A 72089-nucleotide genomic window follows, 5' to 3' on the forward strand; every position below is an offset into this window, starting at 1 on the left:
AAATAGAGGGAAAAAACAGAATGGCAAAGACTAGAGATCTCTTCAAGAAAATTGGAGATATCAAAGGAATATTTCAAAAAGGACATAAATGGTAAGGACCTAACAGAAGCAGATGATATTAAGAAGAGGAGGCAAGAATACACAGAAAAACTATACAAGAAAGGTCTTAATGATCCAGATAACCATGATGATATGATCACTCACTTAGAGCCAGACATTCTGGAATGTGAAGTCAAGTGGACCTTAGGAAGCATTATTGCAAATAAAGCTAGTGGAGGTGATGAAATTCCAGTTGAGCTATTTAAAATACTAAAGGATGATATGGTTAAAGTGCTCCACTTAGTATGCCAGTAAATTTGGAAAACTGAGCAATGGCCGCAGGACTGGAAAAGGTCAGTTTTCATTCCAATCCCAAAGAAGGACAATGCAGAAGAATGTTCAAACTACCATACAATTGTGCTCACTTCATGTACTAGCAAAGTTATGCTCAAAATCCTTCAATCTAGGCTTCAGCAGTTCATGAACCAAGGACTTCCAAATGTACAAGATGGATTTAAAAAAGGCAGAGGAGCCAGAGATAAAACTGCCAATATTGGATCACAGAGAAAGCAAGGGGATTCCTTAAAAACATCTGCTTCTGCTTCATTGACTTCCCTAAAGCCTTTAACTGTGTAGATCACAGCAATCTGTAAAAATTCTTAAAGAGATGGGAGTATCAGACTGCCTTACCTGTATCCTGAGAAATGTGTATGCAAGTCAAGAAGCAACAATTAGAATTGGACATGGGAAAAAGGGCTGGTTCAAAATTGGAAAAGGAGTACAGCAAGGCTATATATTGTCACCCTGTTTATTTATCTTATATGCAGAATACAACATGTGAAATGCTAGGCTCGATGAAGCACAAGCTGGAATCAAAACTGCTGGGAGAAATATCAACATCAAATATGCAGATGATATCATTCTAATGGCAGAAAACAAAGAGGAACTAAAGAGCCTCTTGATGAGGGTGAAAGAGGAAAGTGAAAAAACTCAACGTTCAAAAAACAAAGATCATGGCATCTGGTCCCATTACTTCATGGCAAATAGAAGGGGAAAAAGTGGAAGCAGTGAAAGATTATATTTTCTTGGGGTCCAAAATCACTGTGGATGATGGTGACTGCACCATGAAATTTAAAGGAAAGCTATTACAAACTTAGACAGTATATTAAAATGCAGAGACATTGCTTTGCTGACAGAAGTCCTTGTAGTTAAAGTTATGGTTTTTCAAGTAGTCATGTACAGATGCGAAATTTGGACCATAAAGAAGACTGAGTGCTGAAGAATTGATGTTTACAAATTGTGGTGCTGAACAAGACTCTTGAGAGTCCCTTAGACAACAGGGAGATCAAACCAGTCAATCCTAAAGGAAATCAACCCTAAATATTCATTGAAAGGACTGTAATGCTCCAATATTTTGGCCACCTGATGTGAAGAGCCCACTCATTGGAAAAGACCCTGATGCTGAGAAAGATTGAAGGGAAAAGGAGAAGTAGGTAGCAGGATGAGATGGTTAGATGGCATCACTGATTCAGTGGGCATGAATTTGAGCAAACTTCAGGATATATTGGAGGATAGAGGGGCCTAGAGTGTTGCAGTCCATAGGGTCACAAAGTGTTGGACAAGACTTGGCAACTGAACAACAAGAATTTTATAAGAGGCTGAGATGAAATTGCCAGTGTGGAGTGGAGTGGTGAAAATGCTGGAGGTTTGGGGGTGCCCAGCAAGACTGGTAGTATAGAGGTTTTGAGGAAATGAGAGACTTGGGTTGGGGTTTTCCAAAACACTGTATTATTTAAGCTTCCTTCATTCTCATTGAACCTCAGAATCGGGCAGGTCCTTAGAGACTAGTGGTCTATTTCCTTGTAGATGATCCACATTAATGGTTATCCAGCGTCCTTTGGTTACTTCCAGGTCCAGAGAACTTGCTAAGAGCATGCTTCTGATCAGTCCCCGTGACCTCCAACCCCAGTCAACAGGGAACTTTGCCTCTTTAAAATGCTTTTGACGTTTGATGTTTATGTGTTACAAAATTTGTATGCAATTCTTCTCTTTCCCTTTGGCAGAGTTCAAGCACTCTGTGGGCAGGGACTGTGTTTTACTTATTTTGGTTGTCCAACGGACAGATGAATTACTAAATTAATTCAATAAAATTAAAATAAACATCTTCTGGGACTTTCTATTTGATGACACAGAGCCATGCATGGAAAAGGATGAAAACCTGAACTTCCCCGTGGGGCCTCATAGTTTTCTCTGTGTGGTGAAATTCCTCCATTTCTCCAGTGACCTGTCGTCCTCCAGTTGCAGGAGATTCCCCATTCTCTCCGAAGGCTGTAACTATTTGATCTGCGTAGCAACTCAGAATATCACTGCATAAACTCAGATGATGTACAATTAATTGTAAAAAAGAAAGTTTTAACTGGGTTTCTCTATCAAAGCCAAATTCTGCCTAAATAATACAAACCATGACAATTTTAGTCCTTGTGGGTCTTCATCCTTGACCTCCATTTCGGTGCGACAAGGTGAGGGCAAGGAGGCATTTGATCCACACTAACAAATAAAGCAAAATAAAACAAAACCGCATCAGAATCTATGTCCACTGCAGAATTAGCTGAAGTAATACAAAGCCAGATCAGACTAGGGCAAGGTCCTCAGAGATTTAGAAAACAAGGTTGCAACATAATACTTTTGTGTGAAAACATTTCAGATACATGAGTGCTTCATATATATTTTTCTATTTCTCTATGTATGTATGTACATATATAATATATTTTCATCTTGAAAATTTTTCTTGATGACATACTCCAAGAAGTTGAGAAGAAAATGAACAAGGAAAAATTAAAAATTAAATAAAGGATATATTAGGACCCATGGTTGGTATTAAATCTGTTAAACATAGATTTGTCTCTAAATAATTATAAATATGTCTACACAATAAAACAAATGTTTCTCTTCATGAAGAAAACATACTTTATACAAATATTAAATTTATTCTAAATAATTATCAATAGAAACTCCAAATTATATTAAAAAATATTGGGGAGGCAAAGGAGGTCAATGAATAAAGACATCTCAAATTATAAATATTGCATAAGGAGAAGTGATTTTTGGCTTTGATAATCACAGAAAAATAATTCAAATAGGGTCTTTGGAAAACATGAAGGTGACTACTAGTTGATTAAAAACAAATGTTTGCCTTTCAAACCATTAATGAAGAGAAAAGCAAACAAGTCTAGTCAATATATAAAAAAAGAATAAGGAATTAACGGGAACAATAAGCACAAAGCTTAACATAATGGGATATATGTACAGAATAAAATAATATTTATATTTATTACAATATATAAAATGCTGGTCAACATTTATTGCATGACCATGATGTATCAGGCACTATTAGGGATTTTGCTCTATTTTTTATTGGCTCTTTATAGCAGCCTTAATAATATTATCTTTTCAATATTGCAGATGAATCAGCAGGAACCCACAGAGAATAAATCACTTTTCTGAGGTCACACAGATGTACATGGCAGTTTCAAGGTCTAAACCCTGGCTTATCTGGCCCACAGGCTTACTCTCAGTCACTGCTCTTCCCATCTCCATAAACGCGATAAGAGGAGGAAGACCAGATGTATCCATTATGAATTCCCCAATTTACAAACAAAGACTTGAAATATGACATGCTTCTTTTAAGAGAAGTGGCCTTAGAAAGACGCGCACACAAACATATACAATGTGTTTATCAGGCAAATATAAAAAGAACAAAAACTAAAAACCCAAAGCACCAGAGTCAATATAAATTTCAAATAAAGTGTAGAATTAAAGACAAAAGACAACATGATTTGAAAAAGATTACATTAATTATCATATGATCCATATATATAGAAACCAAAATAAAAAAATTTGATAGCTAGAAATACAATATAAAACATGTAAGAAGAAATGAACACACAGTTATTGTGAGAGAGTCTAACACACATATTGATTTTTGCAGATGAGAAATAGTGAAAATATAAACAAAATTACTAATATGTTAATACATATGTATATGAATGTGTGTACACATGTATATCTGATAAATATGCATATATATATAAATATACATATAATATAGATAGATTTTCTTAATCTGAAAAATTAGCTGCATATCTCCTTTTCATTTGTCCACACTAGCCTCTCAAATACTGACAATATACTACACCAGAAAGAAAAATGGTCTTAATAAATTATAGAAGCTAATGTCACCCAGGCAACAGTTTTTTATTAATGCATAGTTGATCCATCAACAAATATTAATTTCTAACAAAAAATGTATAAAACAAATAACTACTGTTAATGAAAAAGAAACTCTCTCCTATATGAGTATTGGATATAAGGGGAGATTAAAATTGCAATTAGCATTCATTAGAAAATACTGTTAGTAAACTACAACAAAATATTACATTACTAAATATACAGGTTGTGGTCAAAGTCTTACTGAAAGAGTAAGTTAATAACCTTAAACTTTTCTCTTTTTAGCAAAAGAGAATAGAAATAAATGAACCAGGTATTCTTCTTAGTTTGGAAAAATAAAGTAAAACTAAGAGGAATGACATAATATAGCAAGTACAGAAATCAATGAACTGTGGAATGAAAACCAGATCCAATACAATTGATAACTAAGCCCAAGAATTAATTATTTAAACAAAACCAGTGCAGCATGTACAATTTGGAAAATCTATTAAAATGTGGATTCCCAACTATCCTATTTATTATTCTCATAGTCACAATTTATTAAAACTCTCACCATCTCTCCTTTTTCCTTCAGTTCAGTTCAACAGATCATTTCAAAATGACCCTAGAGTTTGACTACCAGAGGTGCCCTGAGGGAAGTGATTTCCCAAAGGAATGAGCTTCACTAACTTTTCCTTGATTTAGCTCTGTCTTCTTAGTGAGGATGATCCAGACAAGTGATGTTCACCAACAAACCTTTTCTTTGAAAGCCAGTGTCTTCCTTAGTCACCTGGGCAAATGTGGGCCAGTCACAAGTGAAGAGACATTCACTAGGCCCAGAGGATACATGAGCCTCCAGCTCCCTCTACATGGAAAGGACACTTAATTTGTGAAAGATTGAGACTATAAGAGAAAGCTGTTTATCTTTGCCTACATCCTCCCATTTCAACAGATTTGACTTCTTTTATTCTTAGGCCATCACTGAAGCACAGAAGCATGGGTGTGAAGAAGGAAACTTAAGCATGAAAACAGAATAAAGACAAGAAAGCTCTCTGTTCAGTGGACCCAAACAACTAACAACAGTGCATGCTATGTGTTTAGCTTTCCTTGTTGCTCTGGCGTTGTGCTGAAGATTTTAACTCATTGCTTCTTTAAGCCTTAAGCTTATTATTATCACCATTTTACTTTTGAAGAAACTGAGGCTTAGAGAGGATAAAAGAACCTTTCCAATGTCATCTAATCAATGACAGAAAGAGGGCTTAAACATAGGCAGTCAGCATCCAGAGCCCCCACACTCTTATCTCTGTCCACCATCTTCTTATGTACAATGTCAAGGGTATAGAAATAACTGTTTCTCTCCATCTCCATTCCTGGTAGCTGAAAGAGAAATAACTTTTGCCCCAACAAAATCGTTCTTGAGAACTCCTCCTACCTTCCTTCCAACCTCAGTTGGCTTCAACTCCTGGGAGGAGAGATTTATTTGATTAAAGAAAAGGAGAATCATCATTCATAAATTCGTATTTCTGATTGTCATTAGCAAGTTAGAGTTCAGAAACACATAGGAATTTACCATCTACCCACATCCTATACCCACTAGAATACTCTCTATCCCTTGGGCAAGGTGCATGGGATGACTGAATATTCATAAGATCTGCAAACTGAACTCAGACTTGGTTCACCACGAGGGCAAGTATATGGCAGTCTGTTTGGCTTCACATTCAAAGAGCTCTCCAGTTCAATTTCATAAGCAATTGAGCCAGCGATCTCTAGTTAATTCTCACAAGGCACTACAGTGATCTCTGTCCCATGATCTTGACTATAAGAAACTAAATCTTGAGGCTTTTTCTTACTTGACACTTTAAAATGCTGAGAGGATGTATCACAATTCGTTGTTGCTCTGTTGCTAAGTCATGTCTGACTCTTTGTGATCCTGTGGATTGCAGCACATCAAGCTTCCTTGTCTTTCACTGTCTCCCAGAGTTTGCTCAAACTCATGTCCATTGAGTCAGTGATGCCATCCAACCATCTCATCCTCTATCACCCCCTTCTCTACTCTGTCCTCAAACTTTCCCAACCTCAGGGTCTTTACCATTGAGTCAGCTCTTCACATCAGGTGACCAAAGTATTGTAGCTTCAGCTTCAGCATCAGTCCTTCTAATGAATATTCAGGGTTGATTTCCTTTAGGATTGACTGGTTTGATCTCCTTGTTGTCCAAGGGACTCTCAAGAGTCTTCTCCAGCACCAGGATTCAAAAGCATCAGTTCTTTGGTACTCAGCCTTTTTTATGGTCCAACTTTCACATCTGTGCATGACTACTGGAAAAACCATAGCTTTGACTATATGGACCTTTGGTGACAAAGTGATGTCTCTGCTTATCACAATAAATGTTGTCAAAGCCAGATAAATAAAACACTGCTCTATCAATGCATGAGATAGCTACATTTTAGAGAGCTTCTCCCTGAAGGTTTGAGAATAACCACAGAAATAGATAACTCTAGAGTAAAAGGGAAATGCACCCACAGATCTTCCCTCTATTTATTTCTGCATATGTAGAGCACGGCTCCGTGCCAGCTTACTTTTACAGTGCCACGTAACTTTCCCCTCCTTTTGCAGCAGATGAGCCACCCTAGGCAAAACATCTTTCTAGTTAGGCTGAGTTTTTGGAACGATGGGCAAATATTCATATTGTGTTTGAGACAAATTCCCTTACAAAGGAATGACTTTAAAATTTGTATTAAGTTTAAACACTTGGAGCATCATAACATCAAAATTACAGCCCATTTTTCTCAAAGATGTGGATGAACTGATATAATTGGGTTTTGACATTTACTGAATAAAACACAGATTACTGAAATTAGAAAAGTTTACAGTGTAGTTATTTCACTTTGCTACTTCTGGCTATTTTCATGGAAAGATGAGCATTTCCCTTAACATGTGACCATGACACGTGACACAAGAAGGTGGTTTTGGATAGAACCACTAGGAACATGAAGAAGTTTGTATACAGTGTATAACCCATATCCTCTATGCTATATAAACTGAGGCTGAATTGCCTGGTCATCTGCTCCTAACACCAGGTTGCAAATGGGACTTGACAACTTTATGTTCCGTTTCAAATTTATTACCCCATTTAAAAATATTTACAAATATTTACAAATGTTAAACTTCAGATTCAAGATTGTACCACAGACTGTTGTCTTGAATAAGCATGTTGGAATTCACTTACTGAATGTGATTCTTATTTGTAAAGATTCTTCTTCTCATTCCCTCCCTTCCTTCCTCCCGTCTCTCTCTTTTTTTTCTTTCTTTTTTAAACCAGGGAGTTTGCCTTTTATCGTAAATCACTAAAGAAGGCAACAATGACCTTGAATTACTGTTCACATCCCAACTATATTGCGACATAGAACTCAACTCAATCTAAGAGCTGTCTTCACATAGTGAGAAAATTCACACCAGGTCCTGTTTTCAGGCTAAGAGTCTGTTTTCAGCCCCTTGGGGACTTCACAGTGGAGGAAAAGCTCCTTAGTGGGACACTCAGCCTCCCATTACCCTGAAGGGCTTGTTTTTGCATATTTCTGACAACCTGACTTTTGACCTAAAGGTCACGACTCTGGCTGATGGAATGGCATTCAAGTTAAATTAAGTCAACAGTTCTCTGACTTATTGTTATGTTTTCACTTGGTTCTTCTGCAAACAGAAAGATTGCTTCTCTAGTAACTCTCATCAGGTTAAGTCTCTCCTTGGATCAATTGGCCTCTTCTCTGATTTCTAAATTCGTGGGAATGAGCTATGTTGATGCAGGAAGTGGGGAAGGATTGGGATGATAAGGGAGTATTAGGAAATACTTATGAAAAGCATGATAGAATGAAAGCACTCTGGACAGAGAACCGCTACTGTCTAGGGAGGCTTCAGACCCTGAAGATGGATGCACTTGAAGCCAAGATGGGTCAGTTCCAGGCACTTCGGGACTGATACAGGCTGGAGAGGATGCTAACATCCCATCTTTGGTAAGGATCTTAGAAATCACTTAGCCTGAGCCTGAGGGTTCCTAATTTTTTTTTTTTTTAATCAGTTTCACCTTTTCTTTGAATCTAACTCAGATTCCCAATTTATAAAACAGATAACAATCAAAGCTACTCTGGATGAGGTCCAAATAAGGGGCTGAGGACCTCCTCTCTTTGTCCACTTTTCTCTACCAAGTGGCCTCTGAGATGTCTTCTCAGAGCCCTAGTGTCATCAACCACAAACAGCTTAAACAGTGCTGAGAGAATAATCCATGACAAGGTCTCTGCAGGACTTCACAGCAGCTTCAGAGCAACTGGAGCTGCCCCTGGGCACACAACCCCCCTCCAGAGTCCTCTGGAGCCCTTCAAACAAGCCTACCTGTTTGTCCATGGGACACACCTTCAAACACAGGACCACAGCTGCTATGTTTTCCTGAGGTCTGAAACTCTCATTGTATGTTTTCCTTAGATCGTTTGCTCCTTGAGGTCAGAGTTCTGTCTGTTTTATCTTCTTAGGCTCGGTGACTAGTACAATAGCCTGGCATGGACTAAGTCTTTAATAGATGCTGGTCCTGGAGAAACTGGTGATAGTTAGGAGGTGACAGCCAGATGATTAATAATAAAATAACAATAAACACTCCAACTACTGAACTAGGTATTGTGTTTGACTCTGTACATATGGATCTCGATTTTTATGGATACCCAATGATGATGATACTAAGTCGCTTCAGTCATGTCCAACTTTTTGTGACCCTATGGACTGCAGCCCACCAGGCTCCTCTGTCCATGAGATTCTCCAGGCAAGAATATTGGAGTGGGTTGCCATTTCCTCCTCCAGGGGATCTTCCTGAACCAGGGGTCGAACCTGGATACCCAATAGGCATTATTAACTCTGTTGGGGCAATGGAGAGCTGTCTGAGTAATTAACCAACAAAACAGGGCCACACAGCTAGTCAGTAGAGAAACTGGGATTTGAATCCAAGCTTATCTCAGCTTTAACCACTATAATAGTCTAGTGGCTGAGCCCAGTGTTGGCAGATGTACCATAGAGGCCAGAGCTGGGGAGGGAGGAAAGGAAGGGTCCTGTGTGAAAACTATGCTCTGGTTGGGAAGGAATCTGAGTTGCTCTTTAGTAATTTTTCCCAATAGACTGAGATGTTCTTCCACCACCACCATCACCCCAAGCTCCTTCTCTCCACCCTTCTCTCTATCGACTCTCTTCCTGACCCAGACTAACTTCAGCAGTCAATGGGTGGGTCATGTCTGGATTCCTAAAGAGTTTGTGCTGCTAGAACATTCCCACCCAGAGATGTCTGCTCACCAGTGATGTAAGACAGCAGCAAGAGAGGCAGGAGGTAGGCTGGAGGTCATGAGATCACAGATATGATGCATAATAGAGCCTCACAGCAGGCACGTTGCAGGTGATCAAGTGATTAGGTGTTCTCCCCTGCTTTTAAAATCTCTTCTTGCCAGTTTTCCAAGTCTCCCTATTTCCCTCCTTTAGTAACTCTTATTTTATCCTGGAATGATTTTCTATTTCTAATCATCCATAAGAAAGGTTGCTCCACAGAAGACACCGTTCTTTAATCCCCCACTCTCATGATCAGGGCAATATCCTCCTGATACTCACCTCCCACTTCACCTTGTACTGGTACCTTTCATCATCACCATCTGATTCTTCCTCCTTCTCTGTCAAGCACAAGATTAGTATGTGAGGTTCTGATCCCCCTTGTTTCATTATTAGTGGAAGCTGATATTTGGCTTTTTGCTTTAGAAGCCACATTGTAAATGAAGACAGCGGCAAGAACTGAGTTTTGAGTTGCTGGCTGGCGCCAAAGATATGGTGAGATCTTTGAGGCCAGTTTCCAAGTGACTTTGGATTGAAGTCAGGATACATGTTTGGGATAAATAGAGAAAACACCCATCTAGTAAGCAGGAGGATCTCAGAGACTGGTGTCTTAGAGGGTGGTTTACTAACTAAACAATAATTCCTTCCACATGTTCAGTATTTCACAGCTCACCAAGTGCTTCTTTGTATATTATCTTATTTGATTTTTACATTGGTTCTCTTAGGATTAATGGGAAAATACCATTGTCCTCATGTTATACACATGCAGAGCTCCTTAGTAAGGAGCTCCTCCACATGCATGGAGGTTACGTGATTCCTCCATAGTCATTCAACACTTGGTGTAAGAAAGTTCAAAACCTTAAAGCTCAAGTTGTCTGAATTCCCAAGCTCAAGTTGGGAATACTGTATGAATTAGGTGGATAGATAAAACACCTAACAAAATGTCTTGTGAATTTTCTGTGTTCAGAAAACATTAGTCTCTTTCCTCATTTCCTTTCTGAATCCTGCTCTGCTGCTCTTTTTCCACCCACCATGCTGGAAAAATAGATAAAAGGGAGTGATCTGGAGAGCAGAAAAGGAGGAAAATCATAGCACTTGAACATGATTCTAAGACAAACTTATGAGGATGAGAATGATGCTATTATGAAGCCCAACATCTTGCAAGACCTTGGTAGGTCCCACCAGCAGGGAGGGTGGGAAACAGTGCCTATCTCCATGTCAGCTCCATTCCCTCTCTCCCTCCCCACCCTAATTTTGTGGTTTGCTAATTATTTTGAGGCCAGGGAATGTCTAGGCTCTGCTTTCTGATTCAGTTTTACCTCTCCCCGGCATTCAACATTTCTCAGAGGCCATGTCACTCAGAGAATAAGAGGCAGACCCAGTATCTCATCCTTCCGAGGCTGGCACATAAGTTTCTGAACTATTCCCCCTACCAATCTCCCCCAGGCTCTCACCCACCCAGCCACCCTCACTCACACAATTTACTGGAAACCTCTGTTCTTCTGAAGCAGGCTTTGGCTTTGTTCCCAGAACCAGGCAGAAGGAAAATGCTTTCTAAGAAAAACATGAACAAGGGAATTACATTCTCATCTGATATTCCTTCACCAAGATGATTTTGTTTGTTCTTCATCAAGATTGCTTTATCCATTTTTTTTTTTTTCTGTAAAACCTGCTCTGCTGGGGCAAAAAATCAACTGGAATTTATTTTTCCCCTAGTAGTTAAAAACCAAAATCCAATCCATGTGTATGAATTACTATCCATTCTGGTGAAATGTCATTAATCATACAGTTAGCATTGTGATATAATAAACTGAAATGATGGTTCTGTGCGCCTGTGGGGTGTCCCTTCTTTGAGGATATTTAAAGATTTGAGAAAACTTGAAAGGACCCTAAAACATGGCTCTCCTTCTTTCTCTTCCACTCATAGCTCAAATTGTGTTCTTTTGGAGTCTTGATTATTCCATTCCACTAACTGCTGCCATCTTTGGATAATGTTATCAAGGAGCGTGACTATCCCCCAATGTCTAGTTATCTAAAAAAGCTCTTCCATCTCCCTGCCCACTGCCCACAATCCGGTACATGCTGTGTTGTTTTGATGTTGACCTCACTCGACCTTCAAATCATTTTTGAAACTGGCTTTCCCACAGTGAAAAAAATTTCAGGCCACAGACTACGACGATTGTGTTTATCTCACACAATATTGTTTTGAAGGCTTCTGGCCACTTCACTCAAGTTTGAAGCACCAAGCTGGCACTCAACAGATGTTGGTGAGCAATTTAACTACAGGATATACTGTTTATTACTTTAACATTAGAGTTGTAAATAAATAAAAAGAAAAAAAATGGAGTTGTACGTCTAGTATCAATGTGGAGCTATGTTGCTAAGCCTTGTTTTAGATACTGTGAATACCAAGAGGCTAGGAACAGTCCCAAACTTAGACTCTGAAAAAATGCTTATGAGAATTTCTATTCCCGTTCATAGATCTTTTATTTAGACTCTGCCCTTCAGATTATTATTATATAAATGGCAACTGTTCATACTAATAGTATTTGATTCAATTCTGTATGCAGTTTTACTTCAGCTCTTACCTTTGAAGAGATGCCAACAGCAATGGTGAAGAGAAAGTGTAGAGTAAACTTGTTGTTTAGTTGCTAAGTTGTGTCCAGCTCTTTTGCAACCCCATGGACTGTAGCCCTCCAAGCTCCTCTGTCCATGGGATTTTCTAGGCAAGAATACCAGAGTGAGTTGCCATTTCCTTCTCTAGGGGATATTCCTGACCCAGGAATTGAACCTGTGTCTCCTGCATTGCAGGCAGATTTTTTTACTGCCGAGCGACCAGGGAACCATAAACTTGAGTTATGTTTTTACTTCACTCTGTTACTATAGACTTTTTACTTTCGGATCTGAGTAAATTTCTGTCCTATGAGGGAAATTGGGATGCAAGGGACTTAGGGATAATTAATGACTTGTCAAAAGATACAAATATTTACTAAGAGATGACAATTGCCCAGGTGTTAGAGATGGACAAGTAAATGAAATCAATTCCTGATCCAGTTATAGTCTAGTGGGGAAATAATCTTGAGTCTGTGGCTTCTGCCTTGTGCCCAGCACATGCCTTGAACTTGATGAGTGCTAGAGGGTCAAATGTTCATTTCAGCTGTGGATTTGGGGCTAGCTCTTTTATCACATTTGCTGCTTCCCAGTGGAATGTATCATCTTTCTACCATCTTTTTCTAGAAGAGAAAGATGCATTCTGATAAACAGCCTAGGTATTCCCACCTGACCTATAATTGACTTTATGGTACAGTGAAGAAACCATTGAATTAAAGTTGGACATTCAGTTCCATAACTTTGAGTAAGTTGTGTTCCTCCTGGTACCTCGATTTATCCTTCTGGTAATGAATGGTTTGGATTCAGTGAGTGTTGTATCTCTTCTACCTCAACATTCTTTGAGCTGAAGATCATGGCTGTAACACTTGGCCATTCTACTGGGTTCCCAGTTTTGTTCTCAAGATCATGTGTACCTAAATTAAGGTCTTGGATTGTCTCCTGTCTTGCCCTTCAATGCCATTCCTAACCTCTGCACTCCAGACCCTCTGCCTTGGCCCTGCCATATGTGTATCTGCTGCTCACCTTTTCAGTTCCTTATTCCTATTCAGCTCTATTTTTGGTTTTTTCAATGAAGTATATAGGTTGATTTATAATTATATTAGTGTCAGGTATGCAACACAGTCAGTATTTTTATAGATTGTACTCCGCTTAAAGTTATCTCGAGCAATGGCTATATTTTCCTGCACTGTACAATATATTCTTGTTGCTTATCTACTTTACACATAGCAGTCTGCATCTCTTAATCCCTCATCTGTCTTGCCTCTCCCCTTCTCCCTTGCTCCATTAGTAACCACTGGTTTACTCTCTATATCTTTGAGTTGTTTTTGTTTCGTTGTATAATTTTTTTTGTTCCACATATAAATGATAACATAAAGCATTTGTCTTTCCCTGTCTATCTTCACTCAACACAATACTCTCTAGGTCCATCCATGTCATTGTAAATGGCAGAATTTCATTCTTTTTTATGGCTGAGTAATATTCTATGGTCAGAATGGCTATCAACAAAAAGTCTACAAATAAATGTCAGTGAGAATGTAGAGAAAAGGGGCCACTAGTACACTGTTGATGGCAATGTAAATTGATGCAGCTGCTATGGAAAACAGTATGGCAATTTCTCAGAAAGCTAAAAATGTAACTACCATGCATGCTTGCTCAGTGGCCTCAGTTGTGTCCAACACTTTGTGACCCCAAGGATGGTAGACCGCCAGACTCCTCTGTCTATGTAGATTCTCTAGGCAAGAATACTGGAGTGGGTTGCTGCTCCAGGGAATCTTCACAACCCAGGGATCTTCACAATCTTCAAACCCATGTCTCCTGTGTCTCCTGCATTGCAGGTGGATTCTTTACCACTGAGCCACTGGGGAAGCCCATAACTACCATATGATCCAGCTATTATACTCCTGAATTGCTATTATTTATCTGAAAAAGATGTGACTGAAAAAAAGGAAGAAAATAGATCTTTCTTCTTGAAATGGGAATCTCTCTCCCTAGATTTAAACAATCCTGACCTGCCTGGTGATTATCACCTTTTCTCCTCAGTTTAAACCATATTGTGCTTCTGTGGACATATTTCCTTCAAAGTTTTATAAAATCCCTTTTATAAGCAACATCTTCGGACTTCTATAAAAATCACTTGAGGATGCTTTTGCCCTCACCTCCAGACAAAATATCATCCTTTTGAATTTCAGTCATTTTCTATCACTACTCAAGGTTACATAACCTCATTACATGTACCTGGCATCATGCCCTCTATTGTTGGTTAAAATGATTTTGCAATTGGTGACTAGTACAGAACATAGGCATATATTGGGGAAAAATATTTTCAAAGATATTATAAGAATCCACAGCTGCTTTGTCTGAGTAGCCAGCTAATCATTTAGCAGCTGTGTTTTGTTTGACACTGATAACTGGGAACTGGTCTAAAATTTACCTAGATATTTGCTAATTTAGGACATATTTTTTTGGTTCCCTTGAGAATTTTTCTCAGGGATATTTAGATTTATTTGGTCTCAAGTTGTTATATTTTGCTTACTTTAGCCACAACAAAATAACTTAAAACTATTAAAAATCAACTTTTAAAATATTTATTTGGGGGAAAAAAATGAATCTACAACTCTCTTGTCAACAACTTTTATTTTCCCAGAGTAACAGTGGTTTTGCTAATTTGATTTTGATGAGGTTGTATTTGTTAAGAAGGCAATTAGCACATTATAACATAAGAGATTGTAATTAAATGTTGTATTAATATTTGACTTTGCATTTTTCTCTTGCCATGATCTGGGATGTGTGAGAGGCAGAACTCTCTGAGGGTAAGGGATAGGCAAGGTAGCCCCAGAAGAACTGGAAGTGGCATCTCTGAGATTAGTAAAGAATGCCCAGGGCATGGAGAAAACTTGCCCTCCTGCTCAGTCAAATGCAGGAAGAGACTGCCTTGAGTAACTGAGAAACTGTAGGTAGACTATGAGATTCGAAGGACTTAGCAGTGTGGTGGCATCTCCTCTTCACTTGATGACTTAGGTCAAGTGGATGAGATACACTTTCAAAGTGAAAAACTAATAGCGATCAAAAGTTCAAACATCTTGTAAAAATGAATTCTGGTGAAAACTCATCTGACCTGTAGTAAACCAGAGAGTAAATTAACATCCCAAGACAAACAGGAAAACAATTGTTTTTAGAGAGAATTAAAACCCTACCACAGACTCTATTGCCAGAAGGGTCCAGACTGAGGCATTTTTGGCCTGGGGTCTTTTGTCTCACTTTGTCTTGTTTCCAAGGCTTTCTGCCATCCCTTGTCCCACAAACAAAAGATGCCTCATACACATTCCCTCATGCTTATCTCCCTTCAGATCTCCCTCTTGCTTGTGAGTTATTTATCTTCCTTCTCACAGTCTCCATTCCTTCCTCATACCCTTCCACTACCAGTGGTACTTTCCACTCAGTCCAATGAGTGGAGAGTCCGTACTTACATTACTAATCAGTTAGAAGCTCTGAAAGAGATGAGGTGAGCAAAATGGTTCTGGGAAGCAAGTGAGGAAAACATTCTTATGAAAGTCTGAATTTTAAAGAGTAAAAAAAAAAAAAAGACAGTAGAGATCATTTCCTCCCAATGTGAAAACACTCACAAAGACAAGGACCAAAACTAAATAATCTGTGTGGTGTGAAGCCCCTAAGTATGCCTGGGAAATTTCAAATGTATCTGTGTGAATGGAGGGAAATGGCAGAAGAGTAGTCTGGAGGCAGATAAAACTCACAAGGGCCTAATGTACCATAGTAAGCAGTTCAGTGTTTACCCAGCATGTAAGTAATGTAGAACCTTTGAACAGAGAATGCTATGGTCAAGGTCCTGAACTTCTAAGTCCTGTGCAGAACTCAGGGTGGATTCTTGTATCATATCTCCATTCTCTGCATCCAATTATACCCACTTTTATCTATGCACCATCCCCACCATGTTCAGCATCACCTCCACCACTCATACAATCCCCTGTCATGGCCATCACCCTCACCACTATCCCCGTTACCACCTCCCCATCACTGCTTCCCTCACCACCTCCCATAGTAGAGCTGTACCCCGAGTGGTTACCAAGCAGCAATGCTATCATTCACTTTCCGAGCAGATACCAGGCAGACAATAATGTACTAAATATTTTTAAGTGTCTTATTATTTTATCCTCACACCCTCATAAGTTACATTCTCCTGGGATCCCCATTTTATAGAAGTGGAATACAAGGATGAAGAAATGAATCATTTGAGAATCATTATGGAGTAAGCAAGTGGCAGAGAGAGCCAGAACAGGGTAGCAACCTCATTTTCAGGCTCTGAAAAATGGAAATGTGGAAACTTTTGTTCAAAAAGCCAGGGAAAAATGGCATAAAGGCAGAAAAATCTAAGGTATATTCTATTCTTCCTCAATCTCTCTTGACATTTTTTTGTCTATTTAATGTTATTCTAAGAAAAAAATTATAAATTATTAGCATGGATTCTACCATTCATCTTTAAATTGTACAGTGACATTTATTTTATTAAGATATAGTTGATTTGCAATATTAGTTTCAAGTGTACAACATAGTGATTCAAAACTTTTATAGATAATACTCCAATTATACTTGTAGAAATATTGGCTATATTCCCTTGTAACTCATTTATGTCAGTGTGGACTTTTTTCCTATAACATATATTTTATCCTATAACAGAATTTCATAAAAGATTTCATCCTATAACATATATTCATATTTTACATACTGTGGGTTATATTTTTCCACTATTATTATTTGTTTTGATGCTCAAATTGTCCTAGATTTGGCCAGTACAAGCCCTTTCAATCTGGTTTCTGTCTCCATTTGACATATCTTCATTATTCTCTGAGCACTTTCTTACTTTTTGACACAAGAAATTTTCAGCTCATTCTGTATTTTTCCTGCTCCAGCCTCAGAATCAGACATTTCACCGAAGAGTCTGACTTCTTTTTAGTAGCATATGGAATTTAGATCCATGGCTATGGGGATGTCATTGCTTCCAGGTTGTATCAACAAAGATAGAAAACAGATTCATTTAAGTTCATTTGTATACATATCTAATATCCAAGACTATAAGATTTTTGTCTATATATGAAAACCTATGAATTTCCACTGATAACCTCCATTCTAATTCTGTGACACAGGACTCATTCTATCCTTCTCCCTTTCCATAGTTACGGCTTCCTTATCCAATAGTGAGAAACACAGCATCCATTTTCTATAATATATGTACTTATTTATTCAAAACACAAAAAGTATTTTCAAAATTACTAGCTCATGCCTCTGTGAATTAAAAGTCTACTAACGAGAGTTTAATTTTGTTCAAAGACTTTTGCTTTTTTACCTTTAGCCTTAGGGCATAGAAATACTATGTTCAGAAGTAATTCAGCTTATGTTTTCTTTCCCAGTTTAGTACAGTTATATTATTGATATTTGACTTGATTCACATGCTTTTAGTTAAATTATATCTTGGAATCTTTTTTCTACTTTCCCTGCTGACTTTTTCTTAAACATGCAAAATATAAACATGATTCCAAAAGTCAGAACCGGACAACAAATATGTGCATAAAAGTGTCATTTTCCCCATTCCATTTATTCTTTGAGCACCTCTCACTCACCTTTTATTAGTACTATGGTGAACAGAATTCTACAGATGACTGCCAATGACCTTGGCCCTTGTGTAATTCCTGACCTTCTGAGTGTGGCTAGAACTTGTGAATATAACAAGATATCACTCATGATTATGTTATTAATACTTTATAAGGCAAAACGAAGATTAGGTTAATCACATGAATTCTTTAAAAGCAGAGTTTTCTGTGCCTGGAATCAAAAGGAGAAATAAAAAATTAAAAAAAGAAAAAAAAAGACTTGGCACACCATTGCTGCCTTGAAGATGGAGCAGGCCATGTGACAAGGAGTGGAGGCAGATCCTAGAAGCTGAGCAGCCTCCAGCTGTCAGCCAGCAAAGATACATGGACTTCAGTCCTGTAGTCACAAGAAACTGAATTCTGCCAACAGCCTGTATATGCTCAGAAATGGGTTTTTCTCCAGAGCTTTCAGAAGTCAGGCTGACTGACACCCTAACTTTGATTTTATGAGACTCTCAGCAGAGAATTCAGTTAAGCCCACCTAGGCTTCTGACCTATAGAACTGTTAGTTAACACATGGGTTTTGTTTCAAACCACTAAATTGTGGTAACAGAAAACTAATAGAGTACCCAATTTTGTAGTCTCTGGTTTATCCTTATTGCATTATTACTATTTTTTTTGAACAAATGAGTAGATTCATGTTTATTTTCCTCCTTGTATTTCTTTCTTAAGCCAAAGGTAGCACACTATTTAAAATCCTTTTCAGTTTACCTTTTTTCATTTAGTAACATATCCTGGATACTCAGCATCAGTTCCTAGAATTCATTTTCCTTTGGTTTTTACAGCAACATAATAATCTAGCATGTGGTGATAACATGGTTTAATCAACAACTTTTCTATGTATGAGCATGTAGGTTGCTTCCAATTTTTCTTCCAGTTTTCAGTTATAAATAATGCAAAATATAATCTGTGAATCCTCAAGGAAATTCTTAGAAGTGATGTTTCCAAGCCAAAAGATAAACATGTACATAGTTTTATTTGCTATTGCCCAGTTCCTCTCATCAGTGTAGTACCATGTGACATTCGCGTCACCAACTTAGTTATGTTGATGCATGGGTTTTGTGTAGATTACTTTTTTTCTGTGTATTTTTTAGGGTTTAGTGGGAACCTCAGATTTATGTGGTAGCCATTGCCTAGGAGCCTGGTGGGCTTCAGTCCATAGGGGATTACAGAGAGTTGGACACCACTTAGCAACTGAACAGTAGCATTGCCTAGGCTACTATCTAGTCAACATTTGAGACGTTTTGTAAATTGCAAATTGGTTTCCAGGAAAACTGTTCTATGTTATCCCAGTGGTACATGAGAATGCCTGTCTCACTACATCCTGCAAGTAGGAAAGAGTCAATTTCAGTCTTTCAAAAGACTGAATTTAGGCATACACTGGATAAACGTTTTGACCTAATAAGAGATGGAAGAATGTTAAATTCATATTTTTCTGAAATTAATGGTAAAGCCAGATATTATTATCATCACAAAATAAAATGTGAGAATACAAAAATTATTCTGAAATTTTGTTTCACTATGTAATTGTAGTTATCAATTTTATCTTTAAAATATTTAAGTTAAATTTTAAAGGTTGAGTTACAATGCAAGAGTGATGTTTTCTCTTGCTTTCATTATCTGAACATTTAATGTGATGGTTTTATTATAATTATTGCAACATTTCACTCTTTCCATAAAACATACATATATCTACTTCAAATAAAGTAGAATTTCAACATATTAAGCAGACAAGGAAATTGTTATTAAAAATTATACTTAGAATGAAAGTGAAAGTGTTAGTGGTTCAGTCATGTCTGACTTTTTGCAGCACAATGGACTGTAGCCCACCACACCAGGTCCCTCTGTCCATGGGATTTTCCAAGCAAGAATACTGGAGTGGGTTGTCATTCCCTTCTCCAGGGCGTCTTCCCCACCCAGGTATAGAATCCAGGTCTTCTGCATTGCAGGTAGATTTTTTACCTTTTGAGCCACCAGGAAAGACTGTACTTAGAATGCTTACCTGATATTGCACATGAATATGCATTGTGCATATTACTAAGTGTTGTGCTGATTACTTCTAATAGGATCCTATAATATCACACAATTGTATTTTGCTTTTTTTTTAATTTTTATTTTATATTAGAGTTTAGTTGGTTAAGAATGTTGTGTTAGTTTCAGGTATACAGCAAAGTGATTCAGATATATATATGTTGTTGTTCAGTCGCTCAATTGTGTCCAACTCATTGCAACCTCATGGACTGCAGCATGCCAGGCTTTCCTGTCCTTCACCATCTCCCAGAGCTTGCTCAAACTCATGTCCATTGAGTCAGTGATGCCATCCAACCATTTCTCCTCAACCATGTCATCCCCTTCTCCTCCTGCCCCAATCTTTCCCAGCATCAGGGCCTTTTCTAATGAGTCGGCTCTTAGGATCAGGTGGCCAAAGTACTGGAGCTTCAGCTTCACCATCAGTCCTTCCAATGAATATTCAGGACTGATTTCCTTTAGGATGGACTGGTTTGATCTTGCAGTCCAAGGGACTCTAAAAAGTCTTCTCCAACCTAGTCCAAAAGCATTTGAAAATGTTTAATCCCATTCTGTGGGTTGTCTTTTCATTTTGTTTATGGTGTCCTTTACTGTGCAAAAGCTTTTGAGTTAAATCAGGTCCCATTTGTTTATTTTTGTTTTTATGTCCATTATTCTAAGAGATGAATTGAAAACGATATTGCTGCAATTTTTATCAAAGAGTGTTCTATTATATTTTTCTCTAAGAGTTTTTTTATTTCAACATGAGGAACACACCCTATTTCTTTTTTTAAATTTTTTATTCATTTTATTTTTGACTATGTTTTGTGGCTTGCTAGATCTTAGTTCCTTGACCAGAGATCAAACCCAGGTCCATGACAGTGAAAGCACTTAACCACTGGACCACTAGGGAATTTCTTTCTAAGAATTTTATAGTATTTGGTCTTACATTTAGGTCTTTAATTCATTTTTATTTATTCTTGTGTACGCTGTTGAAGAATGTTCTAATTTTATCTGTTTACATGTAGCTGTTCAGATTTTCCAGCACCATTTATTGAAGAGACTGTCTTTTCTTCATTGTGTAGTCTTGCTTTGTCATACATTGATTGTACGATTTTAATTACCCTAAAGTTTAGTCATTTCAGAATTAATGTTCACAGAAGAAACTGAAACTGAATAGCTAGCGTAGTTGAGAATACCAAAGCTAGAATGAAATTTACACACCCCTAAAATATATTATTTCAATTTAGCTCATTTCACTGGTTACTGGTGAGGTTAGACATTTGACATGTTTAATAATACTTTTTTTTTTCTCAACTATATGTTCATTCCTCTATATTTTTTATTTGGGATCATAACATTTTGCATTGTGTATAGCAATATTAGTTCCTAATATTTATATAGATATTTATTATATCATTAATTCTTATAACCACCATGTGAGATTGGCAAAATAGTTATCATTCCCATTCAAAAGCTATGGAAACTGAGATTCAGAAGTTTGAAGTAGTTTGCATAAACGTTACATATGTATGGAGTATGTGAAGCATGTGATTGCAATGTAATGGATTAGAATACCCCAAATCTCTCTTATGCCACCACCTTATTCTGTGACCTGGACTTAATCTCTTTCTAGAATAGCACAAATTGTTAGCAAAACCATTATTCTTTAATCATTCATTCAACAGCTGTTTATTGAGATACATCATCAACTGAGCCTAGCTTACTGTCTTGTATATATTTGCAAAAGATGACCCAGCTATTGTCTAGTCTTTTAGAGAAATTAACTTATAAAGAAAAACTAATGAATCTTTCCTTGATATATAAAGTGTCCTGAGAAGGGGTACTATGTGGGTTCAGATGCATCATCAACATGATCCATATTGTAAAGAACTCAGCTTAAGTGATCATTTATATTATTAGGGAGATACATTTGTCTTTACTGAGAATATTCTGTGTTCAAATAAAAACCACTCTGCAAGCTGAGTTATGGGAAGACTTTAGCTTTTATGGTGTTCTGGAACTCACACCCATAAAGTAAGCACAGTTCCTGAGTGACCTGGCTCCTTGTCTCCAGGAGGACAGCAAATAAATCAATTCACCCTCTCCCCACAATAGAAAAAGATTTCGGATAAGAAACTGGACAGAAATAATAGAACAAAAAGTTCAGGACAAGGGAAAAAGAGCCCAAGGTGAAGATGGGGATGGCCACTTGTTATGACTAGGAAATGACTTAGAAACAAGATGGCCTTGTTTGTAGTGGGAGTTAAACTCATTTAATCTTATTTTATTCAGCTATATTTGAAAAGAAGCTAGCAGTACTCTTTTTCTTCCAAAATTCTCAAGAAGTTCAAATGTTTTTGTTGCCCTTTTTGATGTATTAGCCCTATTACAATTTCAGTTTTTGCAGCCTCTCACTCAGACACTTTTAATATATTTACTTTTATCCAAGAACTTGTCCTTTTAATGATTTCTGCTGTTTTCCAGGAACAAGAGGATAAACAACGTAACTTTGCAGGACCAATCCCTAATTTAAAATTGGAATTTCTTCCTCATGTGACATATCTCTTTCGAGATCTTACTGACTCTAGTTCTCTGGCCCTGAAGTTATTGTTCACTTGAGAGAATGGGGTTAGGGCATGAAGGCATGAGTTCAGAAGAGCCAATGTGAAATGTGACTATCACTTTATCCTTGGCTCACATTCAGAATGCATACAGGGATGTTTGGAGACTAGCGTAAGCACCTGTCCTTCTATTTGTGGTTTGAATTCTATAGGCAGAGCTAATTGAATCTGGTAAAGAGAGATACAGAGGAAAAAGCAATTCTGTTAATGGATTAGACATTAGAAAGCTCTGGATCAAAGGATTCTTGCATCATTAAAACCTCGGGAAAAGAGTACAGTGGTTTTCTAAAGCAGGTGCTCAGTCTAATTCTTAAGGATTTGCATTTCGGGGTGGATTGACAAGTTAGCTACTGAAGACTAAAGTTATCCTGAATTATTCAAAGAAAAGAATAAATCCTTGGCTGGTAAATCTAAAACTTGAATTCAATGAATAGAGGTGCATAAGATTTCATGCTCTTTGGTTTCCTGGAAGCCTGATGTAAGCCAATGTCCAACTAAACACCAGCAATTGGTGATGAGCAGTAGAAAAGTGGAATTGCCCTGGATGTAGGGTGAGGACATGCATACACATACACACACAAACACACACACACATACGCACACATGCAAACACACACACACACACACATACGCACACATGCAAACACACACACACCACTTGCCATAATTCCGACACTGTGTTAGAGATTGATAGATGACAAAAATAGTAGAGTATATTCACTGTAAGATGCTGTAAATTCTTTAAAGGCTGAGACCAAAATGTGTGATTTCTCCTGCCATAATTAGTAATGTGCTTATTCAGAATATTCAAGAATTGTAATATTTCTCTTCAGTCAAATTTCTGAAAATACGTGTAGAGAAGAAATTCAGGTTGAGTAAACTTAAGGCCTTATTTGACAAAATAGGGAGAAAGATTAAGACAGGAAAATGAATCTACTTCCATAATTATTTTGTCATGGCAAGAGGAATTAGAAGCACCTTGTCACTGGATCACATCTGGGTAATAGTCCACATTTCTTCTTATGTTAAAAAGTTAATCATTATGTATCTGAAATTCAAATTTAACTGAGGATTCTGTGTTTTATCAGGCAACTGTAAACCAACATCCCTCTCCTAACCTTCTTTCCACACACACAAAAAAATTAAGCCCTTTTCATTCATCAAGAGGAATATATTGACTGTGTGGGTAAGATGGATGGGTTCAGATCTGGGTGACTCAAGAAATATTGTTTTATCAATGAGGATTAAGACTGTACACTTTCTTGGGGGAGAATATGCATGTCTTTGAAAAGACTACTGCCATTTAAAATTATTTTTAGTGTACATTTTGACAGTCAAATTATATAGACACATATAAAGAAAATTGAGTAGTATGTTACTCGCTGATCTCCAATCTCATCTACCCATAGTGACCAATATCCACTGTTTGCTGTGTATTTATGCACATCTTTACTATGACCAAGTGTTTATGTACTTCCATAAAATTCTCTCTTAGTAGGATCACATCACTCTGAACTTGATATGCTTACTTTAAGGTTGTCTAGTTAAAGGAGCTGGAGGGTTACAGCTCACACTGTGACAACAGCAGATTATCATGCATACTCCATTGTTCCCAGCCTTGACTGCAAACACATCCTGTGTCTAGTGTCCCCTAGGACTTCTGTTACTTCTGTCATCAGAGTCCTGTAGCCCAGAGCTCTCTAATACAGCAGCTACAAGCCACATATAGCTGATGGTCACTTGAAATATAACGTTTTCAAATGGAGATGTGGAGTAGGTAGAAAATATGCACCAGATTCCAAATACTCAGTTATTAATATAAAATAGCTCTTTAATGGTTTTTATATCTATTGCCTATTGAAATAATAATGCTTTGAAAATATTGGGTTAGATAAAATATATTGTTAGAACTAATTCCATCAGGTTTTTTTTACATTTTCAAAATGAGATTACTAGAAGATTATACTTTACATATGCAATTTGCATTGCATTTCTACTGGCAGTGCTGTTCTAACCCAAAGTCCTCCAAACTGATATGAGTTCACCCCAGGGATGCACAAGGTGATTCTTCCAGGGTATGAAAGAAAGTATAATGTCTCACTCATCTTATCTTTCATATTGTTATTTCTAGTATTGAGTCAGTCTCAGATAAAAGCAATGCATCAATAGAGAAGCAAATATGTAAAATTTGCAATAAAAGAACATATATTTATTTGGAAATAACATTTTTACTGATAGGGATGTGTCACAAATAAAAACATGTAGAGTCCAGGCTTTGTAGGGGTGCACAGAGGGTCTGTCTTCCTGTCTCTCTTCTGTTCCTCCTCTTTGTGGTGCTTCCATGGGTGTGAGACTCTTCTTCCACTCCTTTTGACTTTTATTCATTTTCTCTCCTGAATCATGTCCAAAGGCTTCCCAGGGAGGAGAAAGGAAGCTATAAGCTTTGTCTTCCTGTTTCCTGAATCTTAGGATTTGGAGTCCCTGTTCCTTGGATAACCTGAACACGGTCTCTAGCAAGGTTGGGCTCCCCTAGCCTTTCCCACATGTCTCCTTCTCTGAAAGTGTAGTTCCCACCCCAAGGCACAGAGTTCTCCTTTGGACTCTTCCCGAGCACCTCTTTCCATCCTCTCACCATGAAACCTTGCTTACATTGCGAAGGTGACTGAGGAGAACTGAGTTTGCATTACATTAGTCCTATCAGGAAATGAGGACAAAGGGAAAGCAAAAGTGAGAGAAGATAGACTGGTTCCAGGGACTCAGGAATGTGAGATGAAAAGGTAGAATGATTCCAGGGGGTCGGGAATGATCACAAAATGATGCTTTCAAGTCAATTTCCATTCAACAGAAACCAGCACTCTCCCAACCTAGATTCCTGGCATTAGAAAGGAATTGTAGAAGTTCATTAAGACTGTAGCACTTTTGGGGCTTCCCTGGTGGCTCAGTGGTCAAAAATCTGCCTGCCAATGCAGGATTCACAGGTTCAATCTCTGGTCCAGGTTGGTCCCATGGGCTGCAGAGCAACTAAGCCAGTGTCCCACAACTACTGAACCCTCAGGCTGCAGCTGCTGAAGCCTAATGCACCCTAGAGACTGTGCTCCAAAACAAGAGAAGCCACTGCAAGCAAGAGAAGCCCACACACCACAAGCAGAGAACAGCCAGCACAGCAATGAAGACCCAACATAGCCAAAAAATGAACAAATAAAATAAATAAATAAATTTAAAAGAAGACTATGACATTTTCTTCAAAAGAACATCTGTTCAGAAAGTTCTTTTGGAGGTAATGTGCTGATTCTCTGATAAAAAAAGACAATGAGCATAGTAAGACATATGGGATGGAAACATGAGTGGTCAGACAATCATGCAGGGAAGGTAAAGACAGGATGGAGCTTTTTTAAGAAGCTTGGACCCCCACCCATCAGTGGCTTTGGTCCTAGCATGCACATATATACACATGCACATACACACACACACACGCATCCCTTGCCCTGCCCCTGGCTCATTCTCTCTGAAATTGAAGTCCGTCTTTGTTTCTGATAATTCATATATTAGTATGTCTCTCCCTTTCATGTACTCTCTCAATCTCTCACTTTTATGCTCAGAAAACATAATACTGATTGAGGGCCTGATCTATGGATTGCACCAAAGTATAAAGATAATCAAGTCTGGTAACCACATTCAGAGGACTTGTTACCAAGCAGAACTTGGATCCACATGCCCACTTTGTGCAGCAAAGTCAATTTACTGACACCAGCTTCTGGTGAAGGAAAGTACAGTATTTATTTCAGGGTACCAAGTGAGGAGTATGGGCAGTTCGTGCTCAAAACAACTGAACTCACCAGTAGCTTTCAGGGAAGGATTTTTAAAAGCAACATTTGGGGTGAGAGCTGCAGGGTGCATGACTTTCTTCTGATAAGTTGGTGGTGAGGTAACAGGGTGGTTTTTCAGGAATCTTAATCATCAACTTCTGGTTCCAACCGGGCCTGGGTCTACCTGCTTGTGCTCAGCACTAGTCACCATCCTCTGCCTGTGTGGGGGTCTTAGTTCCTGCAGAACAAATCAAAGATACATGTCAGATTGTTGTGTACATCCCTTGAGGAGGAACTAGGACTCTGATTTATTGCTGAACTATTGTTTATTGACTGCTTTCCCTCTGTTTCTGCATTCCTCCACTTCCTTAATTAGTAACTGCTTGAGTCTGCCCTTTGAAACTCACAGGAGTCTTAAGAGACTAAAGCCTTCTACTACAAACAAGAAATAAGGGATACTGAGGGACTTTGTACCGGGAGTGGGGTGGGGTGGAGGGTTAAGATCCTGCTTGATTTCAAATTCTGCATTTGATGTTCTAGTTCACAGTTTCTGAACTACAAAATGACCTTTCTATGTGGTTCAGCTTAATGTTACTCATGCCTGCACAAAGATATTTTGTGGTTCATAGCAACACAGAACATTTGTTAAAGACACAGATTCTGGCACCAGACGTATTATTATTTACTAGTTTTGAAAACTTAAGTAAGCTTTAAATACTTAACTCATCTGAACCTCATTTTCCTTGTAGGAAAATGGAAATAATAATAGGTTCTACTTTATGGAGTTGTCCTGAAGATTTAAAGAAATAATCCTTACAAAGCACTTGATGTATTCACCAGCACAGTAAGTGTTCAATCACTGTTAGCTGCTATGATTTTTATTGCTGGGAGGTGTTGTCACTCTCATCTCCGTGTTTTCTTACTTGCAAAACAATAAAATAGGCCTGCTCCAACTAGAGAAAAGGCTCTTGCTGTTCCTCCCAGCCAGCCCCCATACTACCACCACATCAACAGGGAAAATGGAACATGTAAGCCATCAACAAAAGTTCTTCAAAGAAAGCCATTAGGAATTTTAGTGTTTGATAGAGAAGTACAAAATAGCAGCAGGAGACAGAAAGACAGAAAATGTGATGGTGCAGGAAGAGAGGCAGCAGGTGTCCATGCTGGCTTTGTTTCACTTTAGGGCAGGGTTTTAGCATCTAGAGCTTTGCCTATTTATTCTGAGTGAGAGCCAAGAGGCGAGTGCCCTTGTGAAGAGTCCGTGCTGAGTTTCATGTTTGTGCAGGAAAGGTTCAAAGGGCAGAACGCAACCACAAGGACTGACGACAGAGAGATAGACGTGCTTGAATTCATGACAGGGTAGCTAATTGGTGCTGACGCTCTGGTAAGGACACACAGTTGATTTAGCACAAGCTGCTGGTCTCCCGAGCCAGAAGTTGAAGAAATAAATCATTGGTGTTATTAACTGTCTTTTGGTGGGAGGGTTGCACTGCTGCCCTGGCTGTGCCTACAAAGGTAAGATTCTCTGATACTGATTTCACACTGAACCACCCCTACAGAGAAGCTATGGGCCAAGAAGCCCTCCCTTGTCATCTTCAGAGGTCACCATGATCATCTGGTTAGTCATCCCAACAACCGGAGGGGCTCATTTACAAGGGAGAGAATAAAACAGAAGATAGACAAATAGGTGTTGTACTCAATTAACCAATAGATCCAAAGGGTTTGATTCAGAAGTGCCAACACAGGTAAGGGGTGGGATCATATCTCTCCTTAAGCATTTAATATTTGCAGGACATGAGTTCTTACCTCCAGCCCCCAGTTTGCCCACCTGAGAAATGGTGTGAAAATCTACTGCATGTGGTTGGTTGCTGTGAGGTTGAAAGGAGATCATGCAGGTCAAGTGACTTTCCTCCCCTCTGTAGAAAGTCAGTCCAGGAAAGAGCCAGTAATTCTGGCCCTGACAGGCACATGCAGCCCCACCCTGCCTATAAAAGCAGGTCCCCCTCCTTCCCTCCCTCTGTCCCTCAACCCCGTTCTCTCTTCTTGGTTTTTCCACAGAAGGCCCCCGGGCTCCCAGGAAAACTGCCAAACCACAGGATGCTGAGATTGGCTGGGAGGCACCCTCTCCTTTTGCCCCCTTCATCTTCTGTGCGGCAGTCATGTTTGGGGCTCCCTCCTGAGAGGGTAAGACCCCATGGCTGCCCAGCTTGCTATGCCAGCACTTGTAGGGGATTCATCTGAAACCAGCATCAACAGTCTGTGTTTATTTGGGGCCTGCAGAGGAGCCAAGGACTATGAACAGAGCTGCATTCCAGAACTCTCCATGATTCCCATCAGGCTATGTCAATCAGACCCTTTACCTGGAAGGAAGCTAGGTTTTCTCTTTCCAATTCCCCCAAATGAGGACCACACACTAGCTGTTGTCTGAAATTCCACTTTTCACTCCTTGACAATGCAACCCAACCCTGTGTCTTACCAAAGATGAGAATTATTAGAGAGATGATGAGAAATGCTGTGTCTATGATTGCAAGGGATGAAAAGACTATACTGTTTAATATTTCAGCTTTTTACTGAAATAGAATACATATAGAGGAAAGAGTACAAATTATAAATGCACAGTTAGGAGTGGACAGCAGGACAAAATTCACACTAGCACTGGGCTTCAACCTTTTTAGCTATACTGCGAAGCTTCCTATTGGACAAGAATTGAGAACATACATTAGTAAACTTTCAGTGTATTGTCACAACCAAAAGTGAACTAGAGCTGGCTCGCACTGGCTCAGAAGAGCCTATTCCGCATCACTTCTCATTGCCACATTCAGTGCCTCACATTGGTTTTTGAAATCAGTGTTGATGGAAGTATTTACACCACAGAAATCAGTAAATGCTGCAAACCAGAAGAGAAGTTATTTATCAACAAACCACTGCTTGCCACTCTCTCAACATCTATGAATAAAATTTAAGCAACTTCCTGACCAACTCCAGGTTGCTGCTGCTGCTGCTGCTGCTAAGTCGCTTCAGTTGTGTCCGACTCTGTGAGACCCCATAGACGGCAGTCCACCAGGCTCCGCCGTCCCTGGGATTCTCCAGGCAAGAACACTTGAGTGGGTTGCTATTTCCTTCTCCAATGCACGAAAGTGAAAAGTGAAAGTGAAGTCGCTCAGTCGTGTCCGACTCTTCGCGACCCCATGGACTGCAGTCTACCAGGCTCCTCCGTCCATGGGATTTTCCAGACAAGAGTGCTAGTTACTTAACTCTAATTCTTTTTCTTAGAAAAAATAATCTACTTCCCATTCTCCTGCCTTCATGGTACCCAGCTTTTGCTATCTTCCTCTGGAAACCCTCATGCCTTTGACAACTGCTACATTCCAGCCTTTTCTCCTCTTTTCTGCTTTCTGCTAAACGACTGATGTTCTTCCTTTGAGGGTGTTTAAGTGTTTCCCCAGAGAGAGATACAGAAAATTCATGGGTAAATACCAGCATGGCCTGGACTGTAAGTTAAATTCCAAGGCTTCCAACAGCTTCCATGGCCCCTTGGAGGCAGGCACTTCCTGATATCCCTCTGTCAGTTGGCTTCCCCAACTCTGTACCTTTCTCAATTCATTTCATTTCCAACCTGACTCTTAGGGGAAACACAATGACTAAAACCACTCACCCTGGCCAGGAACCATAGTAACCATTTGGATGAGTTATTTTATGACAGGAGGTTCTATTAAGGAACACAGAACTAATAAACCACCTTTAACTGGAAGAATTTTGGAAAGGTCAAAATGAGATGCCATGTGTCCTACAACTTCCCAGAATCCTTCTCGCTGGCATCCATCTTGGCTAAGCAATGTATGAACCACGAGGAAGGACCCAGAGCCCCCAGAGTCAGAACGATTGGCCAGAGACAACCTGGAAACTAATCTCATCACCATAAAACCTGAGACTGTGAGCCACAGGGCAGAGCAGTCCTCCTGGTTTCCCTTACCCTCCTGCTTTCCACCTGGGCGCCCCTTGCCAATGAAGTCTTTTGCTTTGTCAGTGTGTGTCACCTCAGACAATTAATTTCTGAGTGTTAGACAAGAGCCCACTCTCAGGCCTTGGAGAAGATTCCCCTTCCTGCAACATGACCACGGACCACCCTCTGGACATTTGGAAACCTCTGACTTGCAGGTAGCAAGGTAAGAAGGACCAAAGGCTCAGCTCCTTCTCGTCGCTGTCTCTCAGTCCCTCCTCTGTTAAAGGACAGTGTGGTCAAATGATTCCCTAGTCCCTTCTGATTTGGCCTCTTTGTACACCGTGTTCCTTTCCACAGGCTAGCTGCACAGGGAAGTCCGTTTTTTCTTTTAACCTGAGTAAAAGGGGGTGGGACAAAATACTGAAGCAATCTTTTAAAGACCCTCTACATGACCTCTGTCTGAACAAATAATTAATCTCCAGAAAAATCAGCTCACTGATGGGTCCAGGCTGTGCCTCACAGTTTGGGGCCAGGAACAGAGCCTGTGGATTTATGAGGTGACGTCAGTTTGCAGCCCGGCATGCGGGGCCTGAGCTGTGTTTTACACACTCCTCAATTGTTTTAAAGGGGCCTGCTCTTGAAGGATTCCGAATCGCTCCCCGAGCTAAGCTTTATTAAAATGGCAAAGATGGAGAAGAGTGCTTTTCCAGATAAATCAGCTTATTTAGGCTCTGCTCTCTCCCCTCTCCCCACTGTCTATTGGAAAGCACTCCCAGCGGGGAGGAAATGAAGAACAGCAAAGTACTTGCAGGTACACGCTTAATGCCTTAAACTCTTGCATTGTGTTAACAGCTCTTCATGGGTTGGGCTTTAGAGAAATAGATGGATTCTCAATCTGACCAATTTAAATAATCCCTGAGAGAGAACTAAGGGGAAGATTTATGTTCTCAGTAACTAAAAGACACACCAGCATTTAGCCTGGAGGCTGGGTCTCTGCACTCAGAATATCACAGTGCAATTCTTTAAGAGGATCCAAATAAAACTAGGTTTAAAGGATGAATGAGGGGAGGAGGATGGTAGGGGGTAAAGGGGGAGTAAAAAGGTGAAAAGCCAGAGTGAAAGGAGAGAGGAGGAGATGTCAACAAGAGGGGGAAAGGCAAAGGTTTTTGTTTAAGGCTAGCATGAGAGTGAAAGTATACAAACAGAAAATAAATTTCTACTTCATTTATTAAATGTCTAATGTCTATAAATACATACACACATGATACACAAATACACATACACAATCTCTATGTATATATGTTAGATGCATGTTTGTCTATTTCCAAGACTAAAGAAATATAAAGACAGATTTACTTAATATTTAGAATTGCAGAAGCAGGGTACTCAAAGCTGGTGCTCTGAGACAACCTAGAGCGATGGGGTAGGGAAAAGATGGGAGGGGGGTTCAGAATGGGGGGATACCTGTACATCCATGGCTGATTCATGTTGATGGTAGATGTATGGTGAAAATCACCACAATATTGTAAAGTAATTAGCCTCTCCAATTAAAATAAATAAATTAATTTTAAAAAATTCCATAAACATTCATTAATTATGGAGATGAGGAACCTCAGGGACCTGAAATACCTAATTTATGAGAACAAAATTAAAAACTTATTGTTGCAATTTAGTAAGATATTTGAGAGATGGTGATTATGGAGGAATAATTTCAAAGAAAATAAGAGGGCCTACTAGAGAAGTGAGAGAAATGACCCATTTTAGGAGCACACAGGCCTATGTATGTGTGTGTTGGGGAAATTTCTACTGGCGCAGCAGTCAATCAGAGAATGGTGAAAGGCAAATGATCTGGATCCTTATACCTTGATCCCAACAACCATCCTATATTTATAATGGGACTTTAAAAGGCAGGTCAACCTAGTCAAAATTTAATGGAAAAAATAAATGACTAAACCTAAGGAGCTCAGTTAGGCTAAACTGAATTAAATTCAATCATTTTTGATTCTAAAGCCCATCACTTTCTAGTATTTCACATTCCTGTGGCAGTTGCTATGTAGTCAAAACAGAGCATGGGGGGATGAAAAAGGGTCTCTAAGGCGAGAACCCAAAAAGTTTGTGAGGATAACTTGGGCTGGGTTTTGTCATCTCAGTGATGGCAGGATGCATTCCCCTGATGGCCTAGGGCAGCTGCTTTGGCACCCCTTTGTGCTCTCATAGGGCCCCTCTGGAGCCTCTATCAAGGTCAAAGAAGACAATCTTCCAAGACAGAGAAGGACCAGCCTCTGTGAAGCCCTTAAGAGCAGAGGTTACAAGTGCCTCATTCGATACCTGCTACTCTGCACAGTGTCTGGCCCAGGACGGACAGCAAGAAGCCATTTACACAATTAAACATATCTCTACCAATCCGGGGGCCGGGGGCGGCGGCTGACAGGGGCTAGGCCGGGGCGGGGGCCGGGGGCCGGGGGCGGCGGCCGAGAGGGGCTAGGCCAGGCCGGGGGCTGGGGCCGGTGGCGGCGGTGGCGGCAGCAAGAGGAATTACCCAAGGCCCAAGGTAAGAGAAACCCAAGTAAGACGCTAAGTGTTGCGAGAGGGCATCAGAGGGAAGACACACTAAAACTAAAACTACAGAAAACTAGCTAATCTGATCACACGGACCACAGCCTTGTCTATCTAAATGAAACTAAGCCATGCCATGTGGGGCCACCCAAGACGGATGGGTCATGGTGGAGAGGTCTGACAGATTGTGGTCCACTGGAGAAGGGCATGGCAAACCACTTCAGTATTCTTGCCTTGAGAACCCCATGAACAGTATGAAAAGGCAAAAGGATAGGACACTGAAAGATGAACTCCCCAGGTCAGTAGGTGCCCAATATGCTAATGGAGATCAGTGGAGAAATAACTCCAGAAAGAATGATGGGATGGAGCCAAAGCAAAAACGACACCCAACTGTGGATGTGACTGGTGATAGACGCAAAGTCCGATACTGTAAAGAGCAATATTGCATAGGAAACTGGAATGTTAGGTCCATGAATCAAGGCAAATTGGAAGTGGTCAAACAGGAGATGGCAAGAGTGAACTTTGACATTCTAGGAATCAGCGAACTAAGATGGACTGGAATGGGTGAATTTAACTCAGATGACCATTATATCTACTACTGTGGGCAAGAATCCCTTAGAAGAAATGGAGTAGCCATCATGGTCAACAAAAGAGTCCAAAATGCAGTACTTGGATGCAATCTCAAAAACGACAGAATGATCTCTGTTCGTTTCCAAGGCAAACCATTCAATATCACGGTAATCCAAGTCTATGCCCCGACCAGTAACGCCGAAGAAGCTGAAGTTGAACTGTTCTATGAAGACCTACAAGACCTTCTAGAACTAACACCCAAAAAAGATGTCCTTTTCATTATAGGGGACTGGAATGCAAAAGTAGGAAGTCAAGAAACACCTGGCGTAACAGACAAGTTTGGCCTTGGAGTACAGAATGAAGCAGGGCAAAGGCTAATAAAGTTTTGCCACGAGAACGCACTGGTAATAGCAAACACCCTATTCCAACAACACAAGAGAAGACTCTACACGTGGACATCACCAGATGGTCAACACCGAAATCATATTGATTCTATTCTTTGCAGCCAAAGATGGAGAAGCTCTATACAGTCAGCAAAAACAAGACCGGGAGCAGACTGTGGCTCAGATCATGAACTGCTTATTGCCAAATTCAGACTTAAATTGAAGAAAGTAGGGAAAACCACTAGACCATTCAGGTATGACTTAGATCAAATCCCTTATGAGTATACAGTGGAAATGACAAATAGATTTAAGGGACTAGACCTGATAGACAGAGTGCCTGATGAACTATGGACAGAGGTTCGTGACATTGTACAGGAGACAGGGATCAAGAAAATCCTCATGGAAAAGAAATGCAAAAAAGCAAAATGGCTGTCTGAGGAGGCCTTACAGATAGCTGGGAAGAGAAGAGAAGTGAAAAGCAAAGGAGAAAGGGAAAGATATTCCCATCTGAATGCAGAGTTCCAAAGAATAGCAAGGAGAGATAAGAAAGCCTTCCTCAGCAATCAGTGCAAACAAATAGAGGAAAACCACAGATTGGGAAAGACTAGAGACCTCTTCAAGAAAATTAGAGATACCAAAGGAACATTTCATGCAAAGATAGGCTCGATAAAGGACAGAAATGGTATGGACCTAACAGAAGCAGAAGATATTAAGAAGAGGTGGCAAGAATACACAGAAGAACTGTACAAAAAAAGATCTTCACGACCCAGATAATCACGATGGTGTGATCACTCACCTAGAGCCAGACATCCTGGAATGGGAAGTCAAGTGGGCCTTAGAAAGCATCACTATGAACAAAGCTAGTGGAGGTGATGGAATTCCAGTTGAGCTATTTCAAATCCTCAAAGGTGATGCTGTGAAAGTGCTGCACTCGATATGCCAGCAAATTTGGAAAACTCAGCAGTGGCCACAGGACTGGAAGAGGTCAGTTTTCGTTCCGATCCCAAAGAAAGGCAATGCCAAAGAATGCTCAAGTTCAGTTCAGTTCAGTCGCTCAGTCGTGTCCGACTCTCTGCGACCCCATGAATTGCAGCACACCAGGCCTCTCTGTCCATCACCAACTCCCGGAGTTTACCCAAACACATGTTCATCGAGTCGGTGATGCCATCCAACCATCTCATTCTCTGTCGTCCCCTTCTCCTCCCGCCCCCAATCCTACCCAGCATTAGGGTCTTTTCCAATGAGTCAACCCTTCGCATGAGGTGGCCAAAGTATCGGAGCTTCAGCTTCAACATCAGACCTTCCAATGAACACCCAGGACTGATCTCCTTTAGGATGGATTGATTGGATCTCCTTGCAGTCCAAGGGACTCTCAAGAGTCTTCTCCAACACCACAGTTCAAACGCATCAATTCTGCGGCGCTCAGCTTTCTTCACCGTCCAACTCTCACATCCATACATGACCACTGGAAAAACCATAGCCTTGACTAGACGGACTTTTGTTGGCAAAGTAATGTCTCTGCTTTTAAACATGCTATCTAGGTTGGCCATAACCTTCCTTCCAAGGAGTAAGCGTCTTTTAATTTCATGGCTGCAGTCACCATCAGCAGTGATTCTGGAGCCCAAAAAAGTAAAGTCTGACACTGTTTCCACTGTTTCCCCATCTATTTCCCATGGAGTGATGGGACCAGATGCCATGATCTTAGTTTTCTGAACGTTGAGCTTTAAGCCAACTTTTTCACTCTCCTCCTTCACCTTCATCAAGAGGCTCTTTAGTTCTTCTTCACTTTCTGCCATAAGGGTGGTGTCATCCGCATATCTGAGGTTATTGATATTTCTCCCGGCAATCTTGATTCCAGCTTGTGTTTCTTCCAGCCCAGCGTTTCTCATGATGTACTCTGCGTATAAGTTAAATAAGCAGGGTGACAATATACAGCCTTGACGTACTCCTTTTCCTATTTGGAACCAGTCTGTTGTTCCATGTCCAGTTCTAACTGTTGCTTCCTGACCTGCATACAGGTTTCTCAAGAGACAGGTCAGATGGTCTGGTATTCCCGTCTCTTTCAGAATTTTCCACAGTTTATTGTGATCCACACAGTCAAAGGCTTTGGCATAGTCAATAAAGCAGAAATAGATGTTTTTCTGGAACTCTCTTGCTTTTTTGATGATGCAGCCAATATTGGCAATTTGATCTCTGGTTCCCCTGCCTTTTCTAAAACCAGCTTGAACATCTGGAAGTTCACGGTTCACGTATTGCTGAAGCCTGGCTTGGAGAATTTTGAGCATTACTTTGCTAGCGTGTGAGATGAGTGCAATTGTGCGGTAGTTTGAGCATTCTTTGGCATTGCCTTTCTTTGGGATTGGGATGAAAACTGACCTTTTCCAGTCCTGTGGCCACTGCTGAGTTTTCCAAATTTGCTGGCATATTGAGTGCAGCACTTTCACAGCATCACCTTTGAGGATTTGAAATAGCTCAACTGGAATTCCATCACTTCCACTAGCTTTGTTCGTAGTGATGCTTTCTAAGGCCCACTTGACTTCACATTCCAGGATGTCTGGCTCTAGGTGAGTGATCACACCATCGTGATTATCTGGGTCGCGAAGATCTTTTTTGTACAGTTCTTCTGTGTATTCTTGCCACCTCTTCTTAAGAATGCTCAAACTACCGCACAATTGCACTCATCTCACATGCTAGTAAAGTAATGCTCAAAATTCTCCAAGCCAGGCTTCAGCAATACGTGAACCATGAACTTCCAGATGTTCAAGCTGGTTTTAGAAAAGGCAGAGGAACCAGAGATCAAATTGCCAATATCGGCTGCATCATCACAAAAGCAAGAGAGTTCCAGAAAAACATCTATTTCTGCTTTATTGACTATGCCAAAGCCTTTGACTGTGTGGATCACAATAAACTGTGGAAAATTCTGAAAGAGATGGGAATACCAGACCATCTGACCTGTCTCTTGAGAAACCTGTATGCAGGTCAGGAAGCAACAGTTAGAACTGGACATGGAACAACAGACTGGTTCCAAATAGGAAAAGGAGTACGTCAAGGCTGTATATTGTCACCCTGCTTATTTAACTTATACGCAGAGTACATCATGAGAAACGCTGGGCTGGAAGAAACACAAGCTGGAATCAAGATTGCCGGGAGAAATATCAATAACCTCAGATATGCGGATGACACCACCCTTATGGCAGAAAGTGAAGAAGAACTAAAGAGCCTCTTGATGAAGGTGAAGGAGGAGAGTGAAAAAGTTGGCTTAAAGCTCAACGTTCAGAAAACTAAGATCATGGCATCTGGTCCCATCACTCCATGGGAAATAGATGGGGAAACAGTGGAAACAGTGTCAGACTTTACTTTTTTGGGCTCCAGAATCACTGCTGATGGTGACTGCAGCCATGAAATTAAAAGACGCTTACTCCTTGGAAGGAAGGTTATGGCCAACCTAGATAGCATGTTTAAAAGCAGAGACATTACTTTGCCAACAAAAGTCCGTCTAGTCAAGGCTATGGTTTTTCCAGTGGTCATGTATGGATGTGAGAGTTGGACGGTGAAGAAAGCTGAGCGCCGCAGAATTGATGCGTTTGAACTGTGGTGTTGGAGAAGACTCTTGAGAGTCCCTTGGACTGCAAGGAGATCCAATCAATCCATCCTAAAGGAGATCAATCCTGGGTGTTCATTGGAAGGTCTGATGTTGAAGCTGAAGCTCCGATACTTTGGCCACCTCATGCGAAGGGTTGACTCATTGGAAAAGACCCTAATGCTGGGTAGGATTGGGGGCGGGAGGAGAAGGGGACGACAGAGAATGAGATGGTTGGATGGCATCACCGACTCGATGAACATGTGTTTGGGTAAACTCCGGGAGTTGGTGATGGACAGAGAGGCCTGGTGTGCTGCAATTCATGGGGTCGCAGAGAGTCGGACACGACTGAGCGACTGAACTGAACTGAACTACCACATGGAATACTAAGCAAGGCCTGCATTCTAGAGTATCATACTCCAAATGAAATTGGATTTCAACCTAGGGAGAGAACTGAAGACAATATTAACAAATGAATTATATATACTTTATCATAACTATATCAAATATCAGCACTGTTCAGAGACAAGGAGAAAGTAGCTTCCTATAGATAAGCAATACTTTGCCATGGTGAGACATGGAGAATGCATGGTGGCAGGCTAGATATAGATCTTTTAGAATAAACTGAAGTTAGGGAGTCAGGATCAGCTAGACTTTGAGAGGAAAACGTATCTAGTAGAAAGAACCCTGATAGATAAAATCAGATTTAACTTATTCAGCCCTAAGACCACATCAATGCAGACTTAAGGCAATCTCTTTCAAACAGATTTCATAGAGTGTCTGGTTAGTTCTTGGCTCAGGCTCTGGACTTTTCTTTTAAACAACACTCCTTTCACCCAGGTGTGGGATTATAAGGGAGAACGCAGTTGATGCCTTCAAGGAATTAGAGAAGACAGACACACAATGACTGCCCCAAAAAGTAACTCAATAAAATCACTGAACTATGTGTGCAAAGGGAATATGGTAGAAGAAATAAGTAATTCTGCATACCAGCATTAGCAAAGGCATTACAGAAGAGATTGTGCTTAAGCCAAGACCTGATGGAATTTCACCTATAGGCTAGGTAGGAAAAGTACTTTCTCCTCATAGAGAAAGCTATGTTTTCAAAGACACATATGGCCGAGAGAGCCTGATGCCCTGGGTTAATTGCAAATGTCAAACCTGAAATTAAGAGGTAAATGACACCATGGAGGCCAAAGGTAAGGCAAAAGCTTGATCACAAATGGCCTTGTGAGTCATCCAAAGAGTAAATTTGTATCCTGTAGGGTAGGGAATAGGGAGTCATTGGGAACTCTTCATCAGGATGATCACATGATGGGACTTGCATGTCAACGACAACTCATTTTTTGAACAATGTCTACTCCGTGGCTGCAAATATGAAGTAGTTTGGGGAAATTTTCTCCAGTCATGTTTTCTGATCTTGTAATGATGTCTTAGATACAACTTTCTGATGGCCAGGTATTGATCATTTTCAATAAGAAATGATCCAATTTAAAGCTATAATCTCATATTCCATTTAAGGTTTCTTCTCTTCGTTTTTTTTTTGGTTAGAGAATACCAGAGTGTGTGTGCACGCATTCAGTCGTGTCCAGCTCTTTGCAACCCCATGGACCCTGCCAGGCTCCTCTGTCCATGGGATTTCCCAGGCAAGAATACTGGAGTGGGTTGCTATTTCCTTCTCCAGGGGACCTTCCTGACCCAAGGGTTGAACCCAAGTCTCTTGCATCTTCTGCATTGGCAGGCAGGTTCTTTACCAGCTGAGCCACCAGGAAAGCCCAAAGGGGATACCTATTCTTTTATTTCTTTTCTCCTTCCCATTCTAGGAGTTGGTAAGAAAGAATAGTCTGTCAGGCCAACCTGTCCATCTCCCTCTTCAAGGCTCTAGTCCATGCAAGATGTTGGAAATGAAAGAGAAAAGAAATAAGGGTATCTGGCTGATAGTGGATACCTTCCATTGCTTGCATGAATGTTTTCCTGACCTTTCTGGTAGAAAGATAGGAGGAAAAAAAGGTAGGAAGTAGACACGAATGATTATAATGATTGAGGAATTTAAAACTGTGTCAGGAAGGGATACCATCATAGAAGAACGCATGGCAAAACTGTCCAGGGATTTGGGTTCACCTTTCATGTTTGCAGAATATTGTCATCTACCCCAGTAGAACCAATACTCACGTCCTCTCTTTGTAACAAGCCAGTTGTTTCTAGTCTTGCTGCCAACATGGCAGTCAAGTAGTCATTTGATAATCCCACAACACAGTACTTGGCACCCCTGTAGATGAAGCAAGCTACAGAGGTCTGGTCTTCAAATTTTGTCTAGTATTATTAGATCAAATCTTTGCAGCTTACTTTACCCACAAGAGTAGAAAGAATCTCTCTCCCTCCCACTAGCCTCTGCCAAACACGTGGTCTGAGTCCTTGAGCATTTCAGTGACGGGAACTTGGTGGAGGGGCTCAGATAATGTGTTTATTCTTTCCCAGACACCCTGCTCCCATCTCCAGTTCCAGATGCATTTATCTCCCTCGTAGAGTGCTTTTTTTTTTTTTTTTTAATAAATTTATTTGTTTTAGTTGGGGGCTAATTACTTTACAATATTGTAATAGTTTTTGCCATACATTGACATGAATCAGCCATGGGTTTACACGTGTTCCCCTTCCTGGACCCCCCACCCACCTCCCTCCCCATCCCATCCCTCTGGGTCATCCCATTGCCCCGGCCCTGAGCATTTGTCTCATGCATCAAACATGGAATGGTGTTTTGTTTCACATATGATAATATACATGTTTCAATGCTACTCTCCCAGAACGTCCCACTCTCACCTTCTCCCTCAGAGTCCATAAGACAGTTCTATGCATCTGTGTCTCTTATTCTGTCTCGCATATAGGGTTATCGTTACCATCTTTCAAATTCCATATATATGCATTAGTATACTGTATTGGTGTTTTTCGTAGAGTGCTTATTGACAGAAAACTTGAGTGCTCAGGATGGTGCCAACTGAAGAGAGGCCTCTCCAAACAGAGCAGTCACGCTTCCCCTTGATCTCCCCAGGCTGAATCCACAGCAGCCGCGTTTTTGTCTCAACCTCAAGGATTAGCTCAGAGACCCCCCACCCCTCCCATCAGCAATTGCTTTCTTGCATCATTGATTTTTCAGGGAGAAAATGCTTGTGGTAGAAGCATGAAATAGCACTGCTTAGCCTCAAGAAGAGGTTGGCAAGCTCACTCAAGCCAAAAAGTAATTTTGTCAGGCTTCTAAGAGAGTCTCAGCTCTACCTACGTTTGCAAACACTCTCTTGCTATGCACTCTGTATTTTTTTTAAGTCTCTCTAATTATGATTATTCTTTCATTAGGTTACGAAGAAGATGAGTTTCCAGGTATGCAACAAAGAAAATCAATCAAAAATGAGATTGAAGGGAGAGGTAGAGCTTAGCACATGCTTTTGAGCCCAATGTCTGATTTCATATAAGACTGTAGCCTGGTTTCTCTTGTGTCATTTCTACTCTAACCAGGGACTACTTAAAGGATCTGGTCTGGTTAAAGTCTGTCATCAGAATGAATTAGGTATGGTCTCCCTTCTACAGAAACAGCAGGAACAAATGACTTCCAGCTTCACGTTCTTCTGAACTCTGTCATCAAGCAGAACCCTCATTCATGCAAAAAAATATATCAAGAATCAGCAGCTATTAGTAAGGCACTGTGCAGAAGTCACAGAGTTACACAGAACAATGCCTACTTCAAGGAGTTAAAGTCTAGAAAAGAAGCCAAGAGTTTTAATGTAGCCCTTTGTTCATTGATGAGACAGAGATCCATATTCCACTCCAGTCCTCTCTCTTACTCAGGTTATCTTGAGAAAGTCACTTAACCTCTTTGTACCTCAGTTGTTTCATCTGTAAAATGTGGCTGATAATTGCCTGTATCTCAAAGGGTTTTTGTGAATATAAAAGGAAGCAATGTAAGTAAAGTCTGGAAAGTAATGCAAGTAATGCCTGGCACTTAGTATTGCTTTTAGCTATTATTATCTTAAGAGAGGGCTTCCCAGGTGGCATTAGTGGTAAAGAATCTGCCTGCCAATGCAGGAAGCTTAGGAGACCTGTGTTTGATCACTGGGTCAGGAAGATCCCCTGGAGAAGGAAATGGCACACCACCCCAGTACTCTCACCTGGAGAATCTATGGGCAGAGGAGCCTGGCAGGCTGTAGCCAATGGGGTCACAAAGAGTCAGACACGGCTAAGCATATGAGCATACTGCCCATCACAAGAGAACTAAAATAGGTACAACATGTAGGAAAACACTGTGAGAATGAGACCTTATTTATTCAGGGAGAGGAAAGTATGAAGAGTGGGAATATATTCCCAGTAGACACTAAATAACAGGCGATGAAACCCTAAACTCAAGTGAACTGCCCTCTACTCATTTGAAGAGCAAAGACTCCATCAATTTTAAGAGATATTGTAGTGGGAGAATCAACAAGGTTTTGACATACACTAGACGGAGTGGACAATTGACAAGAAGTCAAATGCAGTTCCAAGTACTGAGCCTTGGCAAGTTGAGGAATGATGGGATCATTAATATCAATTGGGAAGTCAGAAAAACAAATGTTTGTGGAAGAATGGGATAAACTTGGTTTGGGGTCAAGCTGAGTTTGAGGTACCAGTGGAATATCCTGGTGGGGATACCTAACCTACATTTAGAAATTTTGTTAAAGGGAAAATGTGAATTTCAGAGATGTGAATTTGAAAGTCATCAGAAAAAAAAGACATAGTTGAGAATTCAGATTAAGATATCCAGGCAAAAGGTGAATATAGAATCTTGGACTAGGTGTACATTTAAGTTCCAGAACAGAAAGGATAGCTATTATTTCTCAAAGGAGAGGGATAAGAGTCTCTTTCTAGAAAGATGATACATCAACGAGCCAATTAACGGTGGATTGGTTCAACTCACCATTATTCATTGATTTTTCCCCCCTCCATTATCAAACTCCAATAATGATACTGATGTCTGGAATACATTAAATATTCAGTGTCCCTGACTTAGTCTAGAAGCTTTTAGTCAGTGTTGTTCTTCTCTTTGTTTAACCACACCCACTTGCACTGACCCTGGATCTCTGAAAAGTACCTTCAAATTTTTGAGTTATTAGGGACTTCCCTGGTGGTCCAGTGGTTAAGACTTTGCCTTCCAATGCTGGGGGGTGGGGGGGGAGGTTCATTCCCTGGTCTGGGGAGCTAAGATACCACATGCCTCCGGACAAAAAACCAAAACATAGAAAAGAGACAGAAACAATATTGTGACAAAATAGACTGAATTATTGCCATGGCTCCTGCTGGGTTGTCCATCTTTCCCTTTCTTTTTGGTCAGTCCAGCCAAATTATTGCTTCTTGTTTGGTGTTAACACTATTTATATTAACACTGTTTACTGTTACTCAAGCCTACCTCCTGCCTTGCTCTGGCTCAAGAAACCCCAGTATTTCCTTATTGCCTAGTCACTGTGTGTAAGCTCTTTACCTTGACCTTCAAAATCTCCCTCAATACTGCTTATCCTGTGATTTATATTTCTGACAAATATAACCCCTAATGCTTCTTGAACTCCATCCTCATGTCCACACTTCAATACCAGTGCTGTATCCCAAACTGAAATGTTACCCGTACTTTGTTTAGCAGCTGGGTTTTACATCCACATCTTAAAATCTATTTCTATTCTCTCTAATAGATATAAACTCTTCTGGGATCCAGTAGAGTGCAGTAGCCAAAGCTTGGATTCAAAGACCAACCATATGTTTCAAATTCCAGCTAGACCATTTGCTGACTGGGTGACCATGAACAACTCACTTTCACCCTATATCTGTTTCCTGATCTGAGAAAGCAGAAATATTAATCAGATATTAAATGAAATGATACACATTTAATCTGGTGCATGGGATCCTGTAAACATGCAGTAAGTTTGATCTATTCTAGTAGATGCTGTTGATTGCCCACCCACATTCCCTTTGTATTCATCCCTACCATCTTGGGGCTGTTTATGGAAAACATTTGTGACTCTGCATAGTCACAAGAGCACGCTTAGCTCCCATATAGGACAGACCAGAAGTGTTGAGGCTTCATCCTTTAGGAAGCACTCCTCAACCAATGTCAGCTGTAGTATTAGTGGATGAATACTCCTTATTTGGAATAACTCTGAAGAATTTGTGTATTCAATACATGGACAATATAGAATCTCTGTTGTCTCTCAAAGTTCCCAAGGAGGCTCTAATACCAGTTGCCCTTAATGGTAACTGGTTTGATATGTGCCTTTTATTATTTTCTTTCCTTTCCCTGATTTATTGTTCACTCTCCTACATGTGTAGAAAACAAATTAGTTGTACTTGAATTCTTTTTTTCAGGATCAGCTTCAGGAGGAACCTAAAACCATGATAGCTCTTACCATTAGAGATGACTTCTGAAACCACCAATATACTTTGTTTGCCAGAAACAAAGACATAGAAAACAGACTGTGGTTGCCAAGGGGGGCTCTGGGGAAGTTGGAAGGGAGGGATGGATTGGGAGTTTGGGATTAGCATATGCAAACTATTATATAGGATGGATACACAACAAGATCCTCCTGTATAACACAGGAACTATATTCAACATCCTGTGATAAACCATAATAGAAAAACATATGAAAAAGAATATATATATATATATATAACTGAATCACTTTGCTGTATAATAGAAATTAACACAACATTGTAAATCAACTATATGTCTATAAAATAAATTTATATATACACATGTATATATAGGGTTTTCCTGGTGGCTCAGCAGTAAAGAATCCACCTGAAGAGCAGGAGATGCAAAAGATGTGGGTTCCATTCCTGGGTCCAGAAGAAACCCTGGAGGAGGGCATGGCAACCCGCTCCAGTATTCTTGCCTAGAGAATCCCCATGGACAGAATAACATGATGGGCTACAGTCCATAGTGTTGCAAAGAGTTGGACATGACTGAAGTGACTGAGCAGGCATGCGCGCGCGCACACACACACACACACACACACACACACATATTTCATTTGCATTATTCTTCTCATAAGGAGAGTCTACCCTCATTAGACTTGAAATCCAAAAGAAAATTAAGATTAGAATGTAAGTTACTCTAAAATATTATGTCCCCTCACATAGAAGTTATTCAGTCTGTATTTGGAGAATAAAAGATAAAGGGAAATTAAAAAGGTACTTAGTGAATACAAAAATAGGATGAGAATGATTTAGTGGTCACTAGGAATACTTGCAGACTTTTGCAGTCTGACACACCCCTTCTCCTAAGGATGGGTTTGCCTAAGTACACCTGTAGATGTACTATCCAAGTACACACTCCAGATCCCGTGAGGCTTTCGTCATTACCTCATTATCTTTTCTCCTGTCAACTTACTTGTGTAACCTTTTGTATTTTCCAAATATGGAAAATATTTTATAGGGATTACATTTTAGGCAGGCTGCTTCCTGAAGACTTAAATTTTCTCACTTTAATCTTATTAGCACATTCCTCAGATCTCACTGTGGGGTGGGTGACTTTTGAGAGATTTTTCTATAAATGGCTAATCCAACCGTGGGGTGTGGTTTCTTGTACCAGTCAGGGAAATCTTTCTCCCCAAAGTCCTGGCCTGACCCCTTCCTGAACTTTACCTCCTAATCTTGGGGTCTGCCTTATGTGGAGGCTAAATTCTAGAATCAGTGAACTGTGAACCAGAGCCCTCAGATTATCAACAGGTGATGGTGGATTATCTGCAGGTGGACGCATAAAATCTATGATTACTATTTGAGGTTAGCTACGGCCTTTGTGCTACCAACAGAACCTTTCAAAGTGATCCTTCCACGATAGAGTTCCTCAAAGTGTGATCTGTGGACCATATGTTAGATGGGGTTCTGGCATTGCGTGAAATGCAGATTCTTGGTCCAGCTTAGGTAGACAGAATCAGAGAATTGTGAAGGTGCTACAATTTACATTTTCAACAAATTCCCTGGACGATGAACCTGTCCTAATTTTCCCTGGACTGTCCTGATTCTCTCATATTCAATAGGATTCAAAGCGTCACATATCAGGACTCTTTCTGTTTGGGGATGCTTGGTCACCCTGTAGGCACATCTTATAAACACTGAATTTTTAGAGCTATCTTACAGACTCTAAGTCATGCCACACTAACAGATGACTTGGTGGAAGTCTCTGAGCCCTTGAGGTGACTTTAATGCAGTGTGAAATTGAAGTAGGGGAGGTCCCACAGATGTGGATTTCGCTGAGAGCCTTCTGTGAGGGCCTGTGTATGGGAAGACCTGGTGTGTTTGTTTCGTTACTTTACTTTTTATTTCCGATTAACCTCAAGTGCAGAGAGTGGAACTTGATCCCAAGTCTCTGGTGCACCATTTTCTTCTGTGTCTGAAAGACCCCAACCTGGATTTATGTAGTTACCCATTCTCATTTTTCCTCCACTCTCCATGTCCACAAACCTCATGATGTGATTGTTATATATCCTTAAGTTTCTTTACATCCTTATGAAACATGTGGCCTTGTTTCTTCTGTATTTTAATGTATACACTTTACACTCTGCTGCACGTTTCATTCTATCTCTGACCTTCATCGTTAAGTATTGTATTTAATGCTGTGTGATTTTTTAATGTCTTGCTTCTTGTGATACGCACCCCCTAAGATAACTAAAACCTCTTGGTTTTCATGCCCTTGGACAATCACCTCAGGGCTTCCCAGGTAGCTCAGTGGTAAAGAATCCGCCTACTAACAGGAGACACATATTCAATTCTTGAGTTGGGAAGATCTCCTGGAGGTGGAAATGGTAGCCCACTCCAGTATTCTTGCCTGAAAAATCCCATGGTCAGAGGAGCCTGGTGGGCTACAGTCCATGGTGTCACAAAAAGTCAGACGTGACTGAACGCTGAGCAAGCAGGCACAATCACCTCACCTTAAGCGTGAGCTGGATCTCAATATACTTTGCCAGTAAGAAATTGAGAGGTTCAGTTCAGTAGTGTGAGGAACTGAGTCCTGTCAACAGCCTTGTGAGTGAGTTTGAAAGCAAATCTTCCCCCAGTCTGTTTATACCTTGAGATGACTGACTGTGGGTCCGGATAACACTTGATTGACCCCTTGTGAGCCAAAGCAATTATGAGCCAAAGGAATCAGCTAGAACATGCCAGCTCCTGACGCACAGAGATTGTGAATGTTTGTTGCTTTAAGATGCTAAATTTGGGGTAATTTGTTACACAGCAATAGATCACTGATCCACTGCTAATAATTGCATGGTATCCATAGTATGCGTCTATCACATGTGCTTATCTGTTCCCTGCACGTGGACACCTGACTGAATCTAACTCCCACTACTGAAAACACCACTACAGTGAATACCCTGAGTAAGATCCCCCTCTGGACTTGTATGAGCATTTCCCTGGGGTGCACATATACAATGGAACTGCTGGGGAAGACCCAGAGACTAGAGAAGCACTTGGAATAGCACTCTCAGTTTCTTCAATTCTTAACTTGTTCTCACTACTTTTAAAAAACTTTTACCCCTAAGTATTTTGTTCTAAAAGTGGATAGTCCTTGGGGGAAATAAAGAGACCCTCTGATTAATGGGCATTTTAAATGCAAGATGGTGGGTCAAGGAATAGTCAGGAGTGGTCTTTGGAACAAAGTGGAATGTCAGTGTCTTGTCTTGAAAAGATTCTCGGGTACGTTGCTTCTTTTGTGACCCAGGCTGATTGATTCATGCTGAGCTTTAAACATCAGGGGCTAGGTGAGGAAGCGGGAGGGCTTGTTCAAAGCTGAGTGGACACATCTATAATCATTAAAACAATGTTTCTCTGTTTGGATTTCGTAAATGGGCTTAAGTTCTTGGAAATGTGTGCAGAGACCCCATGGCCATGAGAAAAGCTATCATTTTATTTCTTACAGTAGGCTGAAATATATTTGGAAGTCATTGGACTGTGGCTGTCCTACATCAAAAGGCATTTCATAACAAAACACCACCATGCCCCATTTATAGAAATGGCGTGCTGTGCTTGGCTGCTGTGGGCAAATAAAATATGTTCTTGTAACATAAACAGCCTCACCTTCCCTCTAAAGTTAAAGGGCCATAAAAGATTTATTTAAATAGGCTTTTGAAATATAGAGACATATAAAACCATATTAAGTTTATATATATGTATATATTATCTATATAATATATATATGCATGGATAGATAAGTAACACATACCCAAGATACTCTCATAAATGGACTTTAAAATCTGATAGATAATATTCAAGGAGAGGATATCAGAGCTCAAAGGGACAATATAAATTTTCCAATTTATGCATCTCATTTTACAAAAGTAAAAACTGAGACCCAGAAGAAGTGACATGTCCAAGGACTGCGGCATGCCAGGGTCAGTGTGTAAAATAGAATCTGAACCTCAAACTCCTGGGCAGTGTCATCCCAGACACTCACAACTGGCATAGATTTAAATTGTTTACAAATGAAAATGAGTTATGTTCTTATCTCTCTTGGGTTTATTAATGGTGGAATTTCAAACAGATGAATAGTGCTCAAGATGATAGAACCCGTGATGATTTTAACACACATCCACAAATTCTTGATTTTTCTTCCTTCAAGAGTTTGTGCTTACAAAAATAAACTCAAAAATGGATTAAAAACTTAAATGTAAGACCAGAAACTATAAAACTCTTAGAGGAAAACATAGGCAGAACACTCTCTGACATAAACCACAGCAAGATCCTCTATGACCCACCTCCCAGAGTAATGGAAATAAAATAAAAAATAAACAAATGTAAACAAGTGGGGCTTAATTAAATGTAAAAGCTTTTGCACAATGAAGGAAACTATAAGCAAGGTGAAAAAGCAGGCTCAGAATGGGAGAAAATAATAGCAAATGAAACAATTGACAAAGAAATAATTTCCAAAATATACAAGCAGCTCATGCAGCTCAATGCCAGAAAAATGAACAACCCAATCAAAAAGTGGACCAAAGAACTAAACAGACATTTCTCCAAAGAAAACCTGTAAATGGCCAATAAACACATTAAAAGATGGTCAACATCACTCATTATCAGAGAAATGCAAATCAAAATCACAATGAGGTATCATCTCACACTGGTCAGAATGGCCACCATCAAATTCTACAAACAATAAATGCTGGAAAGGGTGTGGTGAAATGGAAACCCTTTTACACTGTTGGTGGGAATCCAAACTGGTACAGCCACTATGGAGAACAGTGTGGAGATTCCTTAAAAAACTGAAACTAGAACTGCCACATGAAGCAGAAATCCCACTGCTGGGCAAACACACCGAGGAAATCAGAATTGAAAGAGACACATGTACTCCAATGTTCATTGCAGCACTGTTTACAGTAGCTAGGACATGGAAGCAACCCAGATGTCCATTAGCAGATGAATGGATAAGGAAGTTGTGATACATATACACAATGGAATATTATTCAGCTCTAAAAAAGAACGAATTTGAGTCAGTTCTAATGAAATGGATGAAACTGGAGCTTATTATACAGAGCGAAGTAAGTCAGAGAGAGAAACACCACTGCAGTATATTAACGCATATATATGGAAGGTCAAAAGACGGTAGCAACGATCCTATAACAAGGCAGAAAAAGAGACACAGATGTAAAGAACAGGCTTTTGGACTATGTGGGAGAAGGCAAGGGTGGGATGATTTGAGAGAATAACATTGAAACATGTATATTACCATATGTAAAATAGATGACCAGTTCAAGTTCAATGCTTGAAGCAGGGCACTCAAAGCCGGTGCTCTGGGATAACCCAGAGGGATGGGATAGGGAGGGAGGTGGGAGGGGGATTCAGGTTGGGGGGGCACATATGCACCCGTGTGTGATTCATGTCAATGAATGGCAAAAGCCACCACAATATTGTAAAGAAATTATCCTCCAATTAAAATAAATAATTAAAAAAAAAAGAGTTGGTGCCTAAATCCCCTTCCATCAAGTGTGAACAAGACTTAGCAATTCACTCTAAAGATTAGAATATGGGGGAAATAGCAGCATGTGTCTTCTGAGACTGGGTTATAAAAGGCATTACAGCTTCTTCTTTGGTCTGTCTTTTGATCACTTTCTCAGGGGGACATCAGTTGACCCTTCACTTCTAAGTGGTAAGGAACTGAGGCCTCCAGCCTCCGGTTTTGTGAGGTCACCATCTTGGAAGCAGATCCGCCAGCCCCAGTCAAGCCTTGAGACGACTGCAGGCCCAGCTGATATCTTGACTGAAACTTTATAAAGGACACCAAGACAGAACCACCCAGCCAAGCCACTCTCAAATTCCTGACACACAGAAATTCAGATAAAAATTGCTTGCTTTAAGCCACTGAATTTTGGAGTGATTTGTTAAGCAGCAATAGATAACCAGTAGAGAGCATGAACCTGCCTCCCTGAACTCACCGTTGTGAAACCAGCTACTCAGAAGACCTATATGAAGAAAACTGTAAGACAATGATGAAAGAAATCAAAGATGACACAAGCAAGATATACCATGTTCTTGGACTGAGAGAATTGATATTGTGAAAACAATTATATTATCCAAAGTAATCTACAGATTCAATGCAATCCCTATCAAACTACCAATGATATTTTTCACAGAACTAAAACAACAAATTTCACAATTTGTATGGAAACATGAAAGATCCAGAATAGCCAAAGCAATTTTGAAAAAGAAAAATGGAGCTGGAGGAATCAACCTTCCTGACTTCAAATATTACAAAGCTACAGTCATCCAGAGAGCTTGCTACCGGCACAAAAACAGAAATATAGACCACTGGAACAAGATAGAAAACCCAGAGATAAACTCATATATCTATGGGTACCCTGTCTTTGACAAAGGAGGCAAGAATATATAATGGAGAAAAGACAGCCTCTTCAATAAGTGGTACTGGGAAAACTGCACAGCTACAATGCAAAAGAATGAAATTAGAACATTTCTTGACACCATACACAAAGATAAACTAAAAATGGATTAAAGACTTAAAAGTATGGTCAGAAACTATAAAGCTCTTAGAGGAAAACATAGGCAGAACACTCTCTGACATACATCACAGCAAGATCCTCTATGATCCACCTCCTAGTGTAATGGAAATACAAACAAAAGTAAACAAATGGGACCTAATTAAACTTAAAAGCTTTTGTACAGCGAAGGAAACAATAAACAAGATTAAATACAACCCTCAGAATGGGAGAAATCATTGCAAATGAAACAACTGACAAAGGATTAATCTCCAGATTATATAAGCAGCTCATAAGCTCAATATCAGGAAAACAAACAGCTCAATCAAAAAAAAAAAGAAAAAGAGGCTGAAGACCTAAACAGACATTTTTCCAAAGAAGACATACAGGTGGCAAATAAACACACAAAAAGATGCTTAGCATCACATTAAATTATTAGAGAAATGCCCATCAAAACTACAACAAGGTATCACCTCACACTAGTCAGAATGCTATCATCAAAAAATCTACAAACAATGAGTGCAGGAGAGGATATGGATAAAAAAGAAATTTCCTACACTGTTGATGATAGAGCCATTATGGAGAACAGTATGGAGATTCCTTTAAAAACTAGGAATAAATCTATCATATGACCCAGCAGCCCTATAATTGGGCATATACCCTGAGAAAACCATAATAGAAAAAGATACATGTATCCCAGTATTCATAGGAGCATATTTAATAGCCAGGACATGGAAGCAACCTAGATGCCCATCAACAGATGAATCAATAAAGAAGATGTGTTATGTATGTATACAATGGGATATTACTCAGCCACAGAAAAGGAACACATATGAGTCAGTTCTAGTGAAGTGGATGAACTCAGAGACTATTATACAGGGTGATGTAAGTCAGAAAGAGAAAAACAAATATAGTATATTAACTTGGGTATACATGGAATCTTTAAAAAAATGATATTGATGAACCTATTTGCAAGGAAGGAATAGAGATGCAGATGTAGAGAATGGACTTGTGGACACAGTGTGGGAGGGAGAGAGTGGGAAGAATGAAGAAAGTAGCATCAACATATATACACTATCAAGTGTAAGATGGACAGCTGGTGAGAAGTTGCTGTGTAGCATAGGGAGTCCAGTCTGGCCCTCTTGGTGACCTGAAGGGATGAGATGGAGCGGGGGGAGGGAGTCTAGGGAGGGAGGGGATGTATGCATAATTATGGCTGATTTGCGTTGTTGTTTGACAGAAACCAACACAATACTGTAAAATTTCTTTTTAATATTTAAATTTAAAAAATATGAAAAAAAAGATAAAGCTAGCCTTTTGAAGAACATTCTATCAAGGCATTGACACTTGAGATTCAACAGCAAGAAGAATAGAAGAGGTAGTGCTTCCTGGCTTACCATGGCTGCCTGTGTCTGGTTTGCAGCCTGATAACCTGAGTCAATCAGGCAGAGCACCCTACATGAGACTGACACTTCAGAAAATGTGTCCCTTCTTAAGGCTGGACTCTGGAGCCTTTGGGGAAACATAGATTTGGACCGCGTTGAATCAGCGTGAGACCTGAGTGCTAGTTCCAGCTCTGCCCGGATCTGAATGTGTCACATTGTCAAAGTCCTTTTCTCTTTGTGGGTCTCAAATGTGACCCCTTTAAATAAGGGACCAATTACAAAAGCTTCCTCCTTGCTCTTTTGTAAATGCTAGTCAATGCACTAGTAAGAGACCCCAACTAACAGCTGGTCGATGTGTCTGGATCTGAATGCAGCTTGACTAGCCTCCAAGCTTCCTGTTCTTCCTCTGGGGTTGCTTTGTCTTCTAACTTCCTCCATAAAACAAGGAGCTGAAGACGTTGGACATAAGTGCATAACTGATGGACTACTTCCTCTGCTTCACCGGTGTTTGAGTCTGGTCCCTGTTTGTCTCCTTCCCTGCCTTCCCTTGGCTCTGTGGACCGAGTCCTCTCTGCATGGGCTCATCTGTGACAGGAAATACAGGAAATACAGCCAAGCAAATGTAGTTCATTTAGACACTCAACTGTGGGTGATGGAAAGGTGATATTATTCAAGAAAATTGAACCCTGAGTCAAATGCCAGTCTGGCCTTGGCCACACGGGCTGTGTAATCTTGGACAAGTAGCCTCACATACCTCAACCTTGGCTCCTTTTTCTTTAAGAAAAAATAAGTAATAGTAACAATAATTATAATAGCCAATGTTTATTGACCACATTCTCAGCACTAGATTACATAAGTTGTATGCATTGTCTTTAATGTAGCCTAACAAGGGTTAAACTAACCTATCATCTGTATGTTATAGATGAGGAAACTAAGGCTCCAAGGTAGTCAGTGGTAGAGCCTGGATTCAAACCCAAGCTCTTAACTACCAAAGTCATAGTAATTCCAAATCTGTCTCAGCTTGAACTGAAACAACCCAGGTACTAGGATTCAGAATATGCGACAGGTGGAAGACTGATAGGGGTGAAGCTTCCAGGTATTTATTTATCCCATGAACCATAGAATGAAATTCATGTTAGGGAACATGTATTTGCTTCCAGGACATGGTCCAGTGATTCCAGAGAAAAAAGGAAGATTCTGTTTCCTTGATACTAGTAACTGTGATTTTTTTAAGAACCAGTAAAAGAGGAAAGTAAAAACAAAAGGGCTGGGATACTAGCATGCAGGGCATCTGCAGATTGATGCCAGTATCTTCAGTAGTAACTTGTGAGGTTGCCCTGCCGTAGACATCAATGACCTTGACGTTAGGCCCTGGCAGGATCTGAATGTCTTCAGCAGATATCAATGACAGAGTTTCAGAAGCAATGGGAGTCATTACCCTACATGAGCCAGGGTGGGAACAGATGAAAGCACCAGATATCACATAGTGGCCCAGAGGACTGTCTTGCAGAGCACCAATATCCTCTGCTCCGGGGCTACTGATGAGACACCAAGATAGAAACCCAGGAAGAAATGTGAGAGGGAGCTTAAACTTTTACAGAACACAAGTGTAGTTTCCTGGAGAAGTTCTATGTTTACTCTTGGGATCTTACTTTTATCCTCAGGCTTGGGTGGTCTGAAAAATGTAGATTACTGATTAAAGGAAAGGATGCTACTCTACAATGCTCTATATGGGTCCTTCCTCTTTGCTTTATGATTCCCAGAATCACAGCATATACAACGTGATCAACAAAAGCACCAGGGCTGGCAGATGACCATACAGGCCCACTGATAAATTTTGAGATTTCACCTTCAGGAATAATTGGTGTTGAACTATGGTTATTTCTAAGTTTGTGGGTCCCAGGGCTACTTGGAGAGAAAAGTGAGTAATTTTTCTAACTGGCTATAGTTCTCTCTAGAGATAAGCATCTGATCTGGGGCAAAAAGGCTTTTTTCTCCCACTGACTGCTGGAAGGTACTTCACTAAGGTTTGCCGCTGTCTTACTGAGGTGAGTGCCTGAAGGAAAGAGGGGTGGGGAGAATTGCGGTGAGGACCACCTGCCTCCTACCGGGAAAAGGGGCTGGCTTCCTTGGGAGGCTTGATTTCTGCTGGGAAAGGCCTGGGTGAATCATCTAACCCCACCTTTTGCTTGGAAATGAAGAGCTTCTCTACCCGAGAGGAAGGAGAGGAGAGGAGCGGGGGAAAGGGCTATGGGGCATATTTCTCCCCTTCCCGTTCAGCAGAAAGAAAAGCTGCCTTCAATTAAGACAGGGAAGGAGATTCAAAACATCTGGTGGGAAAAGAGCTGGTACTGCAGGGCCTGTGAGGGTAGAGCAAGATGAAGAAAGGCCAGTGGGTGGACAGTAGAGGCTTCAGGACAACTTGTGTGCCTGGCCTGACCTGCCTGCTCCTGTCCTCCAAGCCCATCACCACTTTTTTCCCCCTTCACTTCTGCCTCGACTCCTTGTCAGGCTTTGGCTGCCTCCTGCCCAGGCTAAAGGCAGAAGTAGCAGTGCCCCAACCTGGGCAGCACAGACCACAATTTTCTGGGGGTTCGTAGGTAATTTGCACAATAGCACAGACCACCCACGGAGAGGGTACACAGAGCTCACAACCTCTAGCATTCAGGCAGCTAATCAGCTTGGTTTTGCCTGTGGAGAGCCTCCTCTTTAATCTCAAGTTTGCCAAGCTGCCCTTCTCCCCCTTCTTTAAAACACTCCCAGGCTCCCACTTCCTCTAAGAAGCCTTCTTGGATTATCTCTGCAGAAACATCATATGGCTTACCCTCCCCACTCCTCCCCCCCCACCCCCGACCACAGATAAAATGTCAGACTGTGAAGTTACTTTTCTTTTGCTGTTGCCTGCATCAACTTTGGATGGCCTGTCTTTCCCAGCCCAGGCAGAGCTGCTGGCTGAGAGACATTGAGGGTTGCATATAGGGCTGTGGTAAAGTCCGTGGACATCAACCTCCAATCCCAAAGACCCCGGGTTTTGAGTCACAAGGCACCAAAGCCTGAAGGCTCCTTAAAGATTACCAACTGAGTAGGATTTACTACATTTCCCAAGAGGTCACTGCCCAGGCAGGTTCTAATCAGGATTCCCCTGGGGTATGGGTAGTACTGGATCTGGAAATGAGGCCAGGCAAGGTCTTTCCATTTTCTCAATTACTGACAGAGCAGAGCTGTGAGCTGAGCCGGAGCTGGGTATCACCAGGAATTGTGCAACTGTGGGCCCAGCATCTGTTTTCCATCAGGATCTTTCACTGAGACGTGGCAGTGTCTTCTGGTTTTTCAGTTTGCATTGAGCATCCAGACCCTAAAGAGTCCTTTGTCTCATGGAGAGTGCATTTTCCATCCCGCTTCAACACACAGAGTCATGTGTCATGTCCCCAAGGAGCAGCCATTAAAAGCACATGCCAAAGCATCATCTCGGCGCTATAAGCAACTATGGCTTCCAAGGGTTACTGCCATCATGGCAGTAATCAATTGATTATAGCTTTTAAACCTCAGCTGGTTTGTGTATAGGAACATAAATTACTGTCAAGTTATAGCACCGGGGGCTTTTAAAGCTAAGAAGGATTTTAAACATTGAAATCAATTTTTGTTTGCCTCACGAAAAAACCTAAGGTCCAGAGAAGTTACATAGTTTGACCAAGGTCATGTAACCAGTTAGGACATCTAGGTTCTAGAATCTCCTGTGCAGTGACCTCTGACCCTATGCTATTTCCACAATATTTAGGGGCAGAGTAAGATGCTAATAAACTGTAGGTATGAAAAATAAACTAATGTAATGTTCAAAATAAACACCAAATATAAAAAGATAAGAATTACCAGCTTTCCTGAAATAAAAAGTTTTTTTCCACTTAGATATTTCATTTGCAAAATTAGAAATGAACTTTTCTATTTTCTGTCTATATTTCCTACTTAGCTGGTACCTGTAGCACACATCCAGTTCCGCTGATAGAGTAGATAACCCACAATAATACATGCCATGTATTTTGAAGATAGCTACTTAAATAATGCAAGTCCCACACTCATTTTCCCTTTGGTTCTTCTGTGAGTCTCTGTGGAGGAGGCAAAATCTCAGAAGTTGTTAAGGGCTGGAAAGGGGGTACAGGACCAGGATCCCTTAGCTAAGTCAGGATATGGCAATATTATGGTAATAATATCTCCTGGTCACTGGACACCTTTGCCAGGCCGTGGGCTCCTTGGAGGTCTGGAGAAGCACAGAAGCCTGCTTGGTGGGACTGCTTCTTCTGCCTTGTTCTTGCATTGTTAGCCAGGAATACAACCCAATGAATGAAGGAGCAAAGAGCCAGGGAGACCAGGCTGGTGAACACTTGGGAAGGGGACTAATTTTAGATCTGGGGACTGGATGGGAATAAAGTTTTCAGGTGGGGATATTGGATGAGAGCCACTGAGGAGTCAAGGCTGAAAGCTTGAGTATCCAAGAACACATGAGAGGCAGACTTTGCAGGTCCCCAGGAGTGGGCCTAAATGGGGGAACTGGTGATAGACACAGATGTGTGAAAGTTTCCTGTGCAAAGGAGAAGAGGTCTTTTCTGTCTAGGAAATTGATGTATCAACTCCCTCCAATCTCTTCCATTTCCAAAGCAGTCCCTCCACACTGATGCTTAGTGTTTAAAGGTGCCTCTAACATAATAAACCCCAAGAATTGAGGAAGACAGACAGACAATAAAAACAAGCACAACTGGGACTTCCCCACTGGTCCAGCCATTAGGACTCTGCTTCCACTGCAGGCGGCGCAGGAGTTCGATCCCTAGCGTGGAACTAACATCCCACATGCTGTCGACCTAAAAAAAAAAAAAAGACCATGAGTGACTGACCATACCGTTCAGAACCAGAGGTTATTGTTTACCCCTCCAGAGTTAAAACTGCCTGCAAAAATTTGAGATTTGGCCCTTCTTTTAGTATATTGAAGTTGTTCTTTTTTTCCAAATCATTTTAATTTGGAACTTTTCTTGCTTAAAATTTCCAGAGACAACAAGAGAAGTTCAAAGTAATATCCAGAGCCTTTTGAAAGCTAGTCTCATGGTCAAGGTATGAGATGAACATGGGATTCTTTCATTCTCTTACTAGGAAGTTGCCATTGAGAGTTTTAGGCTCTTTTCCCCCTAATTTCTAAAGCCCACAGGCGTGCTCCAGTATGGGGCCAACCTGTGCTTTAGTAGCTTTGAAAAGACCTGACAATGAAGAGATGAGATGGGAGAAACAAAGAAAATTTTTTCTTGAGAAAATAAGCGCCCCCTCCCTTCTTTTAAAATTTAGGTGATCAATGCTAATCAGATTGGCTTTATTTCCAGGCCTGGAGAATCACATATTACCTGAAATCTGGACTCTGAGTAATGCCATTTGTGGAATGTTGAGCTGAGCCTGAGAAGTTAGAACCAAGGTCTGCTTGGAGAGGGGGTACACAGCATGTGGGGAAAAGGAGAGGAAAAAACAAGAAAGTGTTAAGACACTCTTCTTAGGGTGGTGAATATTGAGGCTAATTGCAGGTAGATTAAGTAGCTGGGAAATTTCTAGTCTAGTGACTTTCTGAGAAGCAGAGGATGAAACTCTGCAGTCATTGCATTGACCTGACCGTTCTGTACAGACATCCAGGATTCAGAGAGCCTGCTTGAGCTCACCTCTCATTGACCTCCTGATCCAAGCCAGCTCCCCAGAGCCACACCTGGGGCCCAGCTGACTCCGATGTTGGAAGGGTTTATTACACACCTCCTCCCCCAGTTGCCAGAGGTGTCAGGGGATAGATGCTCACCAAGGCAACGGAGGGACCCTCCTCATCTTGGGTCACCCACTGAGATGAGGAACATATGGATACTGAGATTGAGAGGTCCTTGGGCCAGCGAGCTTCCCCAAAAGGGTGCTGCTTATCCATTTCTTTAGGATTTAAGGGGCCATTCTGACACCACTACCCAGTGACCCCACTGGAAGTAGGTCCATTGACAGCAGTGACTTTTTCTGTCTTGTTCCACTGCCTAGCACAATCATGGCACAAGTGGGAACTCAACACGTATTTGCTAAATGAATATAATGGAGGAACAGTGCCCCATGGGACCCAATCTTCCCAGCAATGCTTTGGACTCTGGATCCATCAGTCTTCCTTCTTCTACCTCCCGCCTCCCTTAACTTAATCTAAGCCTCCCTCTTCATGGCACTTGGAAGGGCATGTCTAAGACTGAATGCACGGGACTGTACTCATTCCCAGGTGAATGAGTATACTCAGGCTGTCAAACTGGGTGACTTAAACAACAGAATTGTATCTTCTCATAGCTCTGGAGATGGGAAGTACAGGATAAAGATGTCAGCAGAGTTGAGTTCTGGTAAAAACTCTCTTCTTGACTTGTAGATGGCCACATTTTTCACTGTGTACTCACATGGCCTTTCTTCTGTGACATGCAGAGAGGGACAGACAGACAGACACACAGAGTTAATGACATACACACACACAGAAGGGAAATTTGGTAGAAATGTGGTGCCTCTTGCTTTTCTTATAAGGACACTAGTCCTATAAGATCAGAGTCCCACCTAAAGACCTCATTTAACCTTAGGTACCTACTTGAAGGACCTATATCAAATACAGTCATGTTGCAGATGAGAGCTTCAGCCAATTTAGAATGGATCTGGGAGGCAAACAATTTAGCTTGTAACAGCAGACAAGAGAAGTGCTGTTCTGAGCCCCAAACTTTACAGGCATCACTCTAAGCCCTCCTCTGGTTGCACCTCTCCCCAGACTTCGATGAAGAATCTCCAAGATCATGGAATCATGCCCACCCAGAGCTGTTGCTCTACCTTCTAGACCAAGTTCAAGGGGCACAGGACCCCAGGATTCCCTTCCCAAAGGAATAGCATACCTCTAACTCAGTAGTTAGCCAAGGGTAAGCTACTTCTAGGAGCAGGAACAGAGCTTGGAACTGTGAATTTGGGTGTCTACTGGAAAGGTGCCTGACCGGAAAATAGAAAGGTAGTAATTCGGTGACCAAGGACTAAGGCTGAGGGCCAGTTCACTACAAGCCACAGTGTTGTTGCAAGGTCCTCTGAAGAGTCTGAAAATTTTACTTGAACTTGATTTTCCAATGTTAGTCAGAAAATGTCAGCAAACTCATTCAACAAAAGGAATATTTATGCATAAAGAATAAAAACATTCATGCATGTCTAAAATAACAAACAAAAGAGGCTCATGAAACGTTCTCAGTGCCTCTCAGAGCTCTAGGTTAAGGGTTGGGCAAAGGTTTGGGGTGTTTTCTTTACCTACATCCAAATCCCTGTTTCCAGTTGGCACTCTTGTAGCATCACTTCCTGGGGTCAGGAGTGTGAGAAAGCTTCAAAACAGGTGAGGCTCAGTCTTTGATTGTGTTGTTTGGGTTTTATTTTATTTTTTTGTCATTGAGTTGCATGAGCTCTTTCTATATTTTGGATATTCACTCCTCTTCCATCACACTATTTACAAATATTTTCTTCCATTCTATAGGCTGTCTTTTTGCATTGTCGATATTTCCTTTGCCTTGCAAAAGTTTAGTCCCCATTTGTTTATGTTTGCTTTTATTTCTTTTGCCTTCAGCGACTGATCAAAGAAAATATTGCTGCAATTTATATCAAAGAGTGTTCTGCCTATGTTTTCTTCAAGGAGTTTCATGGTTTCCAGTCTTACATTTAAGTCTTTAATCCATTTTGGTTTTATTTTTATATATAGTTTTATGATATTAGAGAATGTTCTAATGTCATTGTTTACTTGTTGCTGTCCAGTTTTTCCAGCACCACTTGCTGAAGAGGCTGTATTTTCTCCATTGTATATTCTTGCCAATTCCCAAGAAGGGTAGTACGAAAGAACGTTCTAACCATCAGACAACTGCACTCATCTCCCATGCTAGTAAGGTCATACTTAAAAAAATCTTGCTTGCTAGGCTTCAGCATTATGCAAACCAATAACTTCCAGATGTCCAAGCTGGGTTGAGAAAAGGAAGAGGAACCAGAGATCAAATTGCCAACATTCACTGGATCATAGAGAAAGCAGGGGAATTCCAGATAAACTACCTCTGTTTCATTGACAACACTAAAGCCTTTAACTGTGTGGATCACAACAAACTGTGGAAAGCTCTTAAAGAGATGGGAATAGCAGACCATCTTACCTGTGTCCTAAGAAACCTGTATGCGAGTCAAGAAGCAACAATTAGAACCCTGTATGGTACAACTGATTGTTTGAAGACTGAGAAAAGAGTACAACAGTGCTGTCTGCTGTTAACCTGTTCGTTTAACCTATACACTGAGCACATCATGAGAAAGCTGGAATCAAGACAGGTGGGAGAAACATCAACAACTTCAGATATGCAGATGATACCACTCTAATGGAAGAAAGGGAAGAGGAACTAAAGAACCTCTTGATGAGGGTGAAAGAGGAGAGTGAAAGAGCCGGCTTAAAACTGAATATTAAAAAACTAAGATCATGGCATCCGGCCCTATTACTTCATGGCAAATAGAAGGGGGAAAGGTGTAAGTAGTGACAGGTTTCTTCTTTGGGGGCTTCAAAATCATTGCAGACTGTGACTGCAGCCATGAAATCAGAAGACAATTGCTTCTTGGCAGGAAAGCTATGACAAACCTAGACAGTGTGCTGAAAAGCAGAGACATTACTTTGCCACAAAGGTCCATATAGTCAAGGCTGTGGTCTTCCCAGTGGTCATGTACGGTTGTGAGAACTGGACTGTAAAGAAGGTAAAGTGCCAAAGAGTTGATGCCTTCTAACTGTGGTGCTGGAGAAGACTTCTGAAAGTCCCCTGGACAGCAAGGAGATCAAACCAGTCAATCTTAAGGGAAATCAACCCTGAATACTTGTCAGAAGGACTGATGCTGAAGCTGAAGCTCCAGTATTTTGGTCATCTAATGTGAACAGCCGACTCATTGAAAAAGTCCCTGATGCTGGGTAAGATTGATGGGAGGAGGAGAAGAGGATGTCAGAGGATGAGATGTCTGGATGGCATCACTGATGCAATGGACATGAACTTCGGCAAACTTTGGGAGATGGTGAGTGACAGGGAGGCCTGGAGTGCTGCAGTCCATGGGGTCACAAAAAGTTGGACATCTGGTGACTGAACAACAACAGCAACATATTCTTGCCTCCTTTGTTGTAGAATAGTTAGTTTTAAGTGTGTGGGTTTATTTCTGGGTTCTCTATTCTATTCCGTTAGTCTGTGTGTCTATTTTGGGCCAGTATCATGCTATTTTGACTTCTGAAGTCAGGAAGCATGATACCTTCAGTTTTGTTCTTTTTTCTCAAGATTGTCTTTTGCGGTTCCATGTAAATTTTAGGATTTTGGAAGGCAAAGTATCTGCATAAATTATTTGGAATTCTTTTGCACAGGAGATGTGTCCCTTTCTCCCAACTTATTTACTCAGTCATTTATTTATAACAGTATGGACCCACAGATATTTATATTATATGTTGTGTTATAATTTGTATTAGACTGCTCAGGCTGCCATAATAAAATACCATAAACTGGGTAGCTTAAACAACAGAAATTTATTTTTTCACAGCTTTGAAGGCTGGAAGTTCAAGATCAAACTTGGTTGATTTGGTTTCTGATGAGAGCTCACTTCTTGGCTAGTAGACATCTAATTTCTCACTGAGTCCTCATGACAGAGAGAGAGAGTGAACTATCTCATGTCTCTTCTTATAAGGACACTAATCCTATTAGATCAGGGCCCTACTCTTATGACCTCATTAACCATAGTCACTCCCTAAAGACCCTATTTCCAAAGTTATATTAGGGATTAGGTCTCTAACATATGAATTTGGAAGGGACACAATTCAGGCAGAGATATAATCTGATACTATCTTATTTTGTTAAACATGTTGTTCCAGTTTTAGCCACTGAGGGCTCTTTCAGTTGGTTCCTGTGTCTCTCTGATATCATTCCATTACAGTGGATTTTTCTGAGCACTTCTTTACTTTGCATTTTACTTTTTTATTTAATAATCCATTTTATAAATCATCCCCATTAAAACATTTCTCATTTAATTTATAGCTGCAGAGAATGCTATTGAACAGTCATTTGGCTAACTAGTTACTTATTAAGCAACATTTAGGTCATCTTCAGTCACTTGCTATTACAAGTAATACAACAATGAGTAGCATGATATGTATGTTGGCATACTGTCAGATAAATTCCTGAATGATAAATTGCTGGGTCAGAAGGATACATGCTTATACTTTTGATAGATTGCTCTTCAAGGAAGTGGTGCCAGTGTATATTTCTAAAAGTAGCAGATGGGAGTGCTCCAAAATCACTACCAACAGTGACAATAGCCATGAAATTAAAAGACACTTGCTCTTGGGAAGGAAAGCTATGACAAACCAGCTTATTAAAAAGCAGAGACATCACTTTGTTGACAAAAGTCCCCATAGTTAGTCAAAGCTATAGTTTTACCTGATAGCCCATTTGGTAAATAATCCACCTGCAATGCAGGAGACCCTAGTTTGATTCCCAAGTTGAAAAGATCCACTGGAGAAGGAATAGGCTACCCACTCCAGTATTCTTGGGCTTCCCTTGTGGTTCAGCTGGTAAAGAATCTGCCTGCACTGTGGGAGACCTGAGTTTGATCCTTAGGTTGGGAAGATCACCTGGAGAAGGGAAACGTTACCCACTCCAGTATTCTGGCCTGGAGAATTCTATGGACTGTATAGTCCATGGGGTCCCAAAGAATCAGACACAACTGAGTGACCTTCACTTTCACTTTCATAGTTTTACCAGTAGTCATGTATGGATGTGAGAGCTGGACTATAAAGAAGGCTGAGTGCCAAAGAACTGATGCTTTCAAATTGTGGTGCTGGAGAAAACTCTTGAGAGTCCCATGGACTGCAAGAAGATCAAACCAGTCAATCCTGAAGGAAATCAACCTTGAGTATTCATTGAAAGGATTGCTGCTGAAGCCGATGTTCTAGTACTTTGGCTACCTGATGCATAGAGCTGACTCACTGGGAAAGACCCTGATGCTGGGAAAGATTGGAGGCAAAAGGAGAAGGAGGTGGCAGAGGATGAGAGATTAGATAGAATCACCAACTCAGTGGACATGAATTTGAGCAAACTCTGGGAGATAGTGAAGGCCATCCTGGTGTGCTGCAATCTGTGGGGTTGTAAAGAGTTGGACATGACTTAGTGACTGAACAACAACACAAAGCAAATGGAAAGTACCTGTTTTCCCCCTTAGCTCTGCCCGTATATTGTGCAATTAAATACTTTTATTTTTGACAGATTTTAAAGAAGGAAAATAGTCTACTGTTTGGAAGATCCCAGAGAAAATGCTTCATGGTTCACTCTGGTCACTCACTGCAACTTCAGGGAGGATGACACTACTCTGTGTTCTGATGTACCTTAGCAAGATAACTCCACCTCAGCCTTCTGTGAATGCCTCTCTGTGAGCTCACATCCATTCACCAACTGAGGGAGAAGGAAGTCTACTCACCATCATAATCTCAGGATGGCAGGGCTGGATGGCATCACAGTCATCATTTGGTCAAGACTCTTTATTTTATAGGGACAGGAATGATGTGTGAAAGATCATACAGTTGATTGTGGCAAAGCTTTAGCCAGACATCACTTCTAATTTTTATCAGGAGTGCTCTGCACAATGCCTGCCTTCACTTGGAAACCAGCATCTCCCTTCAGTAAAAGCCTCTGAATTTCACTGAAACAAGTGACCTATTGATCTAAAAGAATTACACCTACCCAACAGGGATTGTTTCCCCTCCTTGAAAGAAATTATTAATCTTACAAGAGACCCGGAGTCAGAACCTTTCTGCTGTGTGACTTGGGAATGTCACAGAATATATGATGTTGGAGAGTCAATAAAAATCAAAGAGCTGTATCCTGGCTTTCTCACAGAGTAGGCAACAATGTCAAGTGAGTTAGCACAAGTAGATCTGAAAAATGTGACCAGTAATGGCAATGATAGCAACGTCTTTTATTTACAGCTTCTATTTGTTTTTCTGAAACAATTACTTCTCAGCAGTGCTAGAAATTGAGCAGTGGACAACTTTTCTTTTTCTGATTTTACTTCCCCATTCTTGGGTGACCATAAATCACAAATGACAACTTTCTTATCTTGCTTTTTCATACCTGCCTTCTGCCTACCTGCTTTCTCCCTACTGTTTCTCTCTTCAGCATCGTTTCCCTATTGTGACCTTGTGCATCCCCTCCCTGGACTCAGTATCCTTATTTGTATAATGAAGGGACTGTACTGGTGAGTTCCTTTCAGATCCTGAGATTCCATGATGCTCTTCCCATTTCTTTCTTATTTCTCTCATGGCCAATAATGCAAGAATTGTAGTCATAATGAGTTGGGAGCCAGACAGTTTCCTCCTTGCAGAGGAGACCTCATAATGTACACTCCTTCTCACCTCCCAGCCCTATCCCCTAGTTGAGCCTGAACCTCTGCAAGATCCAGCAGGTAAAGCATTCATGCCTGGTCTGAGAGGAACCTCTAGTCCCTGATAAAGACTGCCTGAAGTCCTTTCCTTTGGGCCAATACCCATGACTTACCAGTTTTTATGTAGAGTGTCATCCCACTATATTAACACAAGGTAGAACATTTTCACTCAGCACCATTTCTTTTACCTATTTTCCCAAGCCTCCGAGGATTTCCACTCTTCCTCTTCACTGTACAGCCAGATTGTCCTGAAGTATCCCCAACTCCCTCCTTCCTTATTCAAGACATGGTTCCATCCAGATGGAATTCAAAAGAAGAATGATCAAATTCACACTGAGTTGTTAGTTACTCACTTGTGATTTCCAGGGACACTTGTGTATCTATCTAAAAATAGAATGCTTCAATTAAAAGGATGAATTGACAAGCCATTGCCCAAAAGTCAAACTCAACTCGCACCTGTTTATGTACAGCCCTCAAGTAAAGCATGGTGTTTACATTTTTAAATGGTCAAAAAAGAGACTAATATGTGTCAGAGACCATAAATGGCAATGTGAAGCCTGAAATGTTTATTATCTGGCCCTTAATAGAAAAAAAAATGTCTGGCCTCTGAGTTAAAGCAGAGATTCTCTCATGGTGGAAATTCAACCAAGAGACTAGATTAAATGCAAGAGCAGGGGTTTATCAACTACTCATGGGGTAATGCTAAACTCAGACAGATGAATGAACAGAGACCAAAACTAGGAGGAAAAGTTGTGGCAGTTGGCAAACTCATCAAATGGCAGCCAGAGTGTCTCAGATTGAAGACTCGAAGACAAGAGTAGTGATGCATATGCACATGAGGGCAGAGAAGGCGGGTCCTGGAGCAGTTGCCAAACTCACTCTTTCATACATCCCATTTCCTTTAGGAGCCCAAGAGCTAAAGATCCCATGAGAAACAAAGGTAGAAGTAACTGGAATATGCAACAGTGAATACAACCATGTCAAACTGACAAATCTGAGAACATGATTGTTAGGTCTACCTTTACTTTGACATGGTCTTCCCTGGTGACTCAGATGGTAAAGAATCTGCCTCAATGCAGGGGAGCAGGGTTTGATCACCGGATTGAGATGGTTCCTTGGAGAAGGAAATAGTAATCCATTCCAGTATTCTTGCCTGGAAAATTTCATGGACAGAGGAGCCTGGCAGGCTACAGTCCATGGGGTCACAAAGAGTCGGACATGACTGAGCAACTAACACTACCTTGACATACTGGTGAAAAGATTAGAGAGTTTGACTGACATGTTCAAATAAACAGGTATTTTTCTATAAAATATTAAATGCTAGTGGAATTGGTACTTGTTATGGCTTGGAATTAAAGTAAAGAGATTAAAATTATAACATGAAAAGAGCAGCAATGGAAATATATGAACTACCTTATGTAAAAGAGATAGCCAATGGGAATTTGCCGTATGACTCAAGGAACTCAAACCAGGGCTCTATAACAACCTAAAGGGGTAGGAAGGGGTGGGAGGGAGGGTCAAGAAGAAGGAGATATATGTATATCTATGACTGATTCATGTTGATGTATGGCAAAAACCAACACAATATTGGAAAGCAATTATCCTTCAATTTAAAATAAATAAATTTAAAAAATTATAACATGAGTAAGAACCTTCCCCTGGAGAGGACTCGGAAGGTGAGAATGATTTTCTGGAGTAAATGGAGCTTCTCTTTCTAGAGAGAGCCTCATGGAAGACTGTTGTAGCCAGGAGTGAGGACTTTCTGGCACCTGTGACTGCAGTGTGACATTTCTGCCCTCGTGAAACCCCAACATGGAGTGCTGGCAAGCACGCATCTGCCAAGCAGCATTGCCTGGCATTTCCACTACGTGCTCACATGCATTTTTGTTTCTCAGGGAAGACTTATGGGTGGGGTGCTCTAGTCTGGGAGACAGTGGGTGGTGAAAGTTTCCAGGAGGACAGAGACAGCTCAGTTGGCTCAGCTGGGTAGAGCATGGTAATAATGAGGCCAGTTCATATCCTGGTCCCCCACCACACCCAGCCAGCAGTCTCCACTCTGGGGTCACATATTGCACTCTTCACCAGAAAAGGAGGTGCCAAGAAAGTAGGTGGGGATAACTCCCTGCAAAACCATAGCATCTGCTTTATCATCTCTCATTCATTTGAGGCATGATCACATAGCGGCACTGTATCAGTTAGCTTGGGCTACATAACAAACCATCTCAAACATTAATGGGTTACAATTGCAACAACATGGATGGACCTAGAGATTGTCATATTGAGTGAAGTAAGCCATAAAGAGAAAGAAAAATATATTACGGCGTCCCTTATATGTGAAATTTAAACAGAAATGATACAAATTAACTTACTTACAAAACAGAAAGAGACTCGTAGACTTATGGTTGCCAGGGGGACAGGATAGTTAGGGAGTTTGAGATGGACATGTACACACTGCTATATTTAAAATGGGTAACAAACAAGGACCTACTGTATAGCACATGGAACTCTGCTCAATGTTATATGGCAACCTGGATGGGAGAGAAGTTTGAGGAGAATGGATACATGTGTATGTATGGCTGAGTCCCTTCGCTGTTCACCTGAAACTAACACAATGTTGTTAATTGGCTATACCCCAATAAAAAATACAGTTTTTTTTTTTTTAAAGAAGTTAAAAAAATAAAACACCTCAATGCCTTAAATCAATAACCATTTTTTTAAACTCACAATTCTCTGGGTCAGCTGAACAGTTCTTCTGGTCTAGGCCAGCTCACCAATCTTTCTTGGGCTTACTTATGCATCTACCATCAGCTGGAGAGTCATATGGGGGCAAGATGATCTAGGATGGCCATGCTCACATGGTCTGGCAGTTACTGAGCTTCCAGTCAGGGCAATGGGGTCCATGGGACCATGTGTCTCGTCCTCCAGCAGACTAGCCCAAGTTGCTTCACACGGCTTCGACAGCAAAGGACAAATCCCCAGGCAACTCATTTTAATAGTGACCAAAATATTGACTTAGATTTATTCTAGAAAACATAAGTGGCAACAGTATTACTGCAATTTTAGTAAATGGTGGTTATTTTAATGCATCAGGAAATATTTTAAGTACTCTCCATACATTATCTCATTTAATCCTCGAAGGTAGGCAGTAAAGGATCTCGTCCAAATTCACTCTGCTATGAAGTGGCAGAGCCAAGCAATGTTCAAGCTCAACATTTAAACCACCATAACACACAGTCACAGCTCAGGCACTTGCAGAATTGCAGGCGTCTCCCAACAATGTCACCACTGTTCAAAACTCCACTGGCATCCCTTCCCTCTGGTCAAATCCAGAGGGAAATCTCAAAAATACTGAGACAGCTGGACAGAATAGGCATTGCTTCCTGTGGCTGAACAGAAACTGGACTTGGCTCAGATGTGCCAGATGACTAAGATGAGTGATCAAGCTGTATAATTTCAGATGACAACTGAAGAGTACAAGAAAGAAAAAAGATTCAGTTGTGTTAATGGTTGTGTGTACCATTTAATATTTTTAGAGTTGAAACTGGGGTTCTTTTTTTAGTAGTGCCAATTCTGCTTAATCTTCCCAAGACATTGAGAAAACTCCCTCCTCCTTCCATGTTTCTGCTTTCTCCTCTGTATAAGAGACTTAGACTATATGGTTTCTAAGATCTTTTCTGTTCTAGAAATCTGTGATTCTACTGTATATCATCCCTCAGAAGAGACCATTTTAACTACAAATAATAATAATGATGTAGATCTCTCGCCTTCAAAATAAAGATATGTCTTCGCCACTACCCCACTTCAGAACTTGGAGGAGACTGAAAAGATGCTATTTAGTGATGACCAGATATTTTTTGGAAACAAGGGTTTTGGAGGGAATATTAACATCACATTCATGCCAGAAATTAAGGCTTGAATGTTGCAAGTCTTGTTCTCAACCCTCCATGCACTATAAATTTTATCATTTATCCACTGACTTTCCTGAGCCGGAAAGAGACTGGATAAAAAGACTCTATGATATCCTTTTAATTCCCATGCAGATGTCTGAGGCTTCTTTTTCTTTTGGTCAAATCTGATTTGTATTTCTTCTCAGTTAATACCCCCAGAGCACTCCAGCCTGCTTTCTGCCTGAATGTTACATAAACAAAAGCATGTACTCCTGCAAGGGTGAGCAGAAGTGGAGAGTCAGCAGGGACTGAGATGTTGAGGACAGGATGCGCCATTCCATTTCCCCACTTCCCAGATCTTGTTCTTGCCCTCCTGCAAAGCCTTAGGAAGGCCTCATGGGGGGAGTTTGAACTGATTCCCACTCAAGCCTGCTGGTTCCAGCTACTCAAACTTTTACTAAATGGCTCTGCACAGCTGTTTCTAGTTACGTGTCTGTTTATGTTACTGGCGTAAATGTGCTTGTGTATGCTGTGTGTGTGTGCCTTGTTTCTTTGGGTGCTCAGCTATCCAAGGCTCCTAGCAAATCCACTTGGGATCATTGGAATCCCAACTGGAGAGAATCACAAAACAGCATGATGTTCAAATTCAGGAAGCATTTACAAAGGCTGTATTTCATAAAGCATTCTCTCTGTCATTCATAAATACGAGGGGAACTAGAACTGAAAAACAGGGATGCAAAGACTTGTACATATCATCAGGCTCCAAAAGAATAAATTTTTCCCCTAGAGTGAAATTAGAGTGTAATCTTTTTGAAACAGGTATGTTTTTGTTTCTGTTTCTTCAATGATCAATTTCAAATTCAAATTTCAAACATCGTCCCCAACTTTACCCATTCATTGTTTTCATTCATTCATTCATTCAGCAGACACTTATTAAATCTCTTCATGTGCACTGAACCACTCAAAGCTCTGTAGGAGATACAAAGGTGTGTTTTGCTCCCCGTGAGTGGAACAGTTCCAAGCCAATGACCTTGGCTAGGTTCCTGAGGGCTTTTTCTTCTTGTCTTCAACTTTAGAGACCAGTTTAAACATGGGTGAAATCACTAGTGTCCCTGTCTCTGGAAGAGGAGGGACCCTATTCCACACCTAACACATCATCCTAAGTGGTAAGCTTTTAACATAGTCTTATTAAGCAGTGAGATACATCCCTGTCTAGGTTTACATAACCAATGCTACAAAATTCAGATACTTCTCTTTTCAAGAGTCAGTCACCAAATCCAGTTGAGGACTTACTGATGACTTTAAAAGGGCTTATTATCTAGGTACTTTCACCCCATTCTTCCTGCCATAGTTGCCAAATCGTGATTTTCTAATTTCATCCCTTCTGCATTTGTTAGGTGACTTTCTAACAACACAAGGATGGCAGTGGTCTCATGTTTTGTTCAAGAGAATACAATCCTTTAGTATCATAATTTATTTTGATGTCCAAACTGTCCCAGAGTTTTCCAGTGGAAGCTCCTACAAGCTGACTTCTATACCCTTTTGACATTTCTTCATCATTCTTTAAGCACCTTCTTATTTTATGAAGCAAAAAGATATTCTCGACTCATCTTCTACTTTGCTTCTAGCCATGGAATCACCATTTCATCAAAGACCCATAATTTCTTTTAACTGTGTTTAGAAACTAAGATCTAGAAGCCAAGTGTGTTCATTGCTGCTGAGGTTCATTGATTTAGGACCCTAAGAACAGAGCTAGGAAATAGATGTATGTGTACATCTATTTCACACACAAACACACACACACACACACACACACAGATCTACAACCACGCATATCTCTAAACTTGGTGATCTCTCTCTATCTATGAAATATATGCCATGAATTTAGATTGAAAGTTCCAATTTTAATCCAAAACCACTGAATTCACTCTATCTTTTCTTCTTTATCATGTTTATGGCTCTCTTTTCTGCAAATAAAAACACTTATTCCCTTTATCTGTAATATATTTACTTATTTGTTCATCACTAGAATTCACACAGAGATGTCTCAGAATTGCTAACCCATGCCTGTGGTGAGCAAGTCTCATCCTAAATAGCACAATAATTGTTTAAACTTCTTTTATTGTTTGATCTGAGGACATAGAGTAAAAGAATGTTTGAGTTAGTTCTTTGTTTAGCATCAAGTTAAAGCACAAGCCTTTTTTCCTCTCCTTGATATCTCTTTGGGACATTTTCCTGAAGCCTTGTCTTGAGCATCTTCAAAATAAGCTCAAGTCTCATTCCTGCTTTTCTGGTACTAGAAAATACCAAGTAAATATGCAATGCATTTTTGCTTACTCCTCCTTCCCTTGAAGTTAATCCAACAAGTAGATTGTAAAAATATTCATATTCCCACAAACATACTTGCAAGCTTATACGAAGAATGTTATCTCCTAGGACTATCTATATTCCCATGGTTTCTCTACATATACATTTAGACACCAAAACCTTTTTTCTCTTCCAGAAAAATCCTAATTCCTCTTCACTATGAAAGCATTGCAACACCTTTCTCCTTCTCCTTACACATATAGCATAGGTTCGCAAATGCCATGCCCATAGATTTGTTTCATATTTATCAAGTTCTCACATTCTCTGTCTTCCATATTTTAAAATATTTATTTAATTGAATTTATGAGCCAGAAATTGAGAAATATGTGGAGTTAAGGGAAGGAAAGAAAGAAAAAAAAATAGCCCATTCATTCAACTTTTCCCAGCTGCCATTCCTGAATTGGGATATTTGGCTGAGGTCTCAGGTAATGCCTGGCAATAAAACTTCCATAACATGCCAAATTTAGGTCCAGCATGAAAAGAAAACAAAATTCCTCCTACAAGATAAACTGTTCAGTTTGGAAACGGGAGTTTTCTTATGGTGCCACGTTAAGCCTTCATAGTGCTAGTTTCCACAAGAGTGAGGATCAGCTCACCTCTTGGGGAGATTCTAAATGGGGCTATGTAGAAGATTTTTAAAAGCATTCATTTCCCTGAATGGAGACCTGTTTCACTTGGGGGCTCTATTTTCTCCTGTTTTGGACTGAATCCACTTTGCCATAACCCTTTTAAAGGAAGAAACGTTGTGGAATGGAGGCAGGGAGGCCAATTCTAGGTGCAACCAATCTTGCACAATGAGTCCTATTTGCTGTTTGGAATCCATCTTTTTCCAAGTTGGCTCACGCACAGTCCATCTCCTTTCGCAGGTTTCCCCTCTGGACTAGCCTGCAAAAATCTGGGTGCACACCTTCTTGATATATATAAAGTCCAAGACGTGACAAGTGAAAAAGTAGAATGAACCTTCTCAGACTGACATAAGTGTTGTATAGTTTCATATACAATCTGGTTGTTTCTATTGTATCTATACCTATGTACATAGGTAGGTATATATATGTATATATATATGTGTGTGTGTGTGTCACACATAACCATTCTCTATTATCTACCTTTCCATCTATCTATCTAAGGAAACCCTTAGTCATAGTTAGACAGGGAACTGATCCATCTATGTGCTGTAGAATTCTTCAAATGGCATGTATTACTTACATCTCACTTATTTATGCCCAAACTAATGTTCTCTGAAACCATATCTTCCTTACTAGTTGGAATTCCAGGCTTATTCCAGGATTCCTTTGACCTATTATCCCAGAGAATGACCTATGACTGAGAATTAATCTGGCCAATCTCCTACAAGCAAAGAAGAGCCAGATGGTCTCTTTAAGACCCAACCGTGAAACTAAAGAGCTGAGTGGCAAGTAATGAGGAAAGCGGCCACAAAATGATAGTGAACCTGAAACAGAAAAGCCAGAAGTCCCTCTCATGGCCTTTGTGCAAGAAGAAAGACAATGCCTCTCTGCTCTTCGCTTCACTGCTTGAGCCCCAAATGTGGCAGTGTTTATAACTATAACATTTCCTTGCCTAGTCCAAGTTCACTAGACACACATGCCCATTTGGATCTGAAAGTTCTAGTTC

At 40.5% G+C, this 72089-nt stretch overlaps 2 long non-coding RNA genes across 2 annotated transcripts; one reads left to right on the forward strand and one right to left on the reverse strand.

The window, feature by feature from the left end:
- Window positions 1-26257: 26257 nt before the first annotated feature.
- Window positions 26258-29926, reverse strand: LOC145541556 (uncharacterized). The gene is made up of 2 exons (XR_014079110.1): window positions 29786-29926; window positions 26258-26546 (listed from the first exon to the last, which is right to left on the reverse strand). It is a non-coding gene; the product is annotated as an uncharacterized LOC145541556 (long non-coding RNA).
- A 154-nt stretch (window positions 29927-30080) lies between these two features.
- Window positions 30081-55575, forward strand: LOC145540719 (uncharacterized). Its single transcript, XR_014078519.1, has 4 exons — window positions 30081-30490; window positions 43046-43270; window positions 53481-53638; window positions 54937-55575. It is a non-coding gene; the product is annotated as an uncharacterized LOC145540719 (long non-coding RNA).
- Window positions 55576-72089: the final 16514 nt, after the last annotated feature.

Source organism: Giraffa tippelskirchi, chromosome 3 (genome assembly GCF_054371585.1).
Source record: "Giraffa tippelskirchi isolate mGirTip1 chromosome 3, T2T-mGirTip1v1.2.pri, whole genome shotgun sequence".
NCBI lineage: Eukaryota > Metazoa > Chordata > Mammalia > Artiodactyla > Giraffidae > Giraffa > Giraffa tippelskirchi.